General features: G+C 38.4%; 2 protein-coding genes across 6 annotated transcripts; both read left to right on the forward strand.

Moving 5' to 3' along the window:
* The first annotated feature begins 12,442 nt into the window (after window positions 1-12,442).
* Window positions 12,443-33,960, forward strand: LOC132626438 (DNA topoisomerase 6 subunit B). 4 transcript variants are annotated; one of them, XM_060341304.1, is made up of 19 exons: window positions 12,457-12,838; window positions 13,745-13,797; window positions 14,859-14,956; window positions 15,071-15,176; window positions 15,289-15,423; window positions 15,580-15,631; window positions 15,890-15,954; window positions 16,313-16,419; window positions 16,523-16,625; window positions 16,757-16,842; window positions 17,015-17,211; window positions 30,461-30,576; window positions 30,695-30,780; window positions 30,884-30,956; window positions 32,254-32,345; window positions 32,763-32,901; window positions 32,974-33,068; window positions 33,150-33,321; window positions 33,601-33,960. In XM_060341304.1, the coding sequence occupies exons 1-19, from the start codon at window positions 12,745-12,747 to the stop codon at window positions 33,745-33,747; spliced, it is 2,016 nt and encodes a 671-aa protein (XP_060197287.1). In that variant the 5' UTR covers window positions 12,457-12,744; the 3' UTR covers window positions 33,748-33,960. The 4 variants fall into 4 exon arrangements, with proteins under 4 accessions (XP_060197290.1, XP_060197289.1, XP_060197287.1 ...); XM_060341307.1 differs by lacking the exon at window positions 33,601-33,960 and having other exon boundaries at window positions 12,443-12,838; window positions 32,978-33,068; window positions 33,150-33,288; XM_060341306.1 differs by lacking the exon at window positions 13,745-13,797 and having other exon boundaries at window positions 12,456-12,838; window positions 15,294-15,423.
* Window positions 33,961-38,570: 4,610 nt separating this feature from the next.
* Window positions 38,571-41,797, forward strand: LOC132626440 (ETHYLENE INSENSITIVE 3-like 3 protein). Of its 2 annotated transcripts, XM_060341309.1 has the most exons (3): window positions 38,571-38,943; window positions 39,429-41,389; window positions 41,479-41,797. In XM_060341309.1, the coding sequence occupies exons 1-2, from the start codon at window positions 38,909-38,911 to the stop codon at window positions 41,356-41,358; spliced, it is 1,965 nt and encodes a 654-aa protein (XP_060197292.1). In that variant the 5' UTR covers window positions 38,571-38,908; the 3' UTR covers window positions 41,359-41,389; window positions 41,479-41,797. The 2 variants fall into 2 exon arrangements, with proteins under 2 accessions (XP_060197292.1, XP_060197291.1); XM_060341308.1 differs by having other exon boundaries at window positions 38,571-41,389.
* Window positions 41,798-72,089: the final 30,292 nt, after the last annotated feature.

A 72,089-nucleotide genomic window follows, 5' to 3' on the forward strand; every position in this document is an offset into this window, starting at 1 on the left:
AAGGTGAAGGCCAAACACTCTAACTTCTCCTGCAATGTGACTTTTGTGTATGGTCTAAACACTGTTGCTGAAAGGAAACAATTATGGGAGCAGCTACGGACCATTAGTACAGGCATGAGTGACCCTTGGTTACTACTTGGCGACTTCAATACGATATTAACTGTGGAGGATATGATTCATGGAGCACCTGTCCATATAAGTGAAACTACTGATTTCCAAGATTGTATTGCTGATCTCGGGTTGGGGCTTGTCACGAGACGGGGATGAAAATTTTCATGGTGAAATAAGCGCGGCTCGGATGATAGGATATACAGCCAGATTGATTGGATTTTGGGGAATGCCGAATGGTTTTGCAAGTATGGGCAGTTGGAAGCTATCTACATGAATCCTGAATGTTCTGACCATTCGCCTATTATTCTGAACACTGAGACTACTATCACTTCGACCAAAAGGCCATTTAGATTGGTAAATGCTCTGCTGAACCAAGACACATTTAAACAAGCCGTGGCAAGGACCTCGAACTAACAAATTTCAGGATATATGATGTTTGTGGTATGGCAAAAATTGAAAAAGTTAGCAGTCGAGATTAGCGGGCCGAGCAAGGAGTACTCCATATTAGATAAAAAGTTGTACCTGCTCCATCTTAAATTAAAGGAAATCCAGGATGCTCTAAATCTAGACTTCTTCAATGCTCAACTGATCGAGGAGGAAAGAGAGATGCTGGCGCAAATACACAAGTGGGATAATATTCACGAGCAAGTCTTGCGACAGAAATCCAGAGCAACATGGATAGCTGTTGGTGATACAAACTCTAAGTTCTTTCATGCCCATCTCAAAGCCCGACAGACCAAGTGTCACGACCCGTCTAGAGGGCCGCGACGAGCGCCCGGCGCTAGCCCACCCGGGCACCCCTTAACTCACTTTATACTTTCATCTAGGTGAGCCACATGATTTAAAGATGTTGTCGTCCAATGGGACTAATGTGATTGATGCATAGATTGAAAAAGCTCACGATTCTTGATACGCTACGATTGTACTAAGTTCCTTGTATGACGAGTAAGCCTATAAAGATAAGTGTGACGAATGATGATAATAGTGATAATGATATTGATGACGACCATAATGGTAACATCGATGATGATAACGACGACGATGATAATAGTAAAGATGCTTATGAGCTATATGTATGTATGCCCTTGTATGACTACTATGAAACACCGACAAGGCTACCAAAAGATATACAAAATATAGGCCGACAAGGCCGGACATGTCTAACCATATATGTGGCTCACCTAGATGAAAGTATAAAGTGATATAATACACATTTATCACGTTTGTTTGTTATTGGTTTGGGTCGATCTTTTTATTTTTTTAAAATCTAATGTTATTATTTTACTGTTTATTTTTTCCTACAATAAGAAAAAGAATTTGTCATTGTTTGCTAACTATAGTAATTTACTGCCCTTTTATTATTATAGCTGTAATTTCCTTGAATTATGAAGAATGTCTTGAGATTTATAAGCTTTAATTAGATGAATAATGTTTATAAGAAATATAAAAAACCTATTGCTAAATATCTCATAGGTTTTCTTACATAAATTGATTTTGATTCATGTTTTTTCTTTAAGAAATGGGCTTAAGGGCTAAAACCTACTAGTCTATTAGAGATAAAATTAATAGAAAAAATAATTTTTTGATGAAAACTTCAGTATAAAATACTTAAAATTAGTATAAAAATAATATACTACATATAAAATAATTATAAAAAGGGTGGTTTAAGGACTTTCAGGTAATGAAAACATTAAAATAGGGAAGAAACACGTTTCTTTAAGTAAACAAATAAGGGAAAAAGGGTAAAAAATACCCCTCTACTTTGGAAAAAGGGCTAAAAATATCCTCCGAACTTATTTTGGGTAAAAAATACCCCTCCCATCCTTGAAGTTTTCAAATATATCCCTATCTTGATGGAAATTATCCCCCAAAATAACCCGAAATCAGTTTTTAAACCCGCTCAATCATTTAAACCCGACCCAACTAAATAATAACCCATAAGATCCTCTTATTTCCCCAATTCCCTCAAACCTTAATATGTATTTGAATGGAATTGGGGAAATAAGGGGATCTTATGGGTTATTATTTAGTTGGGTCGGGTTTAAATGATTGAGCGAGTTTAAAAATTGATTTCGGATTATTTTGGAGGATAATTTCTGTCAAAACAGGGGTATATTTGAAAACTTTAAGGATAGAAGGGATATTTTTTACCCAAAATAAGTTCGGAAGATATTTTTAACTTTTTTTCCAAAGTAGAGGGCCGCGACTTAAGTAGTACAAAAAAAGAAAAGTTGAACCAAACTAGTACAAAAAAAAAGTACGTTAATAGGTTTCACGCACGAATTTCGTGCGTGAAAAGACCAAACTGCAAAAATGCACTTTGAGCCTTTCACGCACGAAATTCGTGCGTGAAGCAGCAGAGTTTTTTTTTTTTTTTTTTTTTTTTTTGGTGTTACCTTTCAAATCACTTTTTTTTTCATACTTTGGGCAAAGATTAGTCATGTTTCAAAACTCCAAAATATCAATATTTTATATAAAACTTAATATCTTTTTTTGCGTACAATAATGTCGTTTCATTACATCAAGTCCACCTAAACGTTTGGATCGCCGTTTTAGGGGTTCTAAAGTGCCCCGAAGTAAGTTTTGAAACTTGTAATATTTATAGGGTTTTGATTTAAGTGTTTTGTTATATTTGAATGTACAAATATAAATATTTGATTTAATAATAATTCATCCAATACGAGAGGTTTATACTAATTAAAAAATAATTCATTCTATCTAATTACAATACTAATTCAAAGTAATACAATAATAAATTACAATAATAATACAATCTTCAAGTTCTAGAGACTCTATTACTTCGAGACGTGCTTGTACTACCACGACCTTGTTGCCCACACGAACGCTTATCATGGCCATATTGCTTATATGTAGAGCACTTGCGAGAATAAGTTCTTGTCACGACCCAGCCCCGTGGGCCGCGACTGGCACCCTACCTGGGTACCCAGACCAAATCACATATTCATTTACCAAATCCGAACGTATTTCAGAATTTCATAAAAGTCATATCAACATAGGTTATATCAAAATATGTCTTAAGCGGTCGCACAAATCAAAATGTCATATTGAATCCAAACGGAGCGGCGGAATAGACATCGCCGGTCATAAGTGCAAATATAAGCATAAGGGCCATTTAGGGCCATCATAACAAACTGACCGCTGTAAGACCAGAAAACAAAATCAAACAAACATACATAGGACCCTCGCCCCACATATATGACTACAGGCCTCTACGAATTCAAAACAAAGACATATGGCGAGACAGGGCCCCGCCGTACCCAAATAGTCAAATGTACAGAATATATACATAGCAAAAGAAGTCTGTACCAAAAGTGGACTCCGAGTCAGGAAGGAGTACTCCGAAATAGCAGAGAGTGAAGCCTATAGTGGAGGATCACCAATATCTGTACCTGCAGGCATGAAACGCAGCCCCCGAAGAAAGGGAGTCAGTACGAAATATGTACTGAGTATGTAAAGCACGGAGTACAGAAATATGAGCCAAAACTGAAAGCAAACCGGATATCAAAAGGGAAGTACCAATCAGTATGTCAAAATCCGTATCAAATCATATACATATACATAATGCAAACGAAATCATGCAAACGCTCAAGAACGTGGTCGCCACTCCGACGCTGGCGCCACACACAGCATAACACCAGAAGGTTTCGAATCTCCGTACATCCCCGAACACAAACATAAGTGAGCGTATCGCATCACTAGCCATATCACAGCATAACTCCAAACGGAACCCGGCCCTATGGCGAGGCCTCGGGAACCGTAACACAGCATACGACCGAATTATCATAGGGCGCACGAATCATAACCGGCCCGGGAACCGGTGAACGAAGTCATAGTAAGGCACGAGCGGAGTCGTGAGCAAACAAATGCAAATCATATTTCAAAATAGCCTTTCAAAACATAATGATTTCATAAGTCATTTCATAACCCAAAATAATCGAATACTTAGCTGATACGAAGGTTTATTTCACAAGATGTTTCCAAAGGGGTACGTATGACTCAAAACAAAACTTAACATATCGTAATAGTCAAAACATAATTCATAGAGGGAAGTCTCAAAGTCGAAGATCTCATATCGAAGTTCATCCAAAAAGAGAGCCCGATAGGACAAATAGGGCGTCTCGGGGTTAGCGGGCCCACCTCGAGTCAAATTGAGGTGACGAACATAATTTACGAACATTTAGAGGCTAAAGATCATACATAATGATTTCAAGGTGACCCGATCACATTTCGATAGGTTTCGAACATTTGGTTGCATCCTAGCCAAAATAGAGCCTTTAGGCTTCAATTGAATTGAATGAATAGTAGTCGTTTTGTAGATCGGGTTTCGAGGAGCAGAAATGCTCCGGAGGTTCCAATATTCACCTAACATACTAAGACATGCCAAACGAAGAAGTGGGAAGCTTTACATACCTTATGGACGTCTTATGCTTTCCTTAAAATCAAATCCCGTTTCGTCCAGAATCTGCAAATGGTCAAAGTTACCAATTAGGGATTCTTAGGCTTAAGATTTCCATTAACTTGATTTTTGTCTACCGAAATTTCGGCAGCATTTCCCCTATATATCTAACACCCCCGAGACTTAGCTCGGCTCAATAAACATCAACAACAACAACCCAAACGTCATCAAACAATATAAACCATAACTAAATCATTCTAACTTCAATATTCTTCCTTTTTCTATAAGTTGACAACTTTCATTCAAACTTCACAATACCAATTAATGTCCACATTATTGTATTCATTCACTCATTCAAGGTTATTCAAACACATCTCAATTATGTTCCAAACAATATACATAAGTTCTAGGAGTTCGTCACTTTCCATATTTCATCCGAAATGTCAACAGCTACGACGAACATACTAACTCGCATTGTTTCATTCCAAATTCATTAACAACAACCATAAGTCACATTTGAAGTCTTAATATCATAATTATACAAGGATATACGCGAATATACCAAAATCATATACTTTCTCATAATAATCCGCAACCATTTCCAATGCCAATTCAATTCGTTAAACATTCATTTACGTCATAAATGTCACAACGACGCAACTAACCAACTAAACAAATCAAATTCACCTTGCCTTCTACTCCTTATAGCTCACGGCCACAACACCACACACACACACACCCACGATTTCATACACACACCAAAACTACGAAGTTCTCGTCTATTCTTAATCCTTATCATATTCATACAAATTCCATAACATCAAAGTGGCAAAATTCTTACCTTTTCTTGAAAATCCGACTTGTCGCAAACGTGATTCTTCCGCCAAATAAATTATATCACGTTGAAGAGCGTCTTGAGTACACTACAAATATGGGAAGAACAAGATTTTTGGATGAGAATCAAAGCTAGGAAAATTATTTTTGTTTCTTGGAGAGGGTTCGGCCGAGAGCCTCTTGGCTTGGAGCTCTAGATTTTTTTTTGGTCTTTCTTGAACATTCTAAGGATAAGCATGTATATATATATCATGCTTGCTTGATTAATGATCACATGATAATCACATGACCTTTTTAATTCATGGCTTGGGCTAGCCATGGATCATGGCCGACCACCTTTGTGGTTTGGGCCTCAATTTTCTTTTATTTTTGTTGAGCCCAATTCGTTAAAACTCTCGTTTTGTAATTCCCGAAACTAATTCCCGAAATTCCAAATTTGACCTCGGCCTCCCCCGATGTCTCCGCACCAATACTTTCATAAACGACATAGACATATTAACTAGAATCAAATTATTGCCTTTTAACATACAAGTCTTAATTATTTTCACAATTTCCAATTACGCGAAAACACGGGACATAACAGTTCTTTCACTAACATCCATTTGATTGGGTTTACGACTCCGTGAGTTAATGCCCAATTTCCTGATGTAATCCTTGTTAGCAACCATCGAAAACGGCTCTTTTGGCCAATAAGCTTCATTACCAAGTGGGTGGAATTGGCCGGAATATGCTCTAAGGTAACTGTGGACCTTGTATTCCCCCGCCACATAACTTGTTACCGTTTTTCTCATTCTCTCGAAGCACTTGACAGCATGAGAACACGGCATGTGATACGTTTGCCACTTACCGCAAGTGCATGTTCTTGTTGCCTCATAAACGGTATGCACGTTTCCACCTTTACCGTTGCGATAACCCGTCCTAACTTCATACACATGTTGAATTGGGTCATACTCGGTCATTTGGTGATGCTCACATTTTTTTCTATAATGCTCCATAATTTTGAAGGGCTTTGGCATCCATGTCCCGCCGTCGGCTAATATCGCTCTAGCCTGCCTTGTCCTAACAACAAATCGCTCCACAACCTGCTTGAAAGTCATTCTCACCATTGCGGTGACAGGTAGTCCTCGAGCAGATTTCAGCAAGCCATTGAAAGATTCTGAGCTGTTTGTTGTGAGCATGCCCCATCTTTTGCCTCCATCAGCATGAAACGTCCATTTTTCAACTTCGAGCTTCATCAACCAAACATATGCGGGTTCACTCACTGCCCTGATCAGATCCATTTTTGCAGCCCATTTTCGTTGTTGATGCTCCATCGCAGCCCCCCACATCAATTTGTTTAGAGTGCCATTGTGAAACGTTGATTGCAAATTTGCCTTCAAGTGCCTTAAACAATAGCGATGGTAAACATAGAGAGGCTGCCACCCCGGTAAATTAGCCATATTGTGCAATATGCCTTTATGACGATCAGACAATACACATATGCCAGTACGATCCTTAATAACATGAGTTTTCAAATGGGTCAAAAAGATCCCCCATCTGTCGTTGCTCTCGTTAGCGGCAATTGCGAAAGCAAGAGGAAATATTGACCCATTGGCATCCATTCCTATTGCAATTAGGAGCTTGATGTCGTAGGCACCATATACATGCGTACCATCTATGGATATCACTGGTCGGCAGTGAGAAAAACCATCAATGCATGGTTTGAATGTCCAAAATACAAAGTTGAAGATTTTACCCTCTATAAGCCGCCACTCTACAACAGTACCATTATTAAAATATTGTAGAGCTGCCATATACCTTGGCAGCGATTGAAAAGAAGTATGCCAATTTCCAAGGACCATCTCAAAAGCGCGTCTACGCCCGAGAAATCCCTTTCTGTTGCTTATAGTTTTACTATATACGGTTTGAACGTTTCGAATACAATCTTTGATGGGGATCCTGCACAAGTTTAAACAAACAACATTTAGTAATTGATCTTTTAATCGATATAAGACATATAGTGTACTAGGTAGGATAAGTAACCTTGGCGTTTCAGCAACGTCTTTAAGTAATACTTGAGCAAACATGTTTATATCTAAATTATAATGATCTGCTCGATTTTCTTCCATATCGCAAGTGTGTCTTTCGCGGAATTTTGTGATAGCCCACATACTATCAGGATTAACAATTCCCCGAAGCAACCACTCACAGCCTTGATACCGTCGTTTACAAACTAGTCTCCATATCTTTGTGTTTGACTGATCAACCTTAAACTCCCTCATGTCCTTAAAACAATAAATTTTGACAGCCCATTGTAACGCCTTTTTGGATGCGAACAACATTCCCTTTGCAAGGTAGCATCGATCTTTGTTGAGATCCTTTGGTTCAATCCAGGTTTTTTGGCGACTGTCATCATCTTCTCTTGTGAAGACAAATGCATCATCACGACCCTGCAGGTTGTCAAGATAAGGGATATTATTAGAATGCCACTGAATTGGGTTTTCAGCCATCGGTGGTGGTACGTGGTGGTGCATTGGTTCTTGTTGGTTTTGGCTTTGAGGAATATTGTTGGTCATACCAACTTGAACATCATCATCATCTTCATCATCGGTTACCTCTGCATTATTAGCTATTTCATCGTCATCACTTGATGATGACTCATAATAATTAGGAAAATCTTCATTATCAAGTGCATTCATCCTCCTACATGAAAAGTAACATATTTTAAATACCAACATCATATATATATATATATATATATATATATATATACATATACAGATAATTTAATATTAAGGTGATGAACTTACTGTCGTTCATAAGCACTGTCATGGTGTGGAGAATGATCAACTCCACCGAACTGAGAGGATCGACCAACATCCATATTTGGTACCACTGGCGAGTTTTGAGAATAGTTCCTATAAAGATTTGAAAACTGGTTATTGACCAATTCATACAACAAAAACGTGCTATAATATGAAAAATCTATATTTACCAATTTTCATTGTAAGCTTGATTAAATTGCTGGCTTAGATTTTCCAGCGGCACTTGACCACTCAAAATGTCTCCATAAGAACTAAAGTCCCCATAAGTGTTACCATGAATAGGCTGGACTTGAGGAACTTCTTCTCGATGTATCTTTTCAACATACATCTCAAGAACATTAATGAATACTAAATCACGATATTCTTCCGGCGATCCCAAATAATCACTCAAAGATTCATCATCGTTGATATTGTGCATGCCATAACGCACTACACCGTTTGATATTGTTTGTGGATATCTGCCAGTTATTGAGATTCCAAACTCAGTGGGTGTAGTTTTCATTCTTTTGTGCATGTAACTAACTAGTGTTTCATAATTTAAAGTTGTTGGAAATTTAACATGGGCTTTTGGTTTGATACTATAACGAATGGAGTAATTGTCCTCGACGATATCTCCATCCCAAAATAGTGAAACCTTAACAGTTGAAGCATTTTGAGACATTTTTTCTGTGAAGTTTGATTTTTTTTAATGACTTGTAAGACTTAGAAATTGATGAGTTTTTCACTCGTCAAGCCTTCAAATTAAATAGATCACTCAAAATTGTAATGCGTGGTGTGTTGTCAAATCAACACTTAGATTGCGCATTAAAATGGTGCGCAATACAAGTCGTGTTAAAACGGTCAAATAATGCAGCAACGTATTGTCAAATCAAGCCTTTATGTGTCATAGATTCCTGAAATTGACATTTCACATTAAAATGGTGCGCAATACAAGACGTGATAAAGCGGTCAAATAATGCAGCAACGTATTGTCAAATCAAGCCTTTATGTGTCATAGATTCCTGAAATTGACATTGCGCATTAAAATGGTGCGCAATACAAGACGTGATAAAGCACAGGATCACGCACAAAAACTGTGCGTGAAAGGTTAGTGACACTTTCACGCACAGTTTTTGTGCGTGAAAGGTTCTGTCTTTCATTTTCACTTTCACGCACAGTTTTTGTGCGTGAAAGGTTAACTTCTTCTTCCAACTTTAAACTTTTTACTTTCATGCACAAATTTGTTTTTTTTTAACCTATTAAAATCACGATTTTTTCCATACGTTGCACGAGTTATTATTAAGATAACTAATTATCATTAAAAAAATAGTAACATAAAATATACACTTTATTTACAACATTCACAATCTTAGGTCCCACAAGTGGGAGCCTTTAGAGTTCGGCTAGGCCTAAGGCTAACCCCACCACCACCACCATCATCTCCATCCCCCTTCCTCCTCTTAATCTGTACATGATCTATGACATGATCATCCTTGCTTCCATTCCTTCCCTTCTTTCGACCCGGACCCTGGTTCATAACATGCTTTCTATGGGAAATGACGGTGGGCGGTAGGGCCGGTTCATAACATGGCTCCTCGTCAATCTCATCAGGAGATGGGTCCACAGGCGCAGAGGAATAAACCTGAAATAACATATAAACAATTTAATTTTATTTTTTCTAAAATGAACCTGAAATAAATAAATAATTTTATTTTATTGTAAAAATCAAATCTGTGTGTCGACGTCCTCCTGAGATGCCTGGTGAGAGGGCTCCTAAGCTGGCTCCTCAACGGTCTCTTGAGTGGGGCCCGGTGCAGGAGATGGGTCCACAGGCACAGAGGAATGAACCTGAAATAACATATAAATAATTTAATTTAGATTTATTCTAAAATGAACCTGAAATAAATAAATAATTAATAAATAATTTTATTTTATTGTAAAAATCAAACCTGTGTGTCGACGGCCTCCTGAGATGCTTGGTGAGAAGGCTCCTGAGCTGGCTCCTCAACGGTCTCTTGAGTGGGGCCCGACGCAGGAGATGGGTCCATAGGCGCAGAGGACTCATCCTGAAATAACATATAAACAATTTAATTTAGATTTATTCTAAAATGAACCTGAAATAAATAAATAATTAATAAATAATTTTATTTTATTGTAAAAATCAAACCTGTGTGTCGACGGCCTCTTGAGTGGGGCCTGGTGCAGGAGATGGGTCCACAAGCGCAGAGGAATGAACCTGAAATAACATATAAACAATTTAGATTAGATTTAACCTGAAATAAACAAATAATTTTACTTTTTTGTAAAAGTCAAACCTGTGTGTCGATGGCCTCCCGAGATGCCTGGTGAGAGGGCTCCTGAGCGGCCCCTGGAGCAGGAGATGCAGATGGTGCCATATCAAACATGAACTCCTCGAACATGGAGTCGTCGAAGTCGAGCTGTAGGCCACCCTGTAGATCACGAACCGGCCGCTCACCCATCTGTTTTACGCATTTTAAATAAATCATTAACAAGTAATATTAGTTATGTAATCTTTTATCGAATATTATATTAAGGGTTTTCAATCCTAAGCTACGGGTTATGAATCCTAAACTAAGGGTTTTAAATCCTAAAATATAAAGATTAAAAATTAATAAGTCAAATAATTAACAATTAGTTAGCATACAATTAGTATAAATAATTAATAAATAAACAATTAACTAACTAATCAAATAATTAACAAGTTATTATCATATATTTAATAAATAAACAATTAAGTAACTAATCAAAAATTAATAAATTATTATTGTATATTTAACAAATAAACAATTAATTAACTAATGAAACAATTAAGAAATTATTAGCAAATAAACAAAAACTCAATAAATAATTAGCTAATCTAACAATTAAAATAGCTAGTATAACAATTAATAAATGCTTAAGTCACTAATCGAACAATTAATAAATACTAAATAAACAATTACTAAATAATTAACTAATTAACAATACATAAACAAATTAAAAAAAAGGGGCAGTCCCAACAGTGCGGACACTGCCCAAAAACGCACAAAAAAATAGCACAAAACGACAAATCCACCTCAACAATCCTTAGGGTAATAATATATTTAGCAATGTAATAAAAAATTCGTAGTGAAATACCTAGATTGAAGGTTTTTTTGAGTTTTCAAAATGACCTCTGCGCCGCTCTATTCCAAAATCTAACCTTAGAAACTTGTTCCTACACTTCAATATACCAAGAATATTGAGTTTTGGATTGAAAAACAACAAGAAAATAGCGTTTTTGAGGTGGGGGACCACGGAAAATCGCCGTTAATGGCGGTGGTGGGGGCTGACTGTCGGGTTCTGTGGTGGGGAAGGAGGGGACCGGTTTATGTTGGGCATCCTTCACGCACTAAATTCGTGCGTGAAAGGCAAAAACACAACTTGCTCTTTCACACACGAAATTAGTGCGTAAAAGGTGAGAACTGTATTTTTGCAACTTACTCCTTTCACGCATGAATTTCGTGCGTGAAAGCCTCAAAGTGCATTTTTGCAGTTTGGTCCTTTCACGCACGAATTTCGTGCGTGAAACCTATTAATGTGCTTTTTTTTTTTGGTATTAATTTGGTTCAATTTTTTTTTTGTGCTACTTAAGTCGCGGATTCGGGGTATTTTTGACCCTTTTGTGATGACCCGCCACATCATCATGCCACCTAGGCGCCACGTGGAACTGTTTTTGCCATGTAGAAAACTTATGTGGATGCTTACATGGAGAGGAGGCTAGCTTATGTGAGAAGGTTCTAGAGAAATATGAAGATTTCTCATGAAAGACCTTAGAACCTTATGGGATTGCATGGAAAGTCCTTAGAATAATCTAGTTGTGTAGAGATTTCTAGAATTGGGGCTTATTAATAAATATGTAGGGACTTGTATAATAATTATTATTTACATACTAGAACCTAGGTGAGTAGTATAAATAGGAAGGTCCTTCATTTGTAAATCATCAAGCAAAACAATTCAAGTTCTCTCTAATAAAAAGCCTCCTTCTAGCAAGTTTCTCTTGTCTTTCTCAATTACTATTCCCTTAGCGATCTTGAGTGTAGTAATCTAGGCTGACTTGGCATAGCAAGATCGTGAGCAAGTTGTGCAAGAACGTGAGCGAGTTGTCAAGTGCCGCACGTGCGCTTAGTTGAAGACTAAGGACGTGACACTTTCGCCAACAAATAAAGCATCTATTTAAGGGGTTGCTTTGGCCCATTTTTCTGAAAGTGGGAGCCAAATTTCCACTTGGCAAAGTATGAGAGGAATCCCACACAAATATTGTCTGTCACCTAATAATTGTGCCTCTTACGCCATAAATTTTTTCTGTTAGGGCGGCATATTTCGCTTATCAAATATCATTGGTACGGTGACTATCGGGTCATGCCCCATATTCATTACGGGCATCAGCAACTTGACCCGATTAGTTACTCACTTTCTAACAAGGTCAGAAAAAAAAGAGACTATCAATGCACCTTCACTGGAGGTTCGTGTAACAGTGATATTAGTATATACTAGAAATGAACACTAAATAAAGCCCTAGCTGATATGAAGTTGAAGTAAAACACTAGTTGTTGTTCAATGGAGAGTAGAGAAAGCAGTGAGAGTCCGGAAGTGCCGAAGAAGGGCAAATCAAAAACCCCTCGAAAACCCAAAGATAGCGTTCTCAAACAGAGTTTGTTCTCTCTCTCCTTCTCTCTATATATATGCGTGTGTGTGTGTGTATTTGTATTTATTATGGCATTGTGATGTTCAGCTAACTTGCACCTCAACTAGTCTATTGGTACAAGTACTAGAGTTTAGGTTAGCCTGCCCACTAAAGTCAGAGCAGATGGACGCTTAGTAGGCGTTTGGCGATAGATTTTAAATATTTGAAATTTATGGAGTTGGAGTTGTGTTTGGTTATACTTCTTGCAAAGAATGTTTGGAATAATGTTCATGTTTGAGTAGCTGTCTGGCCATGAATATTTTTTTACTTTTTTCCCGGTGTTGAAATACACCAAAAAGTTGTTTTCACTATTTTCATTCTAAATCACTTACAAAAATCTTAAAAACGACTCCAATTTGTATTCATAGCCAAACACAACTCCGATTTCCAAATTCCATTTTTCACTTTGAAAACAAAAAGTACTTTTTTCAAATTTCACAATTTTCATGGCCAAACGGGCCCTGAATGTTAATAAATACAAGGCTCCAAAAGTGAAAAGTGAGTTGGAAACATGTTATAAGATGTTTTCCAATTTTGAAATACAACTTCAAGTTGGATTTAGAATTTTCAAGGCCGAAAACTGATTTCCGAAAAAAGCGAAAAATTATTTCGGAGAAAGATGGATAACTTTTATGGCCAAACGGTTCTTAGTATCAGACGAAGTGTTTAGCTGGGATTGGATTATTCCAACATGAGATTTGTATCTTTTTATCTATATAATGCATAGGCCGAATTCATAGAGTTTACGGCTGAACAAAATTGTTAAGCACAATTCTTTTAGTCATATGTTGGGTCTAGGTGAAACTGCTGAACTTAACAGTTTGTAGGCCTTTTTTTGTTTAATTTTTGGTTTCGTGTTTTAAATTTGTGTAGAGTCGCCAGCTGAGTTCTTTGCAGATAACAAGAACATTGCTGGTTTTGACAATGTGAGTTTCTTATATGCTTAGTATGTCTCTATAATTTTAACTTTTTCTGATGTTATAATCTCAAATTGTTTTCTGCAATCTTGATTAGTTTGATGATTAAGGATGTCAATGAAATAATGTTGTCTTGTTGACATTTTAAGAGTGTATTATCTGTCACTGAAATTGTCATTAAAAGGTGCAGGGTTAGCTGCAACATGAGGTATGTGCTGCACTGAATCATGGTGCATGTCATGTATGCAAATGGAAACTTTGCCAAGTCTAAGTGCTCAAGAGTTTCGTTATTACTTGTAAAAACATTAAGTCAACCTTTGCTTACCGTGACTGTTAATCATATTAAGTGAATTCAGGTTTTACTTTCAGAAAAAGCTGCTTTCCTCAATGTGACAACTTAGATCAACTCTGAACTAAGAGAAATAATAGAGATGTTCCAGGAGAACTAGCTTGATAGAGAAACAAAATAAAAAAATGCAAAAACCCAAAAGGATTAGTAGAAAAGAAAAGTGAATGGAAACGAAGGGTAAATGCAAAAAAGAGAAACAAAGTTGCATGGTCTTCATAGAATTATAAATTGAAATTTTATTTTAAGAAAATATTGCTCTTTGTTATTTTTTATTATAAAGCAAAGTTAAGTTAATATTGCTCTTGGTTAACAGCCGTTACGTTGGAAAGAAGAATCTAGTACCTCAAAATTAAGTAAAAATTTAGGTACCTTTACTAAAGAAAAGGTTCAAAAACTAACCTCCATAGGCCCTGTGGTTAGCATACAATCAGACTGTTGATAACTCATCAATTAATTTTTATACCACCTTGTCAAGAGATGTTCCTATATTCATAATGACAGTCGAGTAGGTGGAGGTTTTTAAGGTTGCACATAGTTGCCATTAGCCAACCGAAAAAAATAAAAATAAAAAAAATGACCACATTGAAGATATGTTGAAGGCGTTAAATGAAATAGGCTCTTCCTTTTCTAATAGCTTAAGATTTTCATGAGGTGGGACTTACTTCAACAATAATACACCAAATGTGCTGTAAATCAAGTTATTCTTTCTTCAATTTTTCAGCCTGGGAAATGTCTTTACACTACTGTGAGAGAACTAGTTGAGAATGCACTTGATTCTTCTGAATCCATCTCTGAACTTCCAGTCGTACAGATAACCATGTAAGTAATTATTTTTGTCTATTTTACTAACTACTTCAATGAGCTAGCAGAGATTCATTATGGGGAACCTCCCTTCAAAGCTTTGATTTTTGTTTTGCACTTTTGCTCCTGTAGTGAAGAGATTGGCAGAAGTAAGTTTAATTCGATGATTGGTCTGGCTGACCATGAACGAAGAGATGAAGCCCTATATGATGATTTTGAGACAGCAAAGGCTCGTGAGGTGTGTAAGCAGTGATTTACTTTCACTTAGATGGCATTGTGATTTACATCTTATGCTGACTGTTTGACATTTAGCAGATTAAATATTTTTTTTTCTAACTATTGTGCTCTAGAAAAGACTTGCCAAGGAAGCTCGGCATCTAGAGATTCAAGCAAAGAATGCAGCTCTTGGGAAGAAAGTAAAAGACTCTGCAGCTACAAAGGCAGCTAAGGGTAGGGAGGCATCGTATTATAGGGTGACATGCAAGGTATGATCTCTTTCTATTTGTTCTTCTATATGCTGACTCTGTTCTCAGTATGCAAGACAACAGAAGTACATTGTTGAATTAAATCAATTGGGCAAGTTAGTGGGAGATTATTCTTGCCTGAAAGACTTTACTCACTCTGCTTTGCTTCTAATTTAGGATAATGGAAGAGGAATGCCACATGATGATATCCCGAATATGTTTGGACGAGGTTTGATGTGATTTCCACTTCCAGTTATTTTACCAGTGGAAACTTTTGCATGTTCCTGCTTCTTGTTTTGTTCCAACTTCTTTTGTTTTCTCTTGACCTTCTATTGGGAGAAGCAAAGGTGTTTTAGACTGGCTTCTCTACTTTAGTTATTAAGATACATTTTCCTAATATTGTCATAGATCCAAGTGGAAAGCTTTGACTTTTGTAACTCTGTATTACTGCACATGATCCTTTTTCTAAGAAAGTGTGCTACTGCAGTTCTGTCTGGAACAAAGTATGGATTGAAACAGACACGTGGGAAATTTGGTCTTGGTGCAAAGATGGTATGTTTAGCAAGTGGTCTTGACCTGATCATCTGACATTCTTTCACAATCGCCTTCTATATTCTTGTAATTTAGTAAAGCATTTACAAAACATTATGTTATTGTTGATCTTCAATTTCTTCTGATTCTACATTTTAGTGCCTTAGATGTTAGTGGTATACGCCTTGTTTCTGTTCTCTGTTTTAGGAGGTAAATGTGAGGGTGGGTGGATTATTTCTCTGAGATAAGAGAATATTTTCTTACTATAGAGTGCTCCTCCCAGTGAATTTAGCCTGCAATTCTTCTTTCCATTTTAGTTGTGCTCATCCATGTAACATAATTTAAGGTTTCATCTTTTTTTTCTTTCTCATTTTTACAGGCATTGATTTGGTCCAAGATGAGTACAGGACTTCCCATTGAAATTACATCTTCCATGAAGAGCCAAAATTATACCACATTCTGTAGGCTGGATATTGATATTCACAAGTATGAGATGACTTAGAAATAGAAAGCTAAAATGCCTGGTAACACAGGATTATGTTGTTTTTGTTTTCCAAGGTATATCACTTCATTACGCCTTACTTTTCAGGAATATTCCTCACATTCATGTACATGAAAAACGGGAAAACAAAGAACGGTGGCATGGTGCTGAAATCCAGATTGTTATTGAAGGGAACTGGACAACATACCGAGTATGTAGTTCTCGAATAGTTGTGACAGATGTTCTCTCAAGTTTCACCTCATTCATGTGTTGAAAGCAACTTAATCAAATAATTCACCTTTTATATATCTGAAAACTGATCTTTTCTTTCTGTGTTTACAGTCCAAAATATTGCATTATATGCGACAAATGGCTGTCATCACACCCTATGCCCAATTTCTTTTCCAATTCTTATCAGAATCTCCTGAGTACTCTCTCTCTCTCTCCCCTTCCCCCTCTCCCTTCTTTTTTCCCCTTTGTTTGATTTAATTTGTTTGTGCAAGATACAAGCACATCCACTATTTTGAGTTCGTAAAATATGTGAAAAATATGTGATTTGCTGCATTTCTTCTGATTCACTATAGTTTGAATCAATTGTAGGAAAAATGTGATAATAAGGTTCGCCAGAAGAACAGACATAATGCCTCCAGTTCCTCTTGAGACCAAGTACCATCCATCCGCTGTGGATATACTTCTTATCAGACGGCTTATAACGGAAACATCAAAACAGACTCTTTTGCAGTTCCTTCAGCATGAATTTGTAAACATTGGGAAGTCTCATGCAGATCGTTTAATTGGTGAGAACTCGAAACTGATTGCATTCATCTATGTGAGATCCCTTCATAAAATAAAATTAGTTGGCATTTAAGGGTGTCTGGCTAAGATTACATACGTGCTTTATGGATTATTGACCATGGAAAACAGTTTATCGATTCTCTGCATTCTATTCAGTAACTATTAGATAACAGTTTGTTGTAGTGGTTACCACTCACCAACTTAATGGAGTTGGAAAAGATATAAATTTGTCCTTACTGTCACACCCCAATTTAGGGGTGCATGTGCGACTGACATCCAACGGCTTAAACTAATATCAAGCAAACCACGATGACTTTCTGCACATTCATGTACAATGCAATACAATATTCCATAAATCATTTGATAATTATTCAATTAAATAGACGAAGTTTTTGAAGTATCAAAACAGTGTGGGGAATCAAGTAGATAATACACATATCACTAGCATGTCTTATTGACGTAGCTAGACCTTCCAAAATACATGTCATAGCAGTGCTATCAAAAGAGAAAAGCGCACAAAAGCTCTAAGGTCCTTTCACCTCTGAGCCTTTAAGCGCAAATAAAGCTAAAAAGGGCGCAAATGGAGAAAAATTATCAATTGTTGCAAGAAAAAGTATGTCTTAGAGCCTTGATGACGACATTGAAGCGCCCATAAAGTGATGCGAAACACTCAACATGTTTTGTGCCTCGCTTCAGGGGTTAAGCGCCCCTTTGACAACACTGCATAGAACCAGTGTTATCAAAAGTGAAAAGCGCAAAAAAGCTCTGAGGTCCGTTGGAGCTTTAAGCGCAAAGCGCAAATGAATCATGGGCTTTAATGAAAAAAGGCGCAAATGGAGAAAAATACAAATATATATGTTTAGTACCACAACATACCAATGTAATCCCACAAGTGGGGTCTGGACAAATATATGTGTTTAGTCCAAGACTAATAATTATAAGCATGAATAACAAATATATGAGCAAAGAAATTGTTTTTTTTTTTAAAGATAAAGTTAAATATCAATTGTTTAGTGTCACTTCTTTAGGAAAAGGTCATTCTCAAGGAAAAAAATTTCTTGGAGCCTTGATAACGACACTAAAGCCTACATTAAACGAGGCAAAGCGCTCAACATGTTTTGGGTCTCGCTTCAGGGCTTAAGCCCGCTTAAGCGCACCTTTGACAACATTAGATAGAACCTCTGGAGTCGTACATAAGAATGATGGCGTGATACCTATGTATAATTTAGTGGTGCTAGAGCACCCGTTAAACCCGACGTAAACTAGGTATAGTTATATAAAAAATATATGAAATTTGGGTATAAACATTAAAAAGGCACCCTTGGAAACCAACAAGACAGCTGGGTGCTTTGGTTTCAGGTGGAACTTTAAAGGTTTGGACGTCCTGTGTTCGAACCTCTACTTAGCATTTCAATTTTAGTAACGATAATATTAATTCCAATTATCTTTTAGTGTTGAATTGGCACCCACGGCCTTTAAATCGTAGGTCCGCCACTGCCTGGCTCGTCCAAAAATAATCTATGACCTTGCGCCCTGTTAAGAGGAGTAGGGCTCTCCAACAAAAGCAATGGAAGGGATGGCAACAACCCGACACATCTCGGCTTCTCGCCACCATCGTGTTCAATAGTCAAACCAAAAATGTCCTCTCAAGTTGAGTACAATTCCATAAATTGTACCCCATAAGTATTATAATCATTTTTCTCGAAATGCTAAATGATTTTTTGAAAAATGCTCTCAGGCACACAGTTCGAGGTAAGCCCTAATCCCACGTTCTCCATCTTTCTCTCTCCTCTATCCCCAGCTCCGACCGATGCAGCCCCTTTTCCGACATGACCCAACTTTTTTTCCGACCTTCTCTCTCAAATTTCCTCCAAACCCTACCCAACATATCTCTTTCTCTGTCTTCCACAAAGAACACCTTTCCTGAACGTAAGACAACAAAATACTTACACTCCGAAACAACCCAGAAAATTCCGACCTCAACCCAAAAAAATTCGACCACTTTCGATCTTCTCCGGCGACTCTTGTTTCCCAGAGAGAATCCGGCGACTTCCTCCTAAAGGCTTGAGATCTTCTTTTCTTTTTTGGTAAACTTCTTTCATCTGAGCAGTCTCTTTCCTTCCTTTTTTTTCCTTTCTTCTTCTTTCTCTGATTTACAAGGAAAACAGAATTTATTTCAGACTAGGGGGGAAGTCATATGACCTTACTGAGACCAAATCTTCTTTTGAAATTTGGTATGCATGGGTAGAGAGTGCTAGACTCTACATGAGAAGGACTGAGTAGAGGGGCGCTTATGTGGCTGTGCAGAAGGCTTAAAGAAGCATCTGATATTAAAGGGAAAACCTTTAAATCCTGGAATTGCAGAGATCTGTCTACCTATATTTATTGCTCCTTAAAGTACAATAAATATGGTAGATTTGTGTCGGTTGTTACAGTTAATGGTGATGCAAGATCTGTGATCACCCTTCTAGAAAATGCGTTTAATGAAGGGTGGGAGGTTTGGGGGGGGGGGGGGGGTCACTTCAAAAATCGACATCTTCATTAATAAAAAATTTGAGGTACAGGATAAGAACACAAGTGAAGGGAAAGCTATTGCTATGGGACTAAGGGGAGAGGAGAGTTATAGGGATGCAATACAGAAGAGTAGGTGGTCTCCAATTGAACACCACACATCGGCAATCCAGAATCCAGTGGTGAACAAAGTGACAAAGATCCTCTGAGCAGAAGTCTGGTCGGCAGATTCCCAAACTGTGACGAAACCCACCCGAAACGACGTCAGACGTTGGGCCCAACAAACATGGAGAGGGATTCATAATCTTCAGGTCTTTGATGCGAACGAGATCTAATTTTTGTTTGAGTTCCAGTCAAGAAAGGATGCAGAACGCATATTAATGGGTGATTGGAAGAGGAAGAATCATCACTTGCAGCTGGATTGGTGATCACCAACGAGTGGAGCTATTCCAGAGCATGTGCAATTTGATTGGTTCTGGGTTCGCATTCTAGGGCTCCCACTACAGCTTTGATCCGACAATGTGATGAAAGAAATAGGTGAGAAATGTGGCGGGTGGATCGGGACAGAGGAGGAAACTTAACTGAAAAACCATCTAAGGTGGGCTCGTTTGCGGGTAAAGGGGCTGATGGAAAAAATACCATCGCATGTTGAAGTCAATGACGGTGACTTTGTTTTCTTATTGCCGGTCTGGTGTGAAGCTCCGGCGAGATTCAAAAAGTTCGAGGAAGGTGAGCACCTAAATCGAGGTGTCAGTACGTTGACAGAAAGGGAACAGGCTACTCCTCGAGACATGGAGCTGGCGATAGAGACTGCTGAGTGTTCTGGACAAAGAAGCAAAGAGTTAAACCCTCTGAATATTGCTCCTTTTGGTGTTACAAACCCAATGGACAAAGGTGATCACATGCTCATTAACGACGGTCACGTGGCCACTCTTATTCGAAATTTGGTCCCAGATTGATTTGATTGAAAAAGGGTTGGGCTTTTTTAACTGCAAGATATGCAATGGGCCTGGTGCAGCCCATTTTCCAACCAAACAAAAAGAAAGGGATCCCACTGCCGAACCTTTTATTGATCAAATTTTTGAAGGCAAGAACAACATGCAAGCCGCTCCAAGCCAGTCTCTTCCTTGGGAGGAGCTGGAAGCACTTATGAGGGCGACCAAGTCTCTTCAAGTAGTGGAACAAATAGGTATTGGGGGGAGCGAGGGTTTTGATTCCAATGATTCGGGTTTGCAAGTGGCCTGTCTAGCGGATACAATATCTGGCGACAATTATGAAGGCAATATCAGAGGAGGAGTTCACCATGACGAGAACTCTAATGGGCAGATGTCATTTGATGACAATCCTCTTCCTCTCCAAATTAATGATTCCTTAACGGAGCAAGCAATTGAAGATAGAGCCTCACTATGGGTCCAGTGTAATGTACTCAGTCTCAATCAAGTGTTTGGCGCGACTTTTGAGGGCTGTGACAAAGTGGCTTTTGTGTTTTTCCTAAAAAATAACCAAAAAAGGAGACTGTTTAGGCAGAAGAAAATGAAGAGATCAAAGAAGACAACAACAATAACAAAAACACAATTCCAAAGGAGCTTAGAAACCTGGAGTTTCATGTGAAGTTCAAAGATGGGGAACCAAGAAACAAGGGGAGGATAACACCTCGCATTATGCAATGAAGGTTAAAATTCTCTCTTGGAATGTGAAGGGGGTGAATAGGGAGAGCAAAAGGAGTCAAATTAGGAGTTTAATTCAACAGTGGGGGGCTGATGTTTATGTCTTAGTAGAGATCAAACTGGTGGGGGCTGAGGCACAAGTGATCAAGCAATTATGGCATAATAGATGGCTAGGGGAGATACATTTAGATGCTGTAGGAAGAATTGGTGGGATAGTGGTGATGTGGGACAAAAGATTTTGGAAAGGAGAGTTGGTGGAGGCTGGTAAACAAGTGATTACATGTGAATTTGAGGGTATTAACCAGGATCTCACCTGGTTTTTAAGTGCAGTCTATGCATCTTGTGATATTATTATCAGAAGAGAGCTTTGGTTGGAGTTGACTTTTATAAGGAGTTTATTTGATGTGCCATGTGTGGTTTGTGGTGATTTCAATGTCACAAGATATCCCAATGAGAGGTCAGAATGTCAAAGAATTACAGGAGCCATGACTAAATTCACTGACTGGATAAATGAGATGGTGCTCTTTGATCCTCCTTTATTTGGAGGATCCTTCACTTGGAGAAGGGGTGATAATCATATGACAGCTTCCAGGATAGATAAATTCTTGTATTCTCATCAGTGGGAGGAACTCTTTACACAGATCAAGCAAGATCTTCTGCCTAGACTATACTCATATCATAATCCTATAATGCTATCTTGTGGAGATTTAAGTCTGAAGAAATGTTGCTTCAAATTTGAACAATGGTGGATGGGAGTGGAAGGATTCAGAGACAAGGTCAAGGAATGGTGGATTTCTATTAGTGTAACTGGAACAAGTTCATTTATTCTGGCCACAAAATTGAAGATGTTGAAGGATAAACTGAAGGTATGGGGTTTGGAGAACAGGAACAATTGGAAACAGAAAAAGGAGGATGTCTTGCACCAGCTATCGACTCTAGAAGAGGTCCAGGAGCAGAGAATCCTAACTGAAGATGAACTTCTCCAAAAAATCCACTTATCCATGGAATTTGAGGAAATATCCAGAAATGAGGAAATAGCTTGGAATTTGAGGAAATATCCAGAAATGAGGAAATAGCTTGGAGATAGAGATCCAGAGTGCAATGGCTCAAGCAGGGGGTCAAGAACACCAAATACTTCCATAGAATTGCCACAGCACATAAGAGGCTCAATTCTATTGATACTCCAGTAGTGGATGGGACTTCTATATCAGATCCAGAAGACATAAAAAGGGCAATCATCTGTTTCTACCTGAATTTATACAAAGAAACTGAACATTGGAGGCCTGAGTTTAATCTCCACGGGGCTGAAGGCATTAATATGGAGGAAAACGAGTGATTACAAAGGCAATTTGATGAAACTGAAGTGTTGGATTGCATCAAACTTTGTGCTAGTGATAAGGCTCCAGGCCCAGATGGCTTCCGAATGAGTTTTTATCAAATTTTTTGGGATCTGCTAAAAGATGATATTATGTATGCTATCAGACACTATCATGCTCATCAGGTCTTTGAAAAAAGCCTCAATTCTACTTATGTGGCTGGCACTTATTCCAAAGAAAACAGGGGCTGAACTAAGAGACTTTAGACCTATGAGTCTCATAGGTGGAGTCTATAAAGTTATTGCAAAACTTCTAGCAGAGAGGTTGAAGAGGGTGGTAAGCAAGCTAGTCAATAAGCATCAAATGGCATTCATAAAAGGAAGACAAATTATGGATGCAGCACTCATAGCTAGTGAATGTGTGGACTCTAGACTCAGAGGTGAACATTCAGGGATCATGTGTAAGCTAGATATAGAGAAAGCTTGTGACCATATCAATTGGGATTTCCTTCTCAATATTCTCAAACAAATGGGTTTTGGTAAGAGGTGGTTGAAGTGGATTGGTTTTTGCATTAAAACTGTCAGGTTCGCAATTTTGGTTAATGGAGAACTGCTGGTTTTTTCCCCTCAGAAAGAGAGATCCTCTTTCTCCTTTTCTCTTCATATTAGCTAATGAAGGCTTCAACAGTATGACGAGGGTGGCTATTCAAAATAGTTGGTTAAAAGGTTTCAGGATAGGCAACCAAGCAAGTGAGGAGATGCAGATTTATCACTTGCTTTATGCAGATGACACTGGGCAGAACATCTTAGCTTTATCAGATTGGTTTTGGTGGTTTTCGAGGGTGTTTCTGGTTTAGCTGTTTGTTGGAGGAAGAGCAGTATTTTCCCTGTTAAAGAAGTCCCACAAATACAAAGTCTGGCCAACATTCTGGGATGTAAAATTGGGAATTTTCCAACAACTTATCTGGGCCATGCCTCTTGACAATAAACAGAAGGAGCTGGAAATTTGGGATGGGATTGTAGAAAAAACTGAGAAGAAACTTGCTAACTGGAAAGCACAATATCTATCTCTTGGAGGAAGGGTCAGTCTTATTAACTCAGTTTTGGATTCATTGCCAACTTATGTCATGTCTTTATTTCGCATTCCTTCTAAGGTGAAAGAAAGACTGGATAAATTGAGGAGAGATTTTCTATGGTCGGGCAACAAGGAGAACAGAGGTATGCATTTGGTGAAATGGGAAACTGCCCAACTAAGCAGACATTCTGGTGGACTTGGCATTAGAAATTTGGGGTTACAGAATGAATGCTTGTTGACAGAGTGGCTTTGGATGTTTGTTTATGAGGATCATGCACTTTGGAAGGAAGTAATTATCAACAAATATGGGGAGTGCATTCATTGTTGTTCTAACATAGTGTCTAGCACCTATGGAGTCTCAGTATGGAGGACAACTAGAAATCTATGGACTAAGCTGGCTGGAAGTGTTCTCTATAGGGTGGGGAATGGTACCAAGATCCTTTTTTGGAAAGAGAACTGGATTGTACATGAGCCTCAGATGAGCTTATTTCCAGATTTGTTTTCTTTTTTGCAGCAATTCAGAAGCATCAGTGGCTGACACTTGGTCCCCTCAAGGTTGGAATCTTACATTCAAATGAAACTTGAATGACTGGGAAGTGGGTAGAGTTGCTGAGTTACTACAACGGCTAAGTGGATTTAAAGGCATTTCTACAGAACCAGACACAATAAGATGGAAGTATGATAACAATGGAAAGTTCTCTGTGGGCAGGCTATATAGAAAGGTAAGTGGTGGAACAACTAGGGGGTATATCAGGTCCATGGAAACAGATTTGGAAGTATAAAGTCCTAACTAAAGTAAAGTGTTTCACTTGCTTGGTGGCTAGAAGAGCAGGCCGTACTCATGAAAAATTAAAAAGAAGAGGATTTGAGATTGCTTCTAGATGTTTCCTTTGCAAGGTGACTGAGGAAACCAACAGCCACCTGTTTCTCCATTGAAAAGTTACAACACAACTATGGTCACTATTCCTTAGCATGTCTCAAACTAAGTGGATAATGCCAGAACACACTGCAGACCTACTCAATTGCTGGATAAGGAGAGGAAGAAGCAAAAGCCAAAAGAAATGGTGGAAGATAATACCACCTTGCATATGGTGGTCAATTTGTAGAGAAAGAAACAACAGATGTTTTGAGAATACTTCTAGTTCAACCCAGAAAATCAAAGAGAATTGTGTCAATATTTTTTTTCTTTTGGTGTAAAGAGCAAGGTTTGGCAGAAGCTGAACAGTTAGTAGATTTTTTAGGTTCTCTTTAGTTATTTTAGTTTTCTCTTGTTGTTTTGGGCCGATATTTTTGGAGGTCTCCAGCATATAAGGATATGCTGAGAAATACAACATTACCATTCTAAAAAAGAAGTATTATTAACTCCTTCCGATAAGGTTAGGGCCATACTTGGGGATACATAAAACCTGCACAAATAGCAGAGGCATAGTTTGGATAATGCCTAGGAAGATAACTGAAGTCCTTTTTGGTTGGGAGGAGGCCCGAGCAGGAGTTTTAGACAAGAATAGATGGAGGATTGTCCCAACTTGTATATGGTAGACAATCTGGAAAGAGAGAAATTCCAGATGTTTTGAAGACACTAGCAATTCAATACAGAAGATCACATTGAATTGCATTATACCTTTTTGTTAATGGTGTAAACAAATCTATATATAGAAGACACTGAGTCAATCATAGATATCCTAGGATTCTGCTAGGTTTTGATCAGCTGTTCTTCCTTTTTGCCTGTAAATATGTTTTCTGCACAACCTATGTGCTGTTCTGGTTAATAGATGCAGATGTTACCTTATAAAAAAAAGCACAAATAGCAATATAGTGTAATATTTCAACGATGCATTTATAAAAAGCAATAAACATTTCAAATCATTTCATGAACATTTATAAGGGTTTTAAAGCCTATGACAATTACAACATAAACATACCCAGTGTAATCCCACAAGTGGGGTCTGAGGAGGGTGATGTGTACTCAAACCTTACCCCTACCTTGTGAAGGTAGAGAGGTTTTCGCCGATAGACCAAGTAAGGCAAAATGTTTGCATTTGACAATTAAAATAATAATAGTACTTTATGCGGGAGTTCCAAACTTTTTTCTTTTTGAAAAAAACTTTTTGTTTTTGAAGATGGTAAATAGTATTAGATATAAAGGATGCTTACACAAGCTGTGTAGTCACCCAAACCAAAAAAGGATTACAATAGGAACATCTAAAAAGCTTTCTATATGTAATCTAGGACATCGAAAATAGATTCTATATTTTCTAGACACAGTGTTTTAAGAGGCAGTAGTTGAGCAGGACTAAGACAGAGTACTTAGAGTGCAAGTTCAGTGATGTGAGTCAGGTAGGGGACAGGGACGTGCAGCTAGATACTCAGGTCATCCCAAAGAAAGAAAGTTTCAAGTACTTGGGGTCGATCATCCAAGGGAATGGCGAGATTGACTATGATGTCACACATCGTATTGGAGCGGGATGGATGAAATTGAATCTCGCATCGGGGGTGTTGTGCGATAAAAAGATGCCGCCTATACTAAAGGGAAAGTTCTACAAAGCGGTGGTTAGACCGACTATGTTGTATGAGACGGAATGCTGGCCAGTTAAGAAAGCTCATGTCCAGAAGATGAAGGTAGCAGAGATGCGGATGCTGAGATGGATGTGCGGGCATACCAGGAGAGATAGGATTCGGAAGGAAGTAATTCGGGACAAGGTGGGTGTGGCCCCTGTGGTGGATAAGATGCAGGAAGGGAGGTTGAGATGGTTCAGCCATGTGCAGCGGAGATGCGTTGATGCGCCAGTGAGGAGGTGTGAGAGGCTGGCAGTGGTGGGCCTGAAGAGAGGGAGGGGTAGGCCAAAGAAGGCTTGGGGAGAGGTGATTCGGCAGGATATGGCGCAACGTCAGCTTACCGAGGACATGACCGGGGGTAGAAGGTGGTGGAGGTCGAGTATCAGGGTAGAGGGCTAGTGGAGGGGCCGCGAGGATTTCTTTCCCGTATTAGGAGTATATTATCCTGCTTTTATGTGTTGGGTCTTGTCTATCCATGCTGTTTTATCATGACTTCTTTGCTCTTGTTATTTCTCATTTTTGCATTGCTTTGATTTGCTTGTCTGTATTTGACTCTTTTCACTTGTTTTCCCTTGTTTTCTTTTGAGCCGAGGGTCTTTCAGAAACAGCCTCCCTACCTTCCAAGGTGGGGGTAAGGTCTAACGTACACTTTACCCTCCCTAGACCTCACATTGTGGAATTCAATTGGGTATGTTGTTGTGTTGCTTGTTGTAGTGTTTCAAGAGGCAGGAGCGTGAGGTGAGGCGAGACGTTTTATGCAGTACGGGGCGAGGTGTAAGTCTCGAGACACAAGGCATAAGTCCCATGGATCTACGGGGGGCGTATGTCTTATTACTAAAAATAAGTAAAAGTAAAATTTTCATTAAAATGCTGTAAATAAATTCAAATAAATCACCAATAATATAAAAAATTATTACAATTATTATTTGAGAAAGGTAACAACACAAAAAATGATAGTAGCCTAGATAATCTTTAAAATGAAATCTTCATCCACTTCATCATCAATCTCTACATTTATTAGTCCTTCCCACCCTCAACTAATAGCTAAGATAATTTTAAAATAATAAAAAATCAAATTTAACGCCCAGGGGCGTACGCTTTTACGCCGGGGGCTTATGCTTTTGTGCCCGGGACTTACGCCCCAAATTTTAGGGCACACTCCCTATGGATCTATGCCTTTCATTTGCGCCCCGGAGCATTTTTGGATACGCTCGCCCCGAAAACGCCTTTGAAAACACTCTTCTAGACATTCTTGTTTACACCAAAAATAGTAAAGGACTAAACAATTCATCTTTTTCTTCTGTAGAGAGCTTCCTTCGTCTTCAAAACATCTTTGATTTCTTCCCTTCCATAATATCCACCAAATACATGCTGGGACGACCACTCATCTCTCTTTCTGACCAGATAATCTTCCTTCCCTATTTCAATTAACTAGAACATCAGTGAAGCCTAGTGGTATCACCTATTTAATGCCTTTCAGGTTGATGAAGATTTTACAGAGTTGGTCTACCCATTAACAGTGTAAAATGAGTTGATTGATTGTCTCTGCTTGCACTCCACATAAGTGGTATCTGGAACATCACTGGAATCCCCTTCTGGCTAAGTTGTCCTGGGTAAGGTGACTGCTTATTTTTGGCAGCAACCAAACAAAACATGCCTCTTTGTAGGGGATCTTCACTTCCCATATCAGCTTCCATGGCCAGCATTCCGCCAAATCGTTTGATCTGTTGAGCTCTCTACAGGCTGACTTAACTGTGAATATTCCATGTCTATCCTTTTGCCACACCATGCAGTCTTCATTAGTAGATAGTCCTTTGAATTGTTCTAGGATATTAAAAATTCTGTGATTCTGCCAATTTCTCAGTCATTAAGGAGTCTTCTAAATCTGAAATTCCATCCATGTTCTGACCACAGTTTTTCCACCGTTGCTTGTTGATGCTGGCGAAGGTTGTAAATATCAGGGAAGTCTGCTTCGTAGGACTAGGTCCTAACCAACAGTCTTCCCAAAAGGAAATTTTCTGTCCATTTTCAACTTTGAAATTGGATGTGCTATGAGTTATTGGCCAAAAATTTCCGATAAAAATTTCCAGACACCATAAGGCCCTGTCCACAGGTTTAGTAGTCCACTTGTTACCCTCCCCATATTTATCTCTGATTACTTCCTTCCGTAGGTTAAAAATCTTTTTAGATATCTATATACTCCTTCCTTCAAGCTTGACTGGACCTATATTTAAAATTTTAAGTTGATTTGTACAAAATATTTGAAGTTGTGGGAAATACCATAAAATGGTTGCAAAGATAGATTGAAAAGAAAGTAACCCATCAAAGTTAAATTGAATGGTTAAATGAAGCTGAATTCAAGAAATCCGAACATCATATAGTATTATTATATGTATCAAGTATTCTGGTATATTTGAAATTGTCTTGCACACATTCTGATGAATGTAGGTGTTATATTGCTTCTAGTATCTTTGGTAGACAACATTATAGTGTGTAGCCTTCCTCTTTGAGGCAAGAGATGTAGCCTATTTATCCTGGTGTTGTTAAGTTAAAATTTCGAATTTAATTCATACAGTGCACTAAGCCTTCTTAAACACAATGAGCAAAAAATTCTTGTTTTTCTTGCTTTATCGGTTATCATTCATTAAGTTCAACCAAAAAAGTTATAAATCCTCTTTCATATCTAAAGATTGATAACCCAAATGTAATACTCTTCCATTTTAATATTGGACATTCTTTCTGTTTTGTACGTCCTAAAATGTTTGACACGATTTTTTTTAATAAGGGTAAGCCCGGGGCTAAGTGTGAATATCCTATCTGATAGCTTACTTCTGATCTCTCTGCTCTTTGGGTATCACTATTTATTATGTCAAGAGTTGGATTCTGACATTACTTATACTTCTAGAACTTTCAAGAATTCAATTTGTTTTAGTATTCCAATTTTAAATTTGATATGATGTCATCTTTATTGCACTAACTTTCCAATCATTACTTATTTTACCTTATATAAAAAATAAAAAAAAGAAGCTTTCAGATCATTATTGTTTTTGCTATCACTAATATGGTGCAAAGTCAATTTTTTTTTTAAATTTCATGTCCATTTAAACATCATCGTATAAAATAAAACTGAGGGAGGACCAAATTTTTCCATAGTTCTCATTGTGGAAGACTTATTTTGAATTATTTGAGCAGCAAGTTGTAGTTGAATAATGTTAAAATATGTGACCACGTCATCTAAAAGGTTAAGTTGATAGAGAAAGCATATTTGATATTATGCCTTCAACACACCCCTTCACGGGCAGACATCATTATTTTCATGGGCAAGCACATGGAGTTATTTTTGATAATTGGTGGCGGCGAGACTCAAATAGAAGACTTTAGCCCACTCTGTTATCATCTTGAAATGTGTGATACCTCATCTATTAGCTTACGCTAATAAAGAGAACACTTTTATTGACTTAGTATTGTGTCTTCAACAAATAGTGAAGTAGAGAGGAACTTAAATGAATGGTTGGTAGCAGATAAGAATGTAGACCACATAACAAAGTAAGAAAAAACCTTGACGAGGTCAAATGTAGTCTTATTTTGAGCATTAAGTTCCTTGGAAGCCACTATACTTGTGTCGGACACAACTGAAATTTGAAACATAAGTTGGGATTTCACAAGGGAATGTTAGTTGCATGAATATTACGTTTTGGTTGATTCTGGCTCTGGAAATTCTTCTGACAAATGTGGTCAGGCATGTGAAATATGTGATACGTTGAGAACTATGCTCCTACTGTTAGGTTGATTGGCATTTTAACATTTCAAGTCTGATTCTGGAAATGTAATAAGAATTCATGTGATATACTGAACACAGTTTTGCTAGAGTTGCATTCCGGATGGGTTTTTGTGGTTTGTTCTCTGTTGAAAAGCTTATACTTATTGTCATCACATCTATCATCAATACACCAATTTTTCGTAATGGATATTGGAATTTCCCGTGTCAGCCACATCATAATGAGCATTTGTATCCTTTGTACTTATGTATATATATCTGTAGCTTACTACATATTCGCTTACATAACTAAAAGGTTGCCTTCAGTCTGTGTACATTATAACTAACGTGGAATATTTTCACATTCTAGGGGAGATGGGTCCAGATTTTAGCCCAAAAATGTCAGTTAAATCTCTAACACCACAGCAAATAGTTCGCATCCATCAGTTGTTTCGTCAAGCCAAATTTGATGATCCCAGTGGTGACGTAAGTTCCTCTTTGTGAAGTTCTTGCCTCTTTTCCAATTTCCTTTGGCAACACCAAGCTATAAATGTTTTGGTGATTCCCAGTTTCTCGAGCATATGATTTCTAAGCCACATTGCAGATTTTAAGTCCTGCTGGAGAATACAATCTACGTCTTGGCATTATAAAGGAGTTGCACCCAGATATGGTTGCGACCTATTCTGGAAGGTTGTATCGTATATGAAGTTCTTCATCTACTTTGTTTTATGAATCCTTTGATTGGATAATACAAATGATAGAAGTGTTAAAAGCTACTATGTCTTCTGTCCAGTGCTCAAGTATTCGAAGGTCATCCATTCATCGTGGAAGCTGGAGTTAGTGTTGGTGGGAAGGATGTTAAACAAGTAAGAAATCTCCCTTATGGTAAAGTATATACAACATAGACAATGTAGTACGTTTAGTGCTGAAACTGATTGCGTCTATGTAATACATTGTATCTCCAATGTTAGAAGCAAAGGACCCAATAGAATGCATCTGTATCCGCACTTGATAAATAGTTACAGATGATTTAATTTAGGGCTGCTTATCTGTCCGCTTGAGCCGGTATTTGTATATGTCAGTTTGGGCGAATTGGTTATCGGTTTGTAGATACACTCTCCAATATAACATATCTGTTGGTTCAGTTTTGTGAGCAGTTCGGGTCGGGTCATGAATCTCTGCTGCAAAATATTCTCCATTGTCTTTGCCTTACTCCTCTGTAGCACTTCTTCTGCAGGGTATCTTCCACTTTCTGGACGATGTACTCTGTGTTTTACTCCATTTTCTTGACAGGAGGTATTGCAATAGTCAAAGTAGGTTTACTTTCATTGAACCTTTTCGCTTTGGAGAAATTGAGCTTGTAAAAGGTGCAATATGGGGGTTTGCTTTGAATTCTTGAAGTAGCTAGAGAAGTCATGCTTCAAACTTTTGAGCTGTGTTTCTGTAAATGAAGTGGGATCAAAAGAGAAAGTCAGTTTTGATATTAGAAGCAAAAGATTCCAAAGTACTGGCCGCAAATTGCCAGTTGTGGTGTCGCCGACAAGCCAAAGAGAGACAGCAAAGGGAGAGACGAGATAATTGAGAGATGCGCGCTGAAGTGAAATGGTGAATGGCTCAACCTGCTTCCCAAGTCCTTATCTTTATATCGGTGTGGTTCGGTTTAAAAATAGGCATACTTGACCACTGAATCTATTATCGATAAGTATATAAAATTGCTCATTATCCTGAAATGTAATTCCGAATACTGAGACTATTCAATCGGTACAACAGAGAACAGCCCTAAATTGATTTTATTGAAAAAACCTGATCAAATGATTGGGGAAGCACTTAATGATGGTCAAACTCTTTTTCTTCAGTTTTGAGCTTGACGTTACGATATGGTGAGGCTCTTGAGGGAATCACCTGGTGATAAGGATATATTTCCTAGGAGCTATAAGAAGTATTTTGGGCAGATCCTCTGGTCTTCTCATATTTGTGTAATAAATAGATGTTGAACTTCTGTTTGTTGGATGATTAGTGTTTTCTTTCTTTTGTTAATAACCAATCTGTGGAAAGGAAAGGTAAGAAAAGAGAAGCAAATGTCAGTGTTAGAAACTTCCAACTCTTTTGTCTTCTGAATTTGTTCTCATATTGTTGCACTAACTATACCTGACCAAATTTTAGGGGCTGAATGTTTTCCGATTTGCTAATCGGATTCCACTTCTTTTTGAGCAAGGTGCTGATGTCGTTACCAGGACTGCTATGAAGAGAATCAAGTAAGGCATATAAAGTCTATGAAGTTGCTCATTATTTTTCATTCATAAAGAAACTAAGAAACTCTGCTAGTTCTCTTATAGAAGATGTTTTCTCCTTTAAAGTTTTTCTGGGTAAGTATTATTAAAGATTTTTCTCCTCATTTAAAAATTTTCTGCATAAGTATTATAGAAGATGTTATCTTTTGTGGACTCCAGTTTTTGCGACACTGGAAAGGGGAAAAAATATGTTATCTTTTGTGGACTCCAGTTTTTGCCACACTAGAAAGGGGAAAAAATATTTTTTCCTTTGGAGGCTCCTTTTCCGTCTCATAATCTTTTGCTTTCCTCTTTTCGTTGGGTTTTCCCTTTTTGGGCGAGGGTGGGAAAATTGTTGCAAATTCAACAGCAGACAGTGTAATAAGAAGATATCACTTTCAGTTGGAACAGTTACAAAATCAACCAAACACAAGACAAGATTGGTGTCTTTGTGAGCATTGTTAGCACCAAAATCCCCTTCAAAGGGACCGGCAAGGAGTATATTGGAGATGACATAAGTGAGATAGCTTCTGCTGTCAAGGTAACTTCTATTGTCTGCAGTCAATAAATCATTGAACAGTTTTTCGGTAGGCTAATAGAAGAAATGTTCCAGACAGCCATTCAGCAATGCTGCAATCAACTCAAATCAAAAATTGTAAAAAGGATTCATGCTCGTGAGCAGCAGGAAAGGAAGCGGAATTTGAGCAAGTAAGCCGGATCATTTAAGGCTCATAATAATAATTTGAGTTTCTTCAGTCAAATTCAATACCATTTTTCTGCTGGATGCAGGTATATTCCTAGTGCTACCGCTGCTATATACGATCTTCTAAAACAGACAAATGCGCATGGATCAAAAAAGAGACGCTACACGGATGATAATGCAGACCTACTAGAACAAGTTTCAGTTAATTCAGTAACAAAAAATACATTCAAAGAAAAGCTTGCTCAGCATGTTGAAAAGGTATGCATCCTTGTATAAATATTATTCTAAAGCAGAGAAGTTTACCTATGGCATTTTTTTTTTGGTAGAATATATATGACATTATAGTCAAATACTTCTACCACAACTTGCTGGATGTTCTTTTTTCCTCTTTTGAATTTGACAAAGAAAGTGGTTCCATTAACCTGCTTGTAAAACTGGAAATTGAGATGGTTTCCTAACCTGCTAATATTGCTATATTTCGTCAAGAAGGATCTGGATCCAAAAACTACTATGTGGTTTCATTGTTTTATGTTGCAGGTGGACTACGAAATGGGTTTGGAATATGCCACACAGACCGGAGTGAATGAAGAACCTCGGGAAGACATATACATAGAGTCACTGGATGAAGATAAGAACTTCATCGACTTCAAGAACCCCATATTTGTCTTCAGACTCTATAACTAGTTGTTCGCTAGCTGGCTTGTCGTAGGAATGTGTCATTTCTAATTTCATTTTTTGTTTTGTATTTTATCAATTGAATTGTATAAATTCTAGAGGTGAAGAGGACAACACAGCGGAAATGTATTATGATAGGAAGAGAAAGTGCAACTTATTGCAACCATGTTTACTGATCATCATACAATGTAAATTCAAGGTCAAAGATTTATTTTCCTATTTCGTGAGATTGTTAGTGACAACCTTCTTGTTCTAACTCACGAAGTCGCACACATAGCTGATGTTTATTAAGTGCTTAAAATTTAACCTGATCTTCAAAATTGAGACCGCCGAGTCTGAAGTTTGCACTGCAAAAACTAATTTTAGACCTTAGGTTCAAATTTCAAATCTTCGGGTGGATGTTAGCTCTGGCAGAGTCGTCTACCTTTAGACCTGAATGCCTTCTGGTTTGAAGTAAATCTTTGGTAGTCCAAAACTTAAGACTCCGATAGTCTGGAGAAGGATGAGGAGCATTGAAACTTATCAAATAGGGTTATATTATAAGTAGTAATTTTTTTTTTTTTTTTTTGGATTTGTTTTTGGAGGAGCTTTTGAAGTATATCAAATGTGGTTTAACTTTATATACAAACAACAACAACATACCGACTGTAATCTCACAAGGAGGGCTGGGGAGGATAGAGTGGTTGCAGACCTTATTCCTGTCATATGAGGTCGAGAGGTTATTTTCGATAGCCATGTTTTAACTTTATATAGTTTTTTAACAGTAGATTTGTTTTAAATGGTGCCTTTCAAACCAGCTACTTGGTGCCATTTCTGTTGTTCTGACAGCTCGTCTTTGAGTGTTGTTTATAAATATGTTGGCAATGACGTGGCCCTCTAAAATTTATGTGTCACGTTAGCATTTGTGTTCATATGTTCAACTTTAGACAAGTTGAGGTAGGTACCTACTTGTGCACACCCAAAGTTGGAGGGCATACTTGCCATCTGAGGCTAAGTTTAAGGGTCTGTTCATGTATTATGCCAAAAAGAATTTCATCATACAACTATCCAGATTGCTCATATTAAGAGGTCATGTCTCCTCGGTGAAGAGTAACAAGTGCTTAAAACGAGAAATACAGTTATTTTCTTGTGTAAATGGCACAATAATGAAAAATAATTGATTCATGGTGGTGTTGATGGTGGTGGATAGTGGCAGAGCTAACCTTATCGTTATTTTATACATATATCTACTTTTTTATATTTTGACACCCCTTAGTAAATTTTTTGATTTTATTACCGGTGGTGGAGAAAGAGGTGCTAGTGGTGGATAAGAAATAAGTAAGGGTAAAGATGGATGATGGCGGTGAGGTACAGTGGCGGAGCCACCATGGCCAAGGGTGGTCACCTCCACACCCTTGGCTGGAAAATGGCACTAGTATATGAATTAGATATTATAGTTAACTGAATATAAATTAAAATTTGAACATCCTTACAATAATTGAGATACATATCTTAGAGGTAAATGGTGCTCAATTTTACCTAAAAGTCACGGTTTAAAGCTTGTGTCAAACGCTATTCATCTTCTTTTTTAAAAGAAAACATACAAACAATGTCTGAAGCTACTTGGTTGATTTGTATTTGCACTTATTTTCTTCCATGTTCCGACTAAACTTATTTGTATTTGAGTTATGATTTGCATTTGGTTTATTCCTATGTTGGTTTGGAGTTATGTTGGACTCATTTGTTGAAGCTCTTTTAGTATTTCTTCTTTCCTTCCTATTTCCTAGAAAAGAAGAAGACGTATTGTTAAAAAGAAGACAACGGGATCTAATAGCAAGTTAGCTACCACTTATTTTGTTCTCTTTTATTTTTTAATTGCTTTTGTGAACATTTTAATTATCCAACTTTGTTCTTTTTTTTTTCTTTTTTCTAAGAGAAATTAATTAGTCGTTATCTCTCGCTTTGTAACATTCTAAAAAATGCCCCTTGTTGTTCTCCACTTATGGGATTACGTACAGTGGGTATGTTGTTATTTGTTGTTGCTGTCTTTTAATCATTGTAAGAGTTTTCTAGCAATGAAATTTATCAAGAATAACTTGTGAAATCAAATGGACCATAAATTTTTAAGCAGGTGTGCAGTGATGAAGTTTAAAAAATTTCGTTGTACTCATTCATCGGAAAAAAATTATATCTGGTCAACATTTGAACAACCTTACCAAAATTTCTGGTTCCGCCGCTGATGAGGTAACATCCACAATAATGTCTACCTCATTAAACTATCAGTGTCATGTGAGATTGACTGTCCAACTTGAACAAGCCTAACAGATGAGAAGTATATTTGAATCATATGAATAATATAACGAAGAGGAAAATTAATCATTTTCTAATAGCAAAAGAGTAATTTGATCCTTTTCCTTAAAAGTAATTAGGCTTATGTAACACCTCGTGCCTTTAAACTAGGCTATGATTCATGATTTGGGACTTAGAATATCAGACAGAAAGTGTTGGAACTAAATTCCCTTCAGTTCAGCATAAGCCCCATTTTCACGACCCCATATACGGACCGTATAATAATATATGACCCATACTTCTAGATCGTATAAGGCGAGTATAAAATTCCAGTTTCTGCCAAGTTTTTGAAATGCTTCGATACGGACTGTATAATGATTACGAACCGTATTTTCAGTCCGTGAAACTTATTTGGGAAGTCTCAGTTTCTGGAATTGTAATCATTATAAAATACGATAAGTTTATACGGACCGTATAACGTTTTACCGATCATATAGCTTTATGCGGACCGTATAAGTTGACCGTATAATTTCCCGACTCAGTTAAGTATAAATACGTCATGTTCAGTTCTTTTTCCACTTTTCACATTCTCCAAGCCCTCGAACGAAGGTTTTCTTCTCCCATCAATCCAAAACACCAAGGTAAGTCCATTCCAATCATTCCAAGTCAATTCTAACATGTATTCATGTGGTCTGAGAGTTCATCATTCCTAACTTAGGATTTTCAAGAAAACCCATTTAAAGGATTCAAGACTAAAGCTTTAGGGATACTTCTTTAAGTTCAAATTATTGATACAAGTTTTGGAGCATTACCAGGTATGTAGGGTTTCTATCTACGTGTGGGAACATCTTTGTTCTTTCTCACGCCACGTTCTTCCATGATCATGCAAGAGTTCACTAAACTAGGGTTTTTAGCCAAGTTCATGATAACCCTAAGTCCATGCACTATGATTTACCATGTTTGAAATATAAATATCCGTTGTTGTATTCCTAATCTTCCATTTTGGCTATCGGGAATCCGTTTGTAATCCATGAAAATCCATATATTGCATTCCATGGGTTCCTATATGCAAGTCATTAAATATTATGCTTACTTTAATGAATATCCTACACGTCGACACGTTTTCATGCAAATAAATTATATAATCTTTATCCATGATTATGAAATAAGATATCCATGTTATACTACAAGTCATGCTTTTATGAAATTTATGGGCTTCTCAGCCAATCATGTTCATGTTTTTGGGAGCTGCACATATTACAGAGAAGGTTTTATACTTGAAACTATGTATGCCAGCATAGGATAAGGATCGCTCCGCCCAGTAGGACGATTCCTTCATATATTCCCCATTGAGGGATATGGATCCATTCATGTCATGTACATGTCTTGTACCCGACAAAGTACAAGATAGCTTAGCTGATCGGGCAGAGATCAGACGCCATATGTTAACGTGGTGGTTACATGTCGGTTATACTAATGCTTTCCCACAGATTTTTCTTACTCATGTTATATATATAGGTATTCATGTTCCTGCTCATGACCAGATTTAAGTTTCAGTTTCAGCTCATGTTTATTTCATTCACTTTCTTTCCATACCGGTACATTCAATGTGCTGAGGTCCCTTTTCTATTGCCTGGGGGCCTGCATTTCACGATGCAGGTACGGATTTACAGGACGCCGCATCTGCTCAGTAGGATTTGCTCATATCAGCTTGTTGGTGAGCCCCATATTATTCGGGGTGTTATCCTTGTTTATTTTCATGTCATGTTTAGCAAGTTAAGGTATGCTGGGGGCCTTGTCCCAGCAAGTATGTTTTACAGTTCAGATTCATAATAGAAGTTTCATAGACTAGTCAGTTAATTATGTCAATACTCAGAGTTGTGGAGCCATCTTTGGCTCAGTTATGATATTTTCACATTCACGTTTTATACAAGTATTTTATTAAATATATTATGACTTCCCATGTTCTATTAAGGCTCATCATGTTTTATGTTATATTCCTCTCATATTTATGCCCCATGTTGATTCAGCAAGTCATGTGATTCGCTCGGTCACATGCAGTTAGGCATCGAGTGCCGTGTTACGCCAGGCCATAGTTCGGGGCGTAACAGCTTAATGCGTTGACAACCCCTAAAATTTGTCAGCAAATTTATTTAACACTCGAACTTGTACAATTTATTTCAATTGAGCACCTGAACACATGATAAAGTTTTCATGTTAGACATTTTAGGTTTGAATTTGGAAAAAAAATATCCACGTGTTTTCAAGCGTCTATTTGGTAGTTAAGTTAATCACATTAAATAAGTCGTCTTCTTTAATTATACACATCAGACATCATTTAGAAAACACTTGGAATTTTACAACTTGTTGATATGAATGTGTATAATTAAAGGAGTTATCATTTTATAAGTGATTTATTTATCTACTGAATAAGCATTTAAAAATACACGCAAAAGCCTATTCAAATTTATATATATAAATATTTTATTATGTGTTAAGTGCTTAATTAGAACTAGCACTCCTTAGAGCGCCAAAAAAATTAGAGTAAAAATCATAAAACCTCTGGGAGCTAAACAAAGCAAATATAGCTTGGGAATGACGTCAATGGAACTTTCCCTATAGGTCCCAAAAAGTTATTTTGCCTCTCCTTTTTTTGTCCCTTCAAAGCTATTTGGGTTTTTCCGATTTGCAACCATTTTTAGGCGTTTTTTTTTGACCCTTCTCTGTCTTCACAGACACATTGCATTTATATATTTTCTTCATTTCTAAAACCCCTTTTTGCCCTTTTTTAGTTTATTCCCTTTTTCGGTTGGAAAAAAAAGAAGATATAAGTAGAAAATTTGATAACCCCTTTTTGGGTTTAATCTGTTGGCAAAAGAAAAGAAAAAACTCTTGTTTACACATGGCTGTTATGGATGAAATTGGAATTGATATCAGGTTAGAAAGTTGAAATTTTCTAGCCCCAAAGAAACTTTTATTTTTGTGTTTGGTTTTTTATGTTTTCTTTTCTGGTTGAATTTTGAGTAAATTAATGTAATATCTTGATAGATGGGAGGAAATCTGCCATCACTTGACAAAAAAATAATAATTGTAGCTTTGATGATTTTTTGGCTTGTATTCCTTTAGGTTTTATGTTTTTTTTGAGATGTTGGGTGTGTGAATTTACAGTCTTTTTTGGTTGAATTACATGAATTAATGGAATTTCTGATGTGGGTCCTGCTTGAAAATTCAAGAAACGATGTTGGATATTGAGAAATGAGTATTTGGTATTGTTGGACTTGTGTTAAATCTTGAATTTTGTGACACTTTGAGGATTATTGTATCTTTATTAGGTGTGTAGTTTTTTTTTTTTCCTTTTTTTTTTAGTTTCATTTGGTTTCAATGGAGTACTGTATGATTGATGTTGATGGATTGGGCAACAGCTCCGATATTGAAGTCGATGACATAAGGTGTGACAATATAGCGGAAAAGGATGTGAGTGATGAAGAGATTGATCCTGAGGAATTGGAGAGGCGAATGTGGAAAGATCGTGTAAAGCTCAAGAGGCTTAAGGAAAGGCAGAAGCTTGCAGCACAAGAAGCTGCAGAGAAGCTGCAGAAGAACAAGCAAACCACTGATCAAGCTCGGAGGAAAAAGATGTCCAGAGCTCAAGATGGGATTTTGAAGTACATGTTGAAACTTATGGAGGTTTGCAAGGCTCGAGGATTTGTTTATGGGATTATACCTGAGAAGGGTAAACCGGTTAGTGGTGCATCGGATAATATTAGAGCTTGGTGGAAGGAAAAGGTGAAGTTTGATAAGAATGGTCCTGCTGCAATAGCAAAGTATGAAGCGGAATGCCATGCAAAAGGAGAGGGAATTGGAAAACAAAACGGGAACCCACAAAGTGTTTTGCAGGATTTGCAGGATGCTACCTTGGGGTCCCTTTTGTCTTCTTTAATGCAACATTGTGATCCACCTCAACGGAAGTTCCCGTTGGAGAAAGGTGTCTCACCACCCTGGTGGCCATCAGGGAACGAGGAATGGTGGGTGAAAATGGGGCTGCCTAAGGGACAGAAAACACCATACAAGAAGCCGCATGATTTAAAGAAAATGTTTAAAGTTGGTGTTCTAACTGCTGTTATAAAGCATATGTCACCTGATATTGCAAAGATCAGGAGATTAGTGCGGCAGTCAAAGTGTTTACAGGATAAGATGACTGCAAAGGAGAGCTCAATATGGTTATCTGTTTTAAGCGGAGAGGAATCTACTATCCAGCAACCAACCAGTGACAACGGATCATCTAGCATAAGCGAGGCACCTAATAGAGGTCACGGTCAAAAGAAGAAACCTTCTGTTGATAGTGGCAGTGATTATGATGTTGATGATGTTAATGTCTCTGCTTCATCTAGAGATGAGACGAGAAATGAACCATTGGATGCTCCTCCTCTGAGTGCTGTTCCTCAATCTCACCAAGGTAAAGATGGACAACGTCGAAGAAGAAAACGTGCTAGGTCGAACTTTCAACAGACTGAACCTGATGATGAGGCTAGAAACGCCTTACCTGATATAAACAATTCCAATGTGCAGCTTTCAGGGTACAATACAAATGAAAGCCAACCGGAGAACAATATTGTGGGAGCGAAGAAGCCTGTGGAGAAAAACTCTGCTGAATTACCATTAAGAGACTCCAACCTTTCCTTGGTTCCATCAGCTGATGCAGTCTCTACAGAGGACGCATTTGTTAGCAATGGGCCATCAATTTATCCAATGTTGGAAAACTCTGTTATCCCGTATGAATCAAGGTTTCATCTTGGAACTCAAGATTCTGTTGCGCTGCGCCAGCTTCATGATACTCAGTTGCAGAGCAGAACTCAGTTCTCTGGGATGAATAATGAACCTCGAAGTTCGATATTTCATTATGGACCTCCAAACAATGGGTTGCATAACGGACCTCAAAGTTCTGTCCTACATCATGAGCTACAGGATCCGAGTTTCACTCATGGATCTCAATATTCAAACTTGCATCAATCCCCTGTATATCAATATTATACACCATCGGCTGAATTTGGGTCAGCTCATGAAGAGCAGCAGTCTCACCTGGCATTCGGTCAACCTCAGATTAAGCCACGGGATTCTGGAGTTAGAAATGATATTTCTAGAGAGGACCACCAATATGGAAAAGACACATTTCAGAATGATCATGATAGACCTGTTGAGATGCATTTTGCATCTCCAATCACTAGTGGCTCACCCGATTATGCTAGACTCAGCAGTCCATTTAACTTTGAGCTTGAAGTCCCAAGTGCATTAGATGCTGGTGATTTGGAACTATTCCTTGATGAAGACGTTATGACATTCTTTGCTTCGTAGGCAGTTATGTGGAAAATACAACATTTAGAATGTGAGTTACAGAGAAATGAGCTTACTCTTTCCCTTTTTTCATTGTTATTTAATAGTGATTTGATTGTATATTCTCACTTTTTTATGCAGGAACCACCTGAAGGCTGCGCCAACATATTGTGAACTGGAGTGAGTCCTCTCTCATAAAATGAGATCCTGGACTGTAAGTTATTGTACTCAGCTGTCAAATTGTAAATTCAGTGGCAGAAAATCATTTTTTTGTCTCTTCTTAGCTTGTCTTTTACATGTTGTAGACTTGTGCTTCGCGTAATTGAGATAGTTTCTGATTGACTAAGGCAGGAAAGCTAGAGTTCCTTCTTGTTTTCTTTAATCATAACAGCCTTTCTCGTCATGCTAAAAAATATTCTTTCAAGTGCTACATATGATAATGGTTTTTGTATTTAACCTATTCTTGAGGAAAGGCGTTTGTACATGTTCCAGTAGCTCGTTTCGAGGTTCTTCTTCTCTATAATGTGGAGACCTCATCAACCTAATTAACATGCCAACTAGGCTTGACAAATTTGTTGAATGGTTTGTATAGCAGTATAGCACTACCCAGTTTGATTTTTTGTCTCACACTCTCACCTCCGTTGAGGGTCGTAAGGAACTACTTCATAAATTTTGAAGCCTCAGTGGCAGCTTGCACTAAACTTGTGCCGTTTGTTGTAGAAAATGGGTAAGGTAAGAGCGAAATTAAAGAGGAGGGGAAACATATATATATGTTTTCTATTAGTAAATAAAAGAGTACTATTAAAATTGGGAATCTCTACAAGTGATTCGAGTCTTGACACCAACTTTTCAACCCTTGCTGAGTTGAATGGCATGGTGCAAAGGAGGAGGTAAATCTGTACACAAGATAAAATTTAACTAAATTCCCCTCCCCTTCCCGACTTTCAACCCATGAACAAACCATTATCTAGAACTTGAGCATGTGAAGGTTCTCTTGTAATGCCAAAGAGATGGCGTATTTTGAAGTTAGAGTTCTGATGTTTTTCTTGTCACAAAGTCATTACTTGACCTTATGTCATTCCGAATAGCATATATAGGTTTCTTCAGCGAGGGTCTTTCATTTGCATTCAGTTGCAATAGGAAAGGTGATTAGGGAATATAGGTCCTCCTAGAAGGGAGGATACCATCTTAGTTACAATAGCTAGGCATCATTGTGGCATAATCTTATTGATCATTAACAGTGATCATATGAATATCCATTCTCAAAAATTAAAATATAAAGAGACAGTTGAACATATGAATAAGTTCATTTGATGTTTCCTCTTAGGAATGCTTTATTGTTGTTTCTACATGTTGTGCTTTACCGACGAGAGTGAAGAGTCAAAATGAAATATTAAAAGAACAGGAAATCAGCAAGCACGGGGAAATCCCATAGTCCTAGATGATATGAATTTGAAAAAAGTAACAAAGTATAGAAGGTTTTCTGTATTTCTTTTATCCTAGTATGTCAAATACAAATGAGTCTGCTGAGTATGACTAATTTTGGCATCCAGTAAAGAGGTTGTGCATCTTTGATTATGTTTATGATGAACCCTAAGCTAGGACGTAGAGGCTGCCTTTATATTGATTTTCTAATGGGTACATATTGCATATTGCAAGAAAAGTTTGAAAGCAAAATGCACTACTTTGACGAACTTAAAAGATCTTGGTGTTACTTTTCCTATTAACTTTTTGAGAGCAGAATGATAAGAGAAGAAGAGAAACTGTTTCCAAAAAGATTCGATTTGCTTTTTATTTTGGCCAACACATGCATTCCTTTGTCGATATATAACGAAGAAGTTCTAAAGCATATACCCAACTTATGTTGTCTTGTTGAACAAGAATATCTTGTGGTAGAACATACAGTAAATGATATCATTCGATAGAAGGTGCACGTAGCACTCGTAGATGTGAGAGAAAGTTGCTTGCAATGATTTAGTCATTCCTAAGCTATGTTGCTCGGACTCTCCAAATTAAAGATATGTATAATGTATCAAAATGCCCTTTAATCTTGTGGTCTTCAAATGCCACAAATGCCATGAGGATGTTGAAATTAAAGAGTAGTTGCAAATTAGGAAAGAGACATAACCCTGAGGGGTTGGCCTGGTGGTAATTGGCTTGAGCTTTGGGGTTTGCTCCCTTTCAAGGTCTCAAGTTCGAAACCCATTGGGTGCAAACAATTTCTGAGGGCCATCGGACTGGGGTAAAACCCTGAATTACCCGTGGTGTACTTGCGGGAAACTCCTTGCCGAGGGCCTGTGCACCCCCGGGATTAGTCGGGGCTCAAAGAGATCCGGACACCCGGTGCTTAATCAAAAAAATTAGGAAAGAGACATTCTTTTGAAACAAATTAAAAAGGAAAGTACGACAAACAAATTGAAACATAGGGAGTATTACTTTGTAAATAGCCAAGGTTCTTAAAAAAGCTGTCAAGGCTGAAATTACTAATATTCTAATATATATTCAGTTCTGGACAACAAAACAATAAAATAAAAGGTACTTGACAACATCAATATGTATCTTGAATGATAAAAGCATAGTTAAAAGTTGTGGGGAACGCCAAAGCTATGCATGAAAAAAGTTGTGGGAAATGCCAAACTGAAAAAAAAAAAAAAGGAAAACAATGCAGTGAGCGAGAATTGAACTAGGAACTTTGGGGAAAATTTGAACCCCCTTAACCACTGAGCTAAGCCTTCAGCTGTGTCAAAGGAATTCATTATATGATATATAGGCATAAAATTCAAATTTGACCTTATATATACAGTACCCAGCCCTGGGTACGAAGTTTAAGATTGTGGTTTAAAACAAACCATGGACATTTGTGTGGCTATAAATCTCATTAAGGGTAAAATGGAAAGTTTAAAGTTAAATTGTTTCTAAATATAGAAAGATGTCATTAATTTTGGGACAGATCAATAAAGAAACAGTGTCCCACAAAATGGGATAAGGGAGTACAATATTCAGAATCAATGTAAACTTAAAGACAATATAGCCCAATAAAAGGAAAAAATTCATATAGGCGATGCCAACTTGTTGGGGTTGGGACTTATAGCCTATTTGGCCGAGCTTTCAAATATGCTTATTTTAAAAAGTGCTTTTTGTCAGAAGTGATTTTTGAAAAGTACTTTCGGAGAGTAACTTTTCGTGTTTGGCTAATCTATTTGAAAAGCACTTTTGCCAATATTATAGCAGTAATTTGTGCTAGGCTAAGGTCTCTTGTGGGAAAAAAAAAATACTCTTTTTAGCTTCTGAAAACAACTTCTGCTACTACTAGTGTTATCAAAAGCGAAAAGCGCAAAAAAGCTCTAACGTCAGCTGAGGCTTTAAGCGCAAAGCGCAAATAAAGCGTGGGCTTTAATGAAAAAAAAGCACAATGGTGCAAAAGTACAAATATATATAAGTTTAGTCCAAGACTAATAATAATAAGCATGAATTACAAATATATGAACAAAAAATTGTAAAAACATTACGATAAAGTGAAATATCATTCATCTAGTGTCACCTCTTCAAGAGAGGCTCATTGGCAAGAAAAGTTATGTCTTAGAACCTTGATGACAACACTGAAGCGCACATAAAGTGAGGTGAAGCGCTCAACATGTTTTGAGCCTCGTTTCAGGGCTTAAGCGCGCCCTTGACAACACTGGCTACTACACAAAGAAGCTAACACCTCAATTTTCTAAAATAAGCACTTTAGGCTTCCAATAAGGTTGGCCAAAGAGGCTATTAGTCCATTGCTTGAGACTGATACCTAGTGTCAAGCAATACAAGTTGGGTATAAGTTGTTTTTAAAAAGATATGTAACCAGTGTTAAAAGCACACACTCAATGCCAAACCAACAATAATGCATTTCTCCGTGCAAAGAAATTGAATCAAAGGCAGAAAAGGGAAAAAAATGATTGAGCTCTTTTGAGGCTTTAATCGCAAAGTGCAAATAAGCATGGACATTAATGAAGACATGCGGAAATGAAGAAAAGAATGAAACACTATGAATGTAACTCAAGAATAATAACAAAAAAACATAAGCATTAACTTATGGACAAATGAATTGGAAAAGTTAACACTGAGAGAAATAACTTTTGTTTAGTGTTGCCCTCTTCTCGGCAGAGCCAAATGGTGATGAGATGCATGCCTTAATGCTTTGGCACTTGAATTGAAGTATTTCCCAAGTGAGGGAAACACTCGGTCTAGCTAAAGTTTTCATTCTTGAGATCAGGGGAGGAGCTGAAACAGCCTCCTTACCTTTCAAGGTGGGGGTAAGGTCTGCGTAGACTCTACCCTCCCCAGACCCCACATTGTGGGATTCTATTGGGCATGTTGTTGTTGTTGTTGAGATCAGGGGAGGAGCTAAGGTCTGCTTTGAATTTTATGCCTTGACACAGCCGAAAAGTTTAGCTCAGTCGGGTGCCCATCACACCCTAGTAAGGTCGGGGTGTGACATGATATTAGAAGCTACACAGTACACATGTGAGCAATGGTGCGAAAGGGGCAAGTCGGATAAGGTAAGAATATTGAAATATGCTTGAAATGTAAAGTTGAAAGACAAAAGAGGGACGGAAAGTTCAAGTTACAATTGATTCGTTATAAGATCACTAGAAGCAGTATACTTATGCAGGACTAATTTGACATTCGGGGACGAATGTTCCTAAGGGGGGAGGGATGTTACACCCTATAAGAGTCCGTGCTACTTGAAACAAGACAAGAAAGAATGAGTTAAGAAAGTTCAAGGAAAGTTAATCGAGTTAGTAAGAATATCGTTATATATATATATATGATTGCCTTAAGTGTCCCGAGGTGACATGGTAACCTAAAGGATTTGAAATCGCGTTATGAGTACGTATATGAGGTAATGTGAGTGCCCTTTTAAAGTATTTGAGATTATTAGTAATGATATAGAAGATGGACAAAAGATATGAATATATTTTTGCGATTGGAGTTTCGTCAAAGCTTCGTAAGTTCTCTAGTTACGTTTAAGGTTATTGTGATTCTACGGACCCTTCGAGACGTGTATGGATTGTTATGTATGTATATGAGTATGTATATGTATGTATAAGAGGTTACATGAGGGTTGGAAGAGGATTAGAAGTTAAACGAATCTAAACGAAATGAATCGGAACAACTTCAGTAAAATCTCGGACCAGATTTTTAGCCTATATTGTTGGAGGCATATCTCCTAGTATATGAGGAGTTTTAAGGTGTTTCAAAGGCCTAACATGAAGTTCATCGAGTCTAGTTTCCAACGCAACAAACCGCTCGTCAAAATGATATTTGGATTAGGATATATGGACGATGAAATTTTGGCTGGCAGGGCAGCAAATTTGGACCCGACCCAAACACTCATATTTCGGCCCATGAGGCCCATTAAACTCAATATATAAGCCACCACTTTGCCCTATATTACTTCACACGACCTAAAACAGATCCAAGAACCCTTATTTTCTCTCCCAAACCCCCTTTCTATTTGAGCCATCATATAAGCTAAATCCTAGACCCTTGACATGATATTAGTTAAAGAGAAGTTGTAGCCTATGTTTTCTTTGTGTTGTTAAGCAAGCAGCTGGAAAGAGGAACAAGATTCTTGAAGATTCTGATTGTTAAAGGTAATTTCAACCTCCTACTCATGTTATTAATTTGGATTAAAGGTTAATATGGTGTATACGTGGAGGAAACGTTGATATACAAGCGATATACGGACTTAGATGTTATCGTAAGTTAGGGATTGTTTTGAGTAGAAGATGGTGAACTTATTTTACTTGGTATTTTGATTGTTGTTTTTATGGATTTTATGATGAGAATGAAGGTATTTAATGGTTAGAGTTGGAGCTAAAATTGTTTGTGGGTTGTTGTAAGGATTATAGTGGTAATAATGTAGCCTACTTGCATATGAATAGATGGTGTAATTGTCGCGTGGTTGCTGTTGTATTTCACCAAAATTGGATGAAAAGATTGCATGAAATAACATGTAAGAATCGTATGTGGTTTGCTTGGTGTGTTCGTAAGTATTCGCAAGATTTTTCGAGCACCTTTTATATCGTAGTTAGCGGGATGTTTTGGTGCGTTGTTGTTGATCTTGTTGAGCTTGAAAAATTAATGATAGTTAAGATTATACATTGTGTTTATGTTGGTTGGGCTGTTGTAAGTTGTTGCGAAGAAAACGTTAAGACTATGGACCATTAAAGATAACTTGAATAAGTAGTAGTCGTATGTGGATTGTATTCGAACATATTGAATGTGGGCTGTTTGGAATATTGTGTGGGCTGTCCGGAATGTTTTTGAATATTGTCTTGAGTAGTCTCGGATTAGCACTTGAACGTGTGGTTATTAATGTTGGCTTGGTTGTTATGTGGTTGGTTTAAAAACAAGGGAAACGTCGTCTAAACATCTAGAAAAGAGTTACTAATGTTAGAGTACGTTTTGAATCTCTCCGTAGCTTAACCGTAGTTCTTGACATCTTAATATAGGTTGAGATATTATTGGGCAGCGTATATGTATTGTGTGGCGAATAAGCGCTAAAGGTATGTAAAGCTTACCTTTCTTTCTTTTGGCATGTCCTAGAACTAAGTAAGTTATGATATGTATCTTGGGGTAATTCTAATCTTGATTCCGAGCTTGTTTACGATTCTTATTCACTTCTTGATATGAGTATGCTTAGTATAGACGAGATTATTATATGATTGAATAACGAGCAAAGCATAAAGAGTTCTTGTTTTTAAAAGAGTTCTATAAGTATTAATGTCCCTAACTTTCGTAGACAGTCTCGGATTGCTTTAAAACGTTCGTAGAGGGTTCTATAATAAATAACGTTCCTAACTTTCATATGCTAACTCGGATTGTTTTGGAAACGTAGCGTAACGATATCCATAATGAATTCATTCCTAGATGTAGGATATCCTGAGTTCTTTGACCTCTTAAGCCCGAACGGGCATTCTCAAGTTGTGCGACTTCATAATGTTGTCTAAATCCCGAAGGGGACATTCATAAGGTCTTTCTCTTACCTATGCATTTTACATTTAATTTGTGAGTCTCGAAGGAGACAAATGAGAAGGGTTTGATTTCATACATGACGTCCATAATAGTTTTTTTTTTCTAAAAGATTTCATGACGCGACTGAGCGTGCTATATAACGTATGGCCTCGGCTTAAGTCTGAGTGTGCTATGGCCTCACCTGATCTCTGAGTGTGCTATGGCCTCAGCTTATGTCTGAGCGTGCTATATAACATATGGCCTCAGTTTACGCTATGCCAATTGAGTCGTGCATATGGTTTAATTAATAATTTCGAGGAAATTAGTTTTATACTAAAGGAAACATAAAGTTAGATTTGAATAATGTCCATAACTTTCTTATGCTAATTCGGATGGACTTGAAACGTGTTTATGATTTTACTAATGATTTCGAGAAAACTAGTTTTATACTAAAGGAAATATAAAGTTTGATTTTCAAAACCACTCCGAAGGGGGTGCGAGATTTTACTAATTAATTTTCCAAAACCACTCTGAACGGGGTGCGAGGTTTTACTATTTCATTCCATTTACGACTTATGTTTACATTTCATGCCATTACTATTATTATGCCGGAAGCGGCATGCCCGAAGGGGCCATCATTATTGTTAATGTCACAAGTGGCATGCCCGAAGGGGCCAGGACTAGTATTATTAATGTCGCAAGCGGCATGCCCGAAAGGGCCATCACTATTATTATGCCGGAAGCGGCATGCCCGAAGGAGCCATCATCATTATTATGCCGGAAGCGGCCGTTCGAAGGGACTATTATGTTATTATGCCGGAAGCGGCATGTCCGAAGGGGCCATCATCATTATTATGCCGGAAGCGGCTGTCTGAAGGGACTATTATGTTACTATGCCGGAAGCGGCTGTCCGAAGGGACTATTGTGATACTAAATCTATATTGTGTATTCTAGAATTTGCGTATTCGGTATTTATATTATGCATGCTAGAATTTGGGTAAAGGCCACAGGACTTGGTTCAGAATGCTGATTCAGGTTACTTACAGTTTGATTTCTAAACTTGTTTATTGCTGCACCTTGCTTGTTTATGATGCAGTACTGCTTTACATATTCAGTACATATTCCGTACTGACCCCCTTTCTTCGGGGGGCTGCGTTTCATGCCACGCAGGTACACCCAGATGAGTAGAAGACCTTGCTAGAAGGTGTTCCCGCTGGATTGACGAGCTCCATCTCAGTTTGGAGTGTTGCCGGGTCAAGTATTTATGTCATGGTATTTTGTATATGTTAGAGACTTTGCAGACAGTGTCCTGTGGATAGGGTGTCGAGAAGTGAGAATCATTTATCGATGTTAAAAGAGTATGTATTTTCAGATGATTTCAGTTGGTAAAATGTACGTAATTGATTGAGAGTTTTTCATAATCTGTATGAAGATAATGACCTCTATTTGGAAAAGTTTCATGTTTTTAAATGTTTTTGAAATGACAGGTTTTAGTAAAGCGAATGTTTAAGGGTTCGCTCGACTCTGATGAGAGTCGGGTGCCCGTCATGCCCTATCAAGATGAGGGTGTGACAGTCTCCACATTTATAATGCATGAATGACTGCGGCCGATTCGAGATCATTAGTTGGATAGTTCTTTTCATGTTTCCGCAACTGTCTCGAAGCATACAATAACTCTATCGTGTTGCATTAACACACATCCTAACCCAACACCGGAAGCATCACAGTACACAACATAGCCATCTGGCCCTTCTGGAAGTGGTAAGACCAGGGCTGAAGTTAATCTGTCCTTCAACTCTTGGAAGTTGCGTTCACAAGCATCATTCCATTGAAATTTAATTGACTTCTGGGTTAGCTTCGTCAATGGAGCTGAAATCGACGAAAACCCTTCTACAAACCTTCTGTAGTATCCTGCCAATTCCAGAAAATTGCGAACCTCTGTAGGCGTCGTAGGCCTTGGCCAAGTCTTCACAACCTCAATTTTCTGAGAATTAACTCGAATACCGTCATTTGAAATAACATGGCCCAGAAATGTCATGGAATTCAGCCAAAACTCACACTTTGAAAATTTCGCATATAATTCTCGGGCTCAAAGACTGCTAAGAACGATACGTAAATGATCTGCATGCTCTGATTCTATGCGAGAATACACCAGAATATCATCAATGAATACTATCACGAATAAGTCCAAGAGTGGCCTGAATACATTATTCATCAAATTCATGAACACTGCCGGAGCATTAGTCAATCCAAACGACATCACCCGGAATTCATAATGGCCATATCTAGTTCCTAAAGCCGTTTTGGGAATATCTTCTTCTCTAACTCTCACTTGATGATAACCTGACCTCAAGTCTATTTTAGAAAACCACTTGGCACCCTGTAGTTGATCAAATAAATCATCAATCCTTGGGAGAGGATATTTGTTCTTTATCGTCACCTTGTTCAACTGCCTATAATCGATGCACATTCGTAGGGAACCATCTTTCTTTCTCACGAACAAGACTGGTGCTCCCCACGGTGATGAACAAGGTCTAATAAATCCCTTTTCAAGCAAATCTTTCAGCAGCGCCTTTATCTCTTTCAATTCTACCAGAGCCATTCGATAAGGAGGAATAGAAATAGGCTTGGTGTCCGGCAACACATCAATAGCGAAGTCAATTTCTCTTTTTGGAGGAAGGCCTGGAAGTTTATCTGGAAATACATCCCGACATTCATTCACTATCGGGACGGATTGGAAAGTTGGTGACTTTGCTTCAGTGTCATGAACTCGGACTAGATGATAAATATAGACTTTAGCTATCATCTTCCTTGCCTTAAGGTAGGAAATAAACCAACCTTTTGGAGAGGCTGTATTACCCTTCCATTCAAGCACGGGCTCTCCCGAAAATTGAAATCGAACTATTTTCAGTCGACAATTAACACTGGCATAACATGAAGCCAACCAATCCATACCCATAATCACATCAAAGTCTAAGATGTTTAGCTCAATTAAATCAGCTTTGGTCTGGCGATTGCATATCACAAATGCACAATTTTTATACACTTGTCTAGCTATCACGGGATCACCAACCGGAGTAGATACCTCAAAAGGTTTGATTGGCTCAGGTTTCACCCCAATATGACCAGCGACATACGGGGTAATATAGGAAAAAGTAGAACCCAGATCTATCAAGGCATATACATCATGGGAAAATATGCATAATGTACCTGTAACCACATCTAGGGAGGACTCGAGATCCTGTCGACCGGCTAAAGCATACACATGGGGCTGAGTGGCGCCTGAAGTAGATGCTACCCCTCTGCCTCTACCTCGAACTGCTGATATCTGGGGAGTCTGCCCTACCGGGCGCACTGAAGATGAACCAGCCACTGATCCTGTAGGCTGAACTCCAACTCTACCACTGATCGACAGACAATCTCGCATCATATGCCCAACCTAACCACAGGCATAGCAAGCATCCGAACCTTGGTGACATTGTCCGGAATGTAGTCTATCGCACTGGCTGCATTGCGGTACCGGGGGTCTCCTCTGTCTATAATCTTCCCTGAACTGATAATCTGAGGCCCTCGAACTCTAGCCCTGTCCTAAATGAAAGGAGCGGTCAAATCTCCTACCTGTAAAACATGGAGGTGCACTAGTCACCGACTGGCCCGAGTGTCTAGAATATGTCTGCCTTGATCCCCCTCTATAATCACTGCCTGCCCCAATAGATCTGGCCCTCTTTCTTTGTTTTCTATCGATATCACGATCACCTCTTTGTGGTGGTTGTCGCCCCTCTAAATTTTGGGCATGGGCTTGTATTCGGGAAATGTCCATCCCATCTTGTAATGAAGCCGTCAAACAATACTTAAATAAATGTGGCCCTAAGCCACTCACAAAGCGATGCAATCTATCTCCTATATCGGCCACCATAGTCGGGGCATATCTAGCCAATTAATTAAATTGAAGGCTATATTCCCGGGCACTCATATTTACTAGCTTAAGATTTAGGAACCTGTCCGCTCTAGCTCAGCGGACCTCGAGTGGCAAATAATGACGGATGAAAGCATCTACAAATTCTTGCCACACGGGAGGAGGCGCATTTTCTTTTCTTGATGCTAGCCAATTATTATACCATAATACCACCACATCTCTAAGTCTATAAGATGCTAACGCCACAGATTCAGCCTCAGAGGCATGAATAATTCTCAATGTTCTCAGCATCTCATCAATAAAAACTTGCGGTTCTTCATCCGGCTTTGACTCGAAAAACTCCGGAGGATTCAAACTTATAAAATCACGGGCCCTGGTACTAGCTGCCCGAACACTTGAACTCACATTCTGCCGCTGCGCATGGGCGGCAACTAATTGTGTCAATAGATGAATGGCCTCGGTCATTTGTTGACCCGAAGAAACCAGTGGAGGAATTGGGGCTGAAGCTCCTCCTTGTTCTTCTACATTAGGTGGGGTAGAGGAAACATTAGAGAAGGCCTCGTTATATGATTCACCCTCTTCTACATTCGTTGGCGGCTCTCTTTCTACCTGCCTTTTTGTCGTAGTCTTGCCTTTCTGGGCGGCTATAGCTTTTCCCTTTGGCGGCATTTCTGAAATCATAACACACTAGTAAGAGGGGAAAATCTTATAGCACAGCTCTATCGCATGATCTCTTAAGATGAAAGATGGTCATTTTTCCTAAATGCCCTGTAGTCGCCTGTTTATTCATGTGGCGCGCAACACACCATAAACAAGACTCAACTAGACACGGCTCATAGACACTTCCTAGGACCGAACTGATCTGATACCACTTTTGTCACGCCCCGGCTAGGGGCCGGGATGGGTACCCAGGGCTAACCACTGAGCACCACTCGTTCTATTACTCATCTACTCTCACTAATGCATCTTATGCTCATAACCATGGTAATTATTATCATTTGAAACATATTTACTTTATATACATGAGCCTTTCGGCTATCAAAATAATATGCATACATATATATACAATGAGGAACTTGTGAGACCATATTACCCACACTGCGTATCTACGAGCCTCTACTAGAGTACTAGACATATGGACGGGACAGGACCCCGTTGTGCCCAAAACATACATATGCATATATACCAAAAGAATAATCAATGGCACCTCCGGAAACTGGAGTGCTCTTCAAATCAGCTAATAGCTCCTACAAATCTGGATCGCCTCCCTGTCTACCTATGGGCATGAACACAGCGTCCAAAGAAAACGGACGTCTGTACGAACATTGTACTGAGTATGAGAGGCGTAAATAATAATGATACGTCAATGAAATAAAGGAAGCATCAACAAGGAACATCTGTATCTGACTGTCAAATATAAAGGAAATGATGCATGCTGGCTTACTCATAATCATCATCATATCATATATGCATAAATGTATAAGCTGCCCGTCCGTATCGGATCGGTGTGAAAATCATTAGCATTAGCCTGCATCCAGGCCTCCTGCATCCGGGGTACCATATCATGCCGCCCACTAGTGGTGTCTACCCATGCCATCTGGCCATGGTGTATACGCTGCCTGCCTTAGCGGTGACTGCCCGACCATATAGGCGCGGTGTTATATCATCATCATAATATGCTCATCATAGTATGCTCATCATAATACATGCATAAATACTCAAGGACGACTATACTTTATCGGGGTGACGTAAGGTCGTGATCCCCCGATTTCATTATGGAGCATTCATTAACATTCTGACTCACCTTGAAGGAATTAGCATATAAGGTGAGTGTATACCATAAACGACATCATTAACTCTATAGGAACATCATATCATGAACACCTAGAATCCTTAGACTTAAACTCATCATCATCATTATTGAACTCATAGTATGTCTCTCATCTCATATGGCTTTTCATGAACATAGGCTATTAGTTTTCCGGAATGTAGGAAATTCATGAAGGAGAAGGAAAGGTCATGCTATAGGATTCATGCCATAGAAAGAAAGGACTAGCCTCACATACCTTTGTCGTTTAACTACTCTATCGCATGATCGTCCTCCTTCGATGCTCGTGTTTCTACCTTCAGCATTAACATTAGTTAATCGGCTATAAGAACATTTTACTATTTCTAGGGAAAATTGGGCAGCATTTCCTTTGTTTCTACTACTTTTCCCACATTATATAGCAACTCCCAAACGTCCATAAAAATATTCACAATATCGCAACAACAATCATCAATAATCTACATTTCCCACAATTCATCATATTCCTTCAATTTCTCCACAATTATGGTTATAGCTTAATATCGCGTTTTCTCATATACAATATTTATTCCGTGGTCTAAGTGTCATTAATAAGATATTTACAATCACAACATATCGATAATCATGGCTCAATCCAAACCTCTACCCAACAATGTCACTATTCCCATATTTATGACCCATTTTCTATATCTTTCTACAATCCATGGGTTTTAAACTTTCAACAGCTTAAACAATCAAGAATGATCATAAAACTCACCTTAGATGATGGATGAAAAACACTTGAGTGGAACTTCTCTTCTTGCACCAAAACCCTAACTCACTTCCCTTGAGTTTTCTTAGTGTAGATGAACTTTTACTAGGCCTCATACACTTGATTTCATGGATTAGGTGTAGTTGATCATGGTTTTCCCTTAGTTTCTTGTGGATGAATAATGGAGAACGTTCTAGAGGCTTCTTGGTGTGTGGAGAAGTGGAAATGAAATGAATTAAAATGAAAGAAGGGACCTTATATAAAATCTTGAAGTCTGTCCCGATCGAGCTATACGGTACGATCGACGAAGCGTCGATTGGATCAAAGGAGCGTCGATCTGATCGTCGAAGTCGTTAAATTTCCAGTGAGTAACCTTTCATTCTACGGTGAGAAGGACGGTCCGTCGAACTGATCGACAGAGCGTCGATCTGATCTGTCGAATGGTCTTCGCGCTAACTCAATTCTACGGTACAATCGATGAATTGTCAGCCCGTCCGACGGTACAAAGAACGACTGTCGAACCCCCCTTTCGCAGAAATGCAGTGAAGTTTCATTTGACAAACTTTTCTCCCTTGCCTCTAACTTCTTTTGAATCTTAATTAGAATCATTAAGCATCCCTTATTACTTGTAGGGACATCATGTACACCTTAACTTACGTTAGTCCCTTCACCGCTCAGCAACCCAAAGTTCCGAGGTGTAACAATTAATTTCATGTTGAGACCTATAGATTCCTTATTCCATCTTTCTAGTTCATAAGCCCCATTCCATAGGTTGGGATTTGGGTCTTGAATAGAAGTAAGGTTTGAATGATGTGCTTCTTGATTCTAATTTTATGATTTGGATATAATCAGACTTCCATTATCTTGAGGCTCAAAGGGAAGGAAAGACAAAGGCTTGACTATTGGACACTTTACTGCTCGGCTCTCCAAGTAGGTTACAGTTTATCTTATGGTGAGGCTTCAATTAGCGAAGCGTATGTTTAGATGATATTGTTAGAGAATGTATGTAAACCTTTGGATATGAAGTTAGGTTGGATATTATCTTTAGTTGGGCCTTGTTGTATGATTTGGGGGCTAGCCACCCTATTGCGGTGTGGACTTATCTTGTTCTATTTACTTATTGGCTCGTTGCCATGTTGAGACATCGGATATTGGTGATTAGTGATATATCATGGCTATGATATTGCGGTACTTTACTTGATTGATATTGAGATGAGAATTGGGATCCCATTGTGGCTTGTTGCGTAGCCTTATTATTGACATTATAGTGTGCCATGTGTGGTACTATTTGGGATTGAATTAGTTGTTGATATTACATATCAAAGTATTCATTTCCATGATATATTGATTGTCACGACCCAACCCCGTGGGCCATGACTAGTGCCCGACCTAGACACTCGTACGTACCTGTTGGATATAGTCAAACTGAATCTAAGAACAATACGGAAACTTGCAAAAGAACTCCAAGGTTCATAACGTCATCACGTATATATATATCCAGATAAACTGTCTCCTGAGGAGTCACAACTAATCAAATTATAAAATGATACGCAAGCCGACAAGGCTGCCACTACATATCAATATCATATGCAAGCCGACAAGGCTACCACTACAGACGAACATCATATCATAGCACATCTTATAGACACAGCTGAACAGAACTTATACACAACCCACACATATGTCTACAGACATCTAAGAGTATCGATAGCGAAATATGATGGGACAGGGCCCCGCCGTACCCCTGGATAAACATATACGTATACATCATAAGATCTGTACCAAAAGTCTAGGCTCCGGAACAACGGAGCTTTCCAAGATAGCTGAGTAGAAGTCCTATGCTGAAGGGTCACCAAACCGACTATCTGTACCTGCGGGCATGAAACGCAGCCCCCCGAAGAAAGGGGGTCAGTACGGAATATGTACTGAGTATATAAAGCATGAAATACAGTAAAGAGAATCATACTGAAATAGGGAGTACAGGAGACAAGTATAACATCCAGAATACCAAAACACTTGCCTTTTGAAACATAAATCATGCATGTCAATATCATATATCATACCCGGCCCATTATGGGACTCGGTGAATAAGGTCGCCACATATCATCCTTGGCGCCATAAACACATCATAACACCATCATATATATATATATATATATATATATATATATATATATATATATATATATATATATATACCGTACCCGGCCCTCTAGTGAGGGACTCGGTGAACAATGCAGTGAAACTGTGCACGAAAACGTATCCTGGCCCGGGACTCAGTGAAAGATATGTTGAGGCATGCACGAGTAGAGTAGGGAGCAACCATATGCAAATTAAATCATATTTGAGACTCAATATAATAATCAAAACGAACTATCATTTGAAAATCAAGACAATAGTCATATCAAGTACTTTTCGAATATCACTATGGATTATATCCAAATAGAACTCCTGGAATCATATACACATATCAAGACATAATGAAATAGCTTTTTGAAATCAAGAACATTAGCCATCCTAGTGGCTCTAGGAATAGGAACTTCTTTGGAATCATATACACATCGTCTGTTCGTTTCATAAGGATCATGCCAAAAAGAAAGAAGGGTTAACTTTACATACCTTTAACACTTATTTAAATGTCCAACGTCTATTTCTCGAGCTCGTAGATGTAAAATTAAGATAACATAAACCACATTTTGATCATCCACATCACTTACTAACCAATCCAAGTACGAATGAAACTTAACGAAATTCGGGCAGCATTTCCCCTGAAAACTTAACAATCCTCGAGATTCCAATTTAGCAAAACATCAATCAAAATACCAACAACAACAACACCAACAATTTCATATCAAACTAGAATTAAATCCATTCTTAAATCACTTCCAAAACAGCCCAATATACATTCGTATACCAATGCTTGTATACACTTCTTTATTTTCGTATATCTATAGTATAACAACAAACACAACAGCAACAACAACTACAGCCAATCCCACGATATTCTAGCCCACAAAACAATTCATAACAACCACCAAACAGCCCCAAAATATTGTCACAAAACAGCCACGAAAATCATATAAAAACAGCCCGGTATACGCTTTGTTTATGATATCGTCATACACTTTATTTTCCCAAATTCAAGAACAGCAACTTGTCAACAACATCAACAATTATTATACATTATAACTCAGCTAATTCCATCCATTTAATCCAACTAAAACAGCCCCCGATCCATAAATCTCAACAAAACAACAAACGAATTTATAACGCTATTTTCTCCGTTCTAATCCGTTAAAACTCTAAATAAACTTATTAATAACATAAAAGGAATCTTATAAATACCTTAGCAGCAGCTCCACCACGAAAATATCCTCCCCCATGATCAATATTTAGCTTAAAACGACGATGATAATTCGTACTACACTTTATCCTTCACGAGCCTCGGGATTCGGGGCCTCGAACTTGATCGATTCTCCACTTCCTCTCTCTCTCTCTCTCTCTCTCTCTCTCTCTCTAAATTATTCTGGATTTTTCTGGTGTAAAAATGAGGCTAAAGGCTGAAAATTTCCCTTAAATAGCAAGGGAAATGGGCCTGACCCGGTTTGGAGTCGGGTTGGGCCCATTTCACTACCCAGCTTGACCTTTCTGCCTTCAAACGTCCATAACTCTTTATCCCGATGTCACATACAGGCCCACGACCTATGGTTGGAAAGGTATTTCAATTATATACAACGTTAATTTTAAGAGTTTTCCCAAATTCCCAAATAATGATGGGGTTATGGCCTCCCGAAGTTAGATCACCCGAAAACGTAACTTAAAAACATCTTTTTGGAGGGCTTACACTTGGATTTGGCTCAAGGGTCCTTCTTGAGTTGTGTTCAACTTCACTTATATTGTCCATATAACTTATCATATGTCCTTTATAAAAACCCCTTCATGCGGGCCCCACCTCAGCTTACGGTTACGAGGGCTATATATCTTTTAACGTATTATTCCAATCATATTGTACGAATTCCGAATATCAAACTCATGCTACTACAGTAGAATTTCATTCTTTATACTTGTGATACTTTCTCCTCCTCGAGCTCACATTAAGCCATCTGTAGCCTTAGTAACACAAAATTTTCTGGGGTGTAACATCCTTCCCCCCTTTGGAACATTCGTCCTCGAATGTTAAACTAATTCTGCACTTCCAATACTTCCTTAAACGTTATTTTACTGAATTATGCCCTGCACATGCCTCCTTCATTGGTCGATCCCTTAAGTTTATTATAACGCATTCCAGATCTCTAAGTAACCATTCCCATAATACTTGTTCTTGCTCTTGCCTCTTGAGGTGATAATTCCACGCCGTTGTCTTTAATCTCCTTTTCATTTCGCAGTTGGTTGACGATTGTATTGCGAGCTCTTCTGCTGAAATCTTACTCTCTCCTGGTGCACGTAGTCTTAACTCGACTATTTCTTCTTCTATAGTTACTCCTTTAAGATGCATCGTTCACTTCATCTTACCTCCCACGCGTAGACGTCCCTCGTCGACTTATTAGACTTTACAATTCCCTGGGGTATTTCATGCCTCTGGTAACCTGTAGACCCTTCGCAGACTCTACGAATAAGACAAAATATCCCTTGGTGTTACATTATTTTGCTTCAATAACCTTACATTGCTCTGTGTTACAGTCCATACTCTGAAATCTTCAGCATCATGTATCACTTCTCGACTTTCTTATTAAACGATTTTAACTGTCACTTTGCTTTTAGCTCATAATCTCGATCTTTAGAGTTGGCTATCAAGTAGCACTGGAGTTCCCTCATATGATAACCTTATCTAGCTGCTCTGTGATCTGTCTATTATTAACTGGTATAATTCTGAAAGAATTTCTCTTGATTTGACATATAAATTCACTGTCACCCAGTAACCAGCTCTTCCTGCTCGTCTCGCTTAAGCTATTTCACAATTTCTTTTAACCCAACTTGTAACACTTTAGGCATATTCTATTGCCCCTTTAGTCAGATTTTGTTTCTAGTTTTCCTATCACACATTATATTGCAATCTTTAGGCATACCTTAGCGTCGTTTCACTAGTCTGTATGTTTTACCTTGCATTCTTCTCTCGTACCTTTCAATGGTATCGGGGCTCAACTATGGCTTTTGCCCTCAGTACTAATCCTATCTCGGTAATTTGGCTCAAACCATCTTACACCTTTCCTTAATGTACCCAAAATATCATTACCGTATTGCTATTACTGAATCCTTACTCTTCTTATTAAGTACTCACTTGGTCTCATCCTTCGCATACAAATATTCGTAGGTTGCGTAACTATTCTTGTGCAACTTTTATAAAATATATCCAATCTTAGCCCTAGCTCTTCTTCCTTCTGGTTCATTCTGCTTTACATATCTCATCCGTATCAAAACTCGCTCATAGCCTATCTTATCATACTCCTTTCCTTCCTTTATTCACCCTTTGATTTTCTCATATCCTACTATAGGATATTTTCTATCCCTTCCCTACGCTACTTATAAGTCGCAATACCATTAGCGCACAACTCTATTGCCGACATCTTAGCCTCTAATCCAGTTTGACATTGCCATCCTTTATAATATCTCTCAAGTTATTCGTTAGTATTCTCCTGTCATACTCCTTCTTTTTATAAGCACCCACTCTTTAATGTCATATCATTCAAGATCTTTACAAATAATTCTCTACACTGCCTCTAATGCCCTCCTGACTTCTATTCGTTTATTGCTGGCTTTCAGATCTTTACTAGCTTGTTTCAGCAAAGGATCTCACTTGAAGTTTTAGTATCCACATCAAATACATTGCAGTGTCGCTTGTTTTCATCTTATACCTATATTCCTGTTACACCTCGGAAATTTTCCGTTGGTACGCAAGCGAATGAACTAGTGATGAGTACGAGTGTATAATGTTCCATGAGTAAGAAATGACGTTTGATGACCTTAGGCGAGATTTCCAAGGTATCCGACGTAAGACGAGAAAGTGGCTAAGATAAGGCAAGGTGGGATGAGCAATGCATGTGCATGGATGAGGGTGATTAGAATGAAAGGTCTAAGAAATGTGAAAAGTTTCAGGTTTACAACTGGCCAGGTGATCGTAAAGTGCTATACGGACCGTAAAATGGTATACGGTCCGTAAACTGGCAGGTCGTAAATTGGCATGCAAAAGTTCAACTTTCTGCCAGTCGAGGAAATGGTAAAATACGACCTGGTTTACGGACCGTAAAGTGATTTACGGCCCGTAAACCATGGTCGTAAATCACCATGGTTGCAGTCTGAGTTTCTGGTTCTGAAATGGTTAAAGACGACCATTAAGGACGGTCCGTAAACTGGAGGACGGGTCGTAAACCATGTTTACGACCACTGTACACTTCAACACAGATTTTCAAGTTATTATATAAGGGGACCAATGCTTATTTCATTTCATTTCTACATCACACCCCTTCTCTCTAGAACATCTTTCTACATTTATTTCACAAGAGTTCAAAGATATTTAGTGATCAACAACATAAAACAAGTGAATCAACAGTAAGAAAACCATCAAGGATCATCCAAGGTCAAGAAATCCAAATGGAGACAAACTAGAGTTTTGCTCAAGGTGGAGTATTATCAACTAAGGCTTGCTCCTACAACATCTAAGGTAAGATTCATGATATTTATATGATGTTTAAGTTATTGAAGAGTTGAAATACATGGATTGTAGAAAATATGATAAAATGGGTCATGAATGATGAATAGTGACATTTTGAGAAATAGTTTGAATTGAATTATGATTGTTGTCGAGTTGTGATATGAATGTGTTATAAACGACATTAAGATCATGGAATAAAACATTGTATATGAATGGACGAGGTCGAAGGTTATAACCATGAATATGGGTGAACTAGGAGTAAATTAAGGAATGTGGATAATGCGAATGACTAATGACCATTGTTATGATATTAATGAAGGTAGAAACGCTAACATTTGAGGGGAACGTGCAATTGTAGAATAGTGCGACGGAAAGGTATGTAAGGCTAACCCTTCTTTCATAAGGCATGGTTCTTTGGCCAAATTCCTAATTCCTCTCTATGAGTATGTTGTCTCCAAATGATTGATATTCCGAGCTCGTAAGCTCACGATCCTTGATATGTTCTACGATTGCACTACGCACCTCATATGACGAGTAAGCCTATGATATAGACGTAGCGATACTGATGATGGTAGTAATGATGATGATAATAATAATGATGCTAAAGGTGCCTACGGGCTATTAGATGTATGTGTGCCTATGAAGGGCTATAATGAAACCCCGAGCCTATGGTTCCGGGTAGAGTATATGTTTGTATATATATATATATGATTACGTAATGCGTGCACACATCTACAGATGGTACGGATAACCCTGAAGCCTTGGTAGGGCCAGGTAGATATAACCTTGAGCCTTGGTTGGCCAAGTATGTATGAAACACAGATCCTTATGGTCGGGTACGCTATGTATGTACATATGTGTATGGGCTACGTATATGGTACGACTATGTATATAATATGAGTATGAATGTGATAAAACTATGTATATGAATATGAATAAGGGCATGTATACGAATACGAGTACGAATACGGTACAAGTACTATTATAGAACACGGATGAGGATGTATGCATACAAATACGTATGAGAAATGGAAAGTTTCTATGAAAGGCAAGTAAGTGTCATGATGATGATGTTATTGTGTCCCCCTCGTATGCTATTTCATATGTTGTTCATTATGCTTATATATACTGATGTTGATCATGCTTTACATACTCAGTACATTCTTCGTACTAACGTCCTTTTGTTTGTGGACGCTGCGTCATGCCCGCAGGTGCACAGGGAGACAGACTTGATCCATAACTGCTTATTCCGAGGTTGTATAGCAGAGCTCCATTTTCTTCGGAGCCAAAGCTTTTGGGTACTTATTCTTTTGTGTATATAATTATGGGCATAGAGCGGTCCTGTCCCGCTCATGTGTTATGTCACACTCTCTTTAGAGGCTCGTAGTCACGTGTATATGGTGAGATATGTCTGGCCTTGTCGGCCTATGTTTTGTATATCATATCGTTGGCCTCGTTGGCCCATGTACATTGATGTGGCGTAGATGCCTATGATGATTAAAGATGTTGTCGTCCAATGGGACTAGTGTGATTGATGAATCGAAATGTATGTTTATTTATGTGGCTCACCTAGATGCAAGCATAAGTGTAAGCTAAGGGGTGCCCGCGTGGGCTAGCACCGGGTGCTCGTCGCGGCCCCTAGTCGGGTCGTGACAATTCCTCTCACCCGCTTCCCCCCTTAAGGGTGTACTTATACCATTATCTATTTATATTCTGCTCTATGTCCCCATTTCCAATTTCAAATTCATCTGATAACTCACTTGGTATACTGTACCATGCCCATGTCTTTTCTTTATAATTTATAACTTTCATTATCCACGTACGAAACCTTAACAAACTCTTGAAGTGACGAGAACCTTTCTATGTATAGTACAACATCTCATCTGATAATCTGTAATCGAATAATTTAACCAATGTAGCAACTCATCCAAAGTCACATTCCACTCACTCCAATCAATAATTATTTATTACTTATAATCGTTCCAAATTCTCGATTAGGTAGCACTTATATCCCGGTGATAAGTATCCAAGGCTCTCTTGTAACATTATCTTTACCCCAACCTATATCATCTATTTCCTTTAATAAATTCACAATACCTCATTTGTTCCTCAGGCCTACAGTCCTTATCCTTTAAGGATTTCACTCTTTTCGAGGTGAAGTCATATACACGCGGTACTCCTTTATGCCTTATGCTCTTACACCCTTGTTGTGTACCCAACGCTAACTTCTAACTTACTCAAAATCATATCGAATTCGTCTTAATAATGGTCTTATCTTACCACCTTGTCGTCGTACTGCACCTTTAAGTTTGTAGCTATATATTTTCCTTTCTATTTCATACTCGTACTCAATTGATCACATTTATATTAGGTGTTTCCTTTAGAACTCCTTTTATTTCTCCAGTCTATGTCCATCTTTTATTCTGTGCACGAGGAATCTCATGCTACCCCTGTATCCTTCGGAAACCACTACTCCTGCATAATCCCTTTCTCTTTTTCAAAGTGTATTCCGTTCATCCCTATTTGTTCTTATCGACCCAATCATTTTCTGGCACTTATTCTGCTTCGTTGCTCATCTTTCTGTAGTTTGGTCTTTCACAATTCTGTCACTTATTTTACTCGTGTTCTCGGCTATACATGCCGTAACTTATTACTGCACTGTTATCTTGCTCGCTTCCTTCTTATTTCCTTCATTCAATTAACTCCTTATTTTCTTGTGCTCTCTTTCATTTCCGTTATCACATAATCTGTATTCGGAACCTTTCCTATAAAGAACTTTATAAGTCTTTCTTATTCGTTCTATACCTTGCCTTTCCATTTCACATTTGGCTTCATACCTCAATCGTATAGACCACGTCATATCCTTTAGTCACTTCCTCACTAGGGTTTACTCATTTTCATAACAATCCTTATTCTATTCACATAATATCCTGTTCGTAATTAATCCTATGGTGTAACACTTCTTAACCTTAAGGATTCACGACTCTTACTATGGTTTGATTACACTCTGTGGAGTAGGCTTACTTAACCCTTTTACCCTTTCTGATTGATCTTAGCCTTAATACCTCACAGGCTGTCTTATTAATACATTCATATTCATCACAATTTTTCCTCCTCCGTACTCTTATCTCAATCATACTATTACTCCTTTTAACTATAAACTCGTCGTAATTTATCCCTACTGATCAATTCAGTTGATATCTCAACATAACACTCTATTAAGATTTGCCAGCCCTTTCTAAATCATCTTTTATTATCACAAGCCCTTCCAAATTGTCTTAACATTCCCTTTTTACCATATTGATCTTGACCTCATAATTACTATTACCATCAATTCAACAGTTAACTTATTTCGTAAAGTTAGACTTGTAACTTGGTCAAATCCTATCATTACTGTTGACACGACCTTTCAAGACATATTACGAACTTATATCTCATTCCCTTTTTATTTCTAATAAAATTTTGGCAGAGTTTCCTCTGTATTTCTTACTATCCCAAAACCTGCACGCAGGAAATACCAACAATGCCTCACAGGGCCGACATATATATGTATATATTATATCATATCATAGCCACACAGGGCTCCCAATCTCAAGTAAAAGTATAAAGATGTCGAAACTTACCTCATATATCACACCTCGAGACGTACTTGATCCTTTAGCGATTTATCCTGTTATACCTTCCTATCTACTTTCCCTTTCATTCTTCAACTTTACATTTCAATCATACTTCAATATTCTTACCTTATCCGACATGCATCTTTCACACCGTTGCTTACCTGTGTACTTTGTAACTTCCAATATTGTCAGTCACTTTCTTCTGTCGATGCCGTTCTTTATCTGAAATCAAGGGTTAGTGAAAGGGATTTCATTTCCTATGACTGGGCTCTATCGCACGATCTTAGATATGAAAGAAATGTAACATCCTAAATGTCCTGTAGCTTCCTGTTTATAGATGTGGTGCACAACACATCGATAAACAAGACTCTACTAGACACGGTCTGTAGACACTCCGAGGATGAACTGCTCTGATACCACTTTTTTCACCACCCAACCCCGTGGGCCATGACTAGTGCCCGACCTGGACACTCGTACGTATATGTTCGATATAGTCAAACTGAATCTAAGAACAATACGGAAACTTGCAAAAGAACTCCAAGGTTCATAACGTCATCACGTACATATATATCCAGATAAACTGTCTCCTGAGGAGTCAAAACTAATCAAATTATAAAATGATACGCAAGCCGACAAGGCTGCCACTACATATCAATATCATATGCAAGCCGACAAGGCTGACACTATAGACGAACATCATATCATAGCACATCTTATAGACACAGCTGAACAAAACTTATACACAACCCACACATATGTCTACAGACCTCTAAGAGTATCGATAGCGAAATATGATGGGATAGGGCCCCGCCGTACCCCTGGATAAACATATACGTATACATCATAAGATCTGTACCAAAAGTCTAGGCTCCGGAACAACGGAGCTTTCCAAGACAGCTGAGTAGAAGTCCTATGCTGAAGGGTCACCGCCACCGGTAGTAGAGGAAAGTGAGTCCCCGAGTGCGGCTCAATCTCAGTCCTCCTAGACAGTGCCCATTTCTGAGGAGCGTGAGGGAGCCTCAGCCCCAGCTCCAGCACCTCCAGCTCCTCCACCAGATGCTTCGGGCCAAGATGTGAAAGAGGCCATTAATTTATTGACTCAATTGGTTGCGGCCCAGACTCAGAGGCAAAGTTCAGGGCATGGTGATAGGGCCGTTAGTGCAAGGGCCCGTGATTTTATTACTTTAAACCCTCCGGAATTCTTTGGGTCAAAGCCGGAGGAGGACCCCCAGGATTTTATTAATGGTATGTTGAGGACGCTTCGGTTGATACCTGCTTCGGACACTGAGTCGGTGGAACTGGCGTCATATAGATTGAGAGATTTCTCGATTCAGTGGTATACGATATGGATGGCTTCACGGGGGGCCAATGCACCTCCCCCGGTATGGAAAGAGTTTGTTGATGATTTTGTCTGTCATTATATGCCTCCAGAAGTTCGGCGAGCTAGGGCCGATAAATTCTTGAACTTTAGGAAAGGTAGTATGAGTGCCCTGGAGTACAGCCTCCGCTTTAACTCCTTGGCTAGGTATGCTTCGGCCATGGTAGCGGATATGGGCGACCGGGTACACCGATTTGTAAAGGGCCTAGGGCCACACTTGATGGATAAATGCTTGACTGCGTCCCTTCAGGACGGTATGGATATCACACGCATTCAGGCACATGCTCAGAACTTAGAAGAAAGCCTACAGCAGCGGAGAAGTGAACGTGAGCAACATCGGGGACATAGCAAGAAGGATAGATCTTTGGGTCCGACAAGCGAGTTTAGAGGTAGGCACAGGCAGCAGTTTCCCAGACATTCAGGCTATTCTATGACCTGTGCACCTCCACGGTTTTCAGGCCAGAGATTTGATAGGTCTACTCGTTCAGGGTCGAGTCTGAGTTATTCAGGACCTCAGTTTAGAGATGATTCAGGCCAGTCAAGGCCACCTGTACCACGATGTTCCCAGTGTGGGAAGTTGCAATTGGGTCAGTGCCGATCAGGCACAGATGGTTGCTATTCATGTGGTCGACCAGACCATATTATGCGTGATTGCCCCTCAATACACGGTAGAGGTAGGGCCCAGCCATCAGGGTCGATAGCCGAATCTTTGGCATCTGTACGCCCTATGGGGCCAGGTTCACATGCGCCAGTCGGCCATGGTAGAGGCAGAGGGAGAGCTCCCAGTCCTAGCGGTCCTCAACACCGTATTTATGCTTTGGCCGGACGCCAAGATCTTGAGTCTTCTACGGACGTGGTCACAGGTATATTATCGGTATTCTCTCATGATGTACATACTGTGATTGATCCGGGCTCCACATTATCATAATTTACTCCATATGTTACAGGTCAGTTTATAGTCGAGCCGGATCGATCAAACCTTTTGAGGTGTCTACACCTGTGGGTGAATCGGTAATAGCTAGTCGAGTATATAGAGATTGTGTAGTTATGATTTGTGATCATCGTACCATGATTGATTTGCATGAGCTAGAAATGGTAGACTTTGATGTTATTATGGGCATGGATTGGTTGGCTTCTTGTTATGCCAATGTCGATTGTAGAATGAAAATGGTTTGTTTCTAATTTCCGGGAGAACCAGTCTTAGAGTGGAAAGGGAATACGGCGTCACCAAAAGGTAGGTTTTTTTCCTATCTAAAGGAAAGGAAAATGATCACAAAGGGCTGTATCTATCACCTAGTGCGAGTTCGAGATATCGAAGCTGAGTTGCCGACTCTTCAGTCAGTTCCCGTAGTGAGTGAATTTCTTGATGTGTTCCCGGAAGAGCTCCTAGGCCTTCCTCCCGAGCGGGAGATCGATTTTTCCATTGATGTGCTGCCAGGCACTAAGCCTATATCTATTCCTCCTTACCGGATGGCGCCCGCAGAATTGAAAGCGTTGAAGGAGCAATTGGAAGACTTGCTGGATAAAGGCTTTATTAGGCCTAGTTCATCCCCGTGGGGAGCGCCCGTATTGTTTGTCCGAAAGAAAGATGGCTCTTTGAGAATGTGCATTGATTATAGGCAGTTGAATAAAGTGACGATTAAGAATAAATATCCTCTCCCGAGGATCGATGATTTATTTGATCAATTGCAAGGTGCCAAATGGTTTTCGAAGATTGATTTGAGGTCCGGGTATCATCAAGTGAGAGTTAGGGAAAAAGATATCCCTAAGACAAATTTTAGAACAAGATATGGTCATTTTGAATTCCGGGTGATGTCATTTGGGCTAACGAACGCGCCGACAGTATTTATGGATTTGATGAATAATGTGTTCAGACCCTTCCTGGATCTATTTGTGATTATATTTATGTTATAGCCCGTATTTTGTACGTTTGGATATTTCAAAGTCGTCGTGGAAAGTTAAGGGCGAGACCATTTTCAATTTTGTTTTTTAACGTACAAGTTGTTATGAATATTATTTATGACTATTATTGGTATGAAAATATTGTGAGAGGCTAAGGGCAAAAAGAGAAATTCGCAAAATGGGCCGTGGAAATAATGCGGAAGGTTAGGGACAAAATGGTAATATTGAGGAAAGTCGAGGGGTAAAACGAGAATTTCACATAAGTTTCATGAAAGTTCCAACAGGACCATATTGGCCATGTGAGAAAAAGAAAAGAAAGAAAAGATGATGACAAAATAATAAGTCATCTTTTATTTTAAAAAAAAAAATTCAAGAAAAAGAAAGAAAAATCTAGAAAAGTGGAGAGAAGGGCATGTGCCCCTCACATGTTTGTAAAACTATATATATATATATATAGGAGAGGTTATCATTTTTATTCAAGAAATTGGGAGAAAGAAAAAAAACAAGAAGAGAGGGAATATAGTAGGCTATTCGGCCATGGCTTCAAAAATTAAGCCCCGGAAAATTGATGAAGAAAAATTATTCCCTTCTAATATTCTAGCTAATTTGGAGGTCCTTGTTAACATGGAGCAATTATTGAAGTAAGAAAAGCATTGGTTATGCAAGTGGTGGACTTAGCCGAATGGAGTTAAGTGAAGAAGGTATGTGTTCAATCTTCCTTTATATATATGTTATGGATGATCTATGCATGTTATAGTATGTGGAAATGAATGAAATTTATGAAGTATGTATATGCATGGTGTTGGCCGAATGGAGTAGTTGTTTGTGTAGAAATGATGAATTAATTTTATGTAGTGTGTTGGTTGTTGTTATAATGTATAGAAATCGGTGAATATTCATGAGAATATGTGTGTAGTTGTTGTGGCCGAGAATGATGTTGTTTGGTAAGCTATGATGAATTGACTTTATTTGATATCCTAGTTGATGTTGTTATGGAACCTATGATGAAAGTGAAGGTTTAGTGGCTTGAAAGGAGGTTGCAATTGTTATGGTATTGTTGTGGAAGTTGTAGCCGTGTAGGTGTGTATTGTGTGGAAGTGAAGAACTAATTTCATTTAGTATTTTAATTGTTGTTGTGATAGACTATATGATGAATAATGGGGACTTCATGGTTAGGGATGAAGTAGTGTGTGAATTGAATTGAATTGAATTGAATTGAATGGAATTGAATATAAATGGAATGTTGTTGGTATTGTTGTTGGTTTGGCCGAGTTGAATTCTCGGATTATTGTTGATTGATGAATTGAGCCGAGTTAGATTCTCGGGGGTGGTATACTTACAGGGGAGATGCTGCCGAAATTTCGGCAGACCATAAGTGAATGTACTTGAAAGCCTAAGACAAGTATATGTTGATAAATCTAACGATAGTGTCGATCTTCTTGAATGTAGACTAACAAGTTGGACGAATAAGCGTAGCTAGTAAGGCGCGGCACAGGTATGTAAGGCTCGTCTCTTTTCTTCCAAAGGCATGATCCCTACGTTATAATGTCTTAAATGTTTTTATATCTTCCTGGCTTGCAAAAGTTAGAAGTCTATGACTCCAAGGTATAAGCCTTTTCCTAATAGTTCATAATTGTTTTTTTTTTCAAAATTTCCATATTTTCCAAAAAACCATGTTTTAAGAGATTGAAAGCTTTTATGACTAAAATGATGAATATGATTTTATAATGACAACAATGACGTCAAATATGAGAAAATGTCTATGACAGATATGTTCCTACCATGAATATGACAATATGAAAATGTTAAGTTATTTCTTGATATCTCAACGCTATTGTGGATGATGACCATTTTAAAGGTTCCAAGTATATGAAACGATGCCTTATGATCCTGTTCCATGTTTTCTCATGATGACACTCTTCATTGATAGTCTCGCCTTATATTAATTGTTCCTTCAAGGTGAGACACGACGCCCATGGCTATTCCATAATATAATCGGAGGTTACCGACCTTACGTCACTCCGATGGATACATGACTTTCATTGGGCTCTCATGCATGCTACTATATGATATATATATATATATATATATATATATATATATATATATATATATATATATATATATATATATATATATGTATATGTATATGTACATGTATATGGGGAAGATGGGAAAAGGGCAGAGCGTTATATACGCGTATCCACCTGATCAGTTGGTATCAGAGCCGGTAGTGGGGCAAACCCAATGGTGGGGCAAACCTCAGCAAGAATGCTGAGTCCCAGAGTGGGGGGTGAGTGTAAGGCTTACCTTATGCAAATCCCACATTGGTTTAGGCAAATCCCACATCGGGTAATATCGTCCCGGACGCGGGAGATATATGGGGGAGCCGACGTATTTCGGCGCTATGATATGATATGCTTTCAAAAGTAAAGATATTATATGATATGTTTTCAAAAGTAAAGATATGATATGACATGTTCTCAAAGGAAAAGATAAGCATGCATGGCATCCGCCCTCAGAGGCACTCACATGTACACGTTATTCCTTTATCTTATGATATGTTCTATGTTTCCATACAGTTAATATTCATATATTCATCTCTTACTATGTTTCTATTCATGCCTTACATACTCAGTACATTGCTCGTACTGACCCCTCTTCTTCGGGGGCTGCGTTTCATGCCGCGCAGGTACACCCAGATGAGCTGAAGCTAGCATAAAAGATGTTCCAGCGGAGTTGGTAGGCTCCACTTGTCCTGGAGTGCTGCCGAGTCAGAGTATATGTGCTATGACGCTTTGTTCGAAGTTAGAGACTTTGCAGACAGGGTCGTGGGTATCGGGAGTCAGTCTGTCAGCGGCTCCATCAGCCGATGTGTCAGTTTATATTATGATATAAGTTTTACACAGTTACAAATTTTATTTGATTTGAAAGTAACAAAAAGAATATTTTAGTAAGCTTTATTATGTATACTTGATTTAGAGGTTAAAAAAAAAAATTTAAGTATGTAATAGGAGTCAGCGGGTTCGCTCGGCTCCGAATATGGGGTCGGTTGCCCATCACACCCTAGTAAAGTCGGGGTGTGACAATTTATCGATGACATCTTGGTGTATTCTAGATCCGAGGCAGAACATGCGGATCATTTGCGCATTGTCCTTGGAGTTCTTCGAACTCGAGAGTTGTTTGCAAAGTTTTCCAAATGCGAGTTTTGGTTGAACTCGGTAGCATTTTTAGGACATATTGTTGCAGCCGATGGTATTCGAGTGGATAGTCAAAAGATTGAGCCCGTGAAAACTTGGCCAAGGCTAACAACTCCTACGGAGGTTCGTAACTTTTTGGGCTTAGCAGGTTATTACAGGAGGTTTGTTGAAGGATTTTCTTCTATTTCTGCACCGCTCACAAAGTTGACCCAAAAATCGGCAAAGTTTCAGTGGACAGATGCTTGCGAACGTAGTTTCCAAGAGTTAAAGGGTAGATTGACTTCTTCCCCAGTCTTGACACTTCCAGAGGGGTTGGAAGGATATGTCGTTTATTGTGATGCTTCAGGTGTTGGGCTAGGCTGTGTGTTTGTCACACCCCGACCATACTAGGGTGTGATGGGCACCCGACCCCATATTCGGAGCCGAGCGAACCCGCTGACTCTTATTCCATACCTAATCTCTTTAGACTCTTACATCAATAAGAAATGGAAAACATAGTAAAGCTTTCAGAATTTTTCTTTCCATTGTACTCA

Source organism: Lycium barbarum, chromosome 2 (genome assembly GCF_019175385.1).
Source record: "Lycium barbarum isolate Lr01 chromosome 2, ASM1917538v2, whole genome shotgun sequence".
NCBI classification, from domain to species: Eukaryota; Viridiplantae; Streptophyta; class Magnoliopsida; order Solanales; family Solanaceae; genus Lycium; species Lycium barbarum.

Excerpts from the sequence above, each read along its gene's own strand:
- LOC132626440 (XM_060341308.1), top strand. The coding sequence starts at position 39,388 with ATGGAGTACTGTATGATTGATGTTGATGGATTGGGCAACAGCTCCGAT.
- LOC132626438 (XM_060341304.1), top strand. The coding sequence starts at position 12,745 with ATGGAGAGTAGAGAAAGCAGTGAGAGTCCGGAAGTGCCGAAGAAGGGC. Across the intron at positions 15,955-16,312 it reads TTGGTCTTGGTGCAAAGATG|GCATTGATTTGGTCCAAGAT; the intron begins GTATGTTTAGCA and ends TCATTTTTACAG. Across the intron at positions 16,626-16,756 it reads GGAACTGGACAACATACCGA|TCCAAAATATTGCATTATAT; the intron begins GTATGTAGTTCT and ends CTGTGTTTACAG.